General features: G+C 39.2%; 3 protein-coding genes across 9 annotated transcripts in view; 1 reads left to right on the top strand and 2 right to left on the bottom strand.

The window, feature by feature from the left end:
- YME1L1 (YME1 like 1 ATPase) overlaps positions 1-1,987 on the bottom strand; it is an 18,399-nt gene extending 16,412 nt beyond the window's left edge. The window contains exons 1-2 of the mRNA XM_083858112.1: positions 1,879-1,987; positions 142-273 (exon numbers count right to left, since the gene is read on the bottom strand). Of these exons, the coding sequence (XP_083714238.1) occupies positions 142-273; positions 1,879-1,908 (162 nt within the window). The 5' untranslated portion in view covers positions 1,909-1,987. The remainder of the gene's footprint in view (positions 1-141; positions 274-1,878) is intronic.
- Positions 1,988-4,875: 2,888 nt separating this feature from the next.
- MASTL (microtubule associated serine/threonine kinase like) lies at positions 4,876-22,413 on the top strand. 2 transcript variants are annotated; one of them, XM_083879213.1, is made up of 12 exons: positions 4,876-4,998; positions 5,627-5,764; positions 7,314-7,453; positions 8,195-8,283; positions 9,586-9,692; positions 10,006-10,141; positions 10,727-10,899; positions 12,049-13,269; positions 14,054-14,192; positions 17,504-17,617; positions 17,709-17,810; positions 19,268-22,413. In XM_083879213.1, the coding sequence occupies exons 2-12, from the start codon at positions 5,645-5,647 to the stop codon at positions 19,423-19,425; spliced, it is 2,499 nt and encodes an 832-aa protein (XP_083735339.1). In that variant the 5' UTR covers positions 4,876-4,998; positions 5,627-5,644; the 3' UTR covers positions 19,426-22,413. The 2 variants fall into 2 exon arrangements, with proteins under 2 accessions (XP_083735339.1, XP_083735338.1); XM_083879212.1 differs by lacking the exons at positions 4,876-4,998; positions 7,314-7,453 and having other exon boundaries at positions 5,674-5,764.
- A 665-nt stretch (positions 22,414-23,078) lies between these two features.
- On the bottom strand, positions 23,079-53,244 carry ACBD5 (acyl-CoA binding domain containing 5; the record flags this gene model as incomplete). 6 transcript variants are annotated; one of them, XM_083867906.1, is made up of 13 exons in its annotated part: positions 53,114-53,244; positions 51,851-51,971; positions 50,353-50,425; positions 46,594-46,705; positions 46,436-46,468; positions 35,861-35,998; positions 34,917-35,117; positions 34,093-34,199; positions 31,813-32,089; positions 30,391-30,590; positions 28,794-28,844; positions 28,399-28,508; positions 23,079-25,062 (listed from the first exon to the last, which is right to left on the bottom strand). In XM_083867906.1, the coding sequence occupies exons 1-13, from the start codon at positions 53,187-53,189 to the stop codon at positions 25,050-25,052; spliced, it is 1,512 nt and encodes a 503-aa protein (XP_083724032.1). In that variant the 5' UTR covers positions 53,190-53,244. The 6 variants fall into 6 exon arrangements, with proteins under 6 accessions (XP_083724032.1, XP_083724037.1, XP_083724036.1 ...); XM_083867911.1 differs by lacking the exon at positions 53,114-53,244 and adding an exon at positions 52,831-52,848; XM_083867910.1 differs by lacking the exon at positions 53,114-53,244 and adding an exon at positions 52,123-52,215.
- Positions 53,245-60,948: the final 7,704 nt, after the last annotated feature.

The raw sequence follows: 60,948 nt of genomic DNA on the forward strand, positions 1-60,948 counted from the left end.
TTCTACATGTTAACACCCTGTTTTGTTTAGTAACATTATTTTACAGACCAGTCAAATATTACATTCACTTGAACTATATTTATAGTTTAACATCAGTTTAATTTCAGTTAAACCATCACTTTTTCAAAAGGTTTTTTGTACCTCGCTCCTCTGAGGATCATGCTCTGGGGAGGTGTCCCTCTGAATAGGCTGTATAGATGCTTTGCTGGCAGAAGTTGTGGAGCTTTTTGGTGAATGAAAGGCATTGATAAGGTGACTCAAAGGAACAGTAGCCTGGAAAAAAAAATAGATAAAGATTTAAGCTTGTTTAAACTATTTAAACATACTTCTGTTCCAAACTCTTAACTTATCACTGCATGTCTTGTACACTGCCTTTTAACGGAGGACTCAATTACAAGCCACATGATCTTCAACTCCACAGTGTTAGCTGATAACTCTTTTTAAAGAGAAAAAAAGAGAAAGTTTAAGCATGTACAACAGATTAGAAACTCATATTTTTATCTCTAAAGCAATACTTTTATAACTCGAATTATCTAAACTTTTTCTTGCATTATTGTACGCTATTCCCAAATGTTGCCTTTATGTTTTCTTCCTTAGGATCGTATTTTCAGCTTAACGACCAAAATGAAACTACACAAAGCACACAGTCAGATTTGCAGTTCAGCAGCATCCAGCCAACTCTACCTCATAAAACAGTACAAAAACCCAGGTGCTCCAGGTATCAGGGCTCCTCCTCTTAACACATGGCTACATCTCTTGTGACCATATGGGACAAATAACCCCAGCAGTTCCAAACGTCCTCAGACTCAGTACACATCACTAGGAAGGAGCTGGGACACAACCAGCTGGAATGATCCCTGATTGCAATACCTGATTGAAGCATAACTGGGATGTCTGTGAATGCCCTTCTGCAAGGACTACCATCTTTGCATTGACTAGACAGAAGATCAAAAGAGACAATGCTGTGAGACATGAGAACAGCCTCATAATTAATTGTCCAAAGTTGTAATTAGACTCAAGAGTTTGTGGTAAAACGATAAAGAGTCTAGAGGTCAAAGCCAACATCCCAACCACTAACCAAACTTTCTGTCCGCATTTCCCACCCTGGTTGAATGACACATTCCTAGAAACATACAAATTCTTCCATTTCACTGCTCTAATGAAAACTTTAAACATATTCTCCACATGGGGAAAGAACAATCAAATCCCACTGTGGAATCAGACTATCACACACTAATACATATCTTATAAATAAAACCAAAACCAACCACTGGTTCAGATCAAAGTCCATAAAACACAGCAGTCCCATCAGACTCACTGTCTAATTAACGCCGCCTTCCCGATGGCGTTCTGACTGTTCCGTGGAACAAATTACCGACGGCTTTCCCTCTACTAACTCTTCTAAGTCATTTCCTTTTGGCTTTCACAACAACCCGTTAAAATTAACAGCGTAGTTTAACTGTAGTAACACACGTCACCACCTCCTGTTTCTGCTACAAAAACAGACACTAAAAAGCGCCATCTAAGAATATTTCGTCATTTCAGAATGCTTTTACTCTTTACAAGCTTTTACAGCGCCTTCCTCTCTCCTCCATTTATCTATCTTTTTTCCTCGGTGCGGACCCCACACGGCCGTAGCCCCCCCCGCTCCTCTCCTCTCCCCGCCGCGGCCGCGCTGACGCCCAAAGCCCCGGGAACGTGGCAGGCAGGACTCGGCTCCTCCCGCCGCAACCCGCCACCCCCGGGCCCTCCGAGCGCCTCCGCCGGGACGCGGAGCGAGCCCCTGCCGGAGAGCGGGCCCGGGGCGGGGAGAACCGGACACAGAACCGGACACAGAACCGCACACAGCACCGCCGGAGCACCCCGCCGGCCCCTCACCTGCGGCTGCACGGTGGAGAAGGAAAACATCCTCCCGGCGGAGCGGAGGGCGGCCGCAGGTGCCCCTTCCGCCTCCCAGCCCAGCCGCAGGAGCCCGCCCGCTGTAGCCGCCGGCGGCCGAGGAGGCCCCGCGGCTCCGCTCCGGGAAATGTCCGCCCAGCGGCCGCGCCGACCGGGCCGAGCCGCCCCGGAAGCGGCGGGAGCCCCAAGAGCTTCCGGGCCGCCGCCGCCGCCCCGCGCAGCCGCCGGCCCGAGGCGAGGGCGGAAGAGCGGGGCGGGCGCGGCCAGGGCCGGGGGGGCGCGGGCAGAGGGGCGGGCAGGGCCCCGCGGGGGAGCCGCTCCCACCCGGGGGCCGTGCAGCTGCCAGAGGCACCTGCCCCTGCTCGATGTCATCGCCCCGGGTGCTGCCCGGAACGCGGGCTCGTTAACCGGCGCGCAGCGCCAATTCACACACCCAGGAAAGGTATTTCTGATTTTTATTCTAGTTTGCACAAAGCAGGGACATAGGGGGTGACCCACGAAAGGCTGGCTTACCGATCATAAAACTTAACACTATACATTTTAACAACGACATTAACATTCATTGGTTACCAATTACATAAGTCTTTTGTTAATTAGTCTTCAACCCCGTATTTGCTAGCTGTATATCTCACTTCTCATTAATCTGTCTGTAGATGCAGTTCTTCCTTCCATTTCTGTCTGGGGTCCGTTTTGGGTAGGTGGTCAGTGAGCTGGTGGTCAGGGTCTCCCACTGCCAGAATTACCTTTCCCCAGTTACTGTTCTGTCCCAATTTCATTCCTGTTGGGTCCTGTCCAGATAGCCCATTTATCTTGGGATTGTCTTTGCTTGTCCTTACAACAAAAGATTAGCCAAGTGTGTGGTGTTTCTAAAGCAATAGAGGATAGGGAGGTGATTTGAGACAGCCAGCACAGCTTCACTAAGGGAAAATCCTCTCCAACCAACCTAGTGGCCTTCTATGATGGAGTACCTGTATCAGTGGATAAGGGAAGGGCTACACGTGTTATTTCTCTGGACTTACATAAAGCCAATTTTTGGGGGGTTTATTAACATTTTCTTGCTTTCACCTGATCACTGCTCTTCACTGAAAGTGCTATCCCACACCAACCTACATTGCTCTGGATGAGCACAGCCCCACTGCTGCCTCCCCCTGCCTTTGTGTACATTGCTTTTGTTTTCCACTAGCACTCTCATGATCAAAGTCATGTAGCTCAGCTTGCTGATTGGCAGAAACCTCACCTGACAACAGCAAAAAACCCTAAAAGGTTATGAACATTTACCTGGATCCATTCCACAAAGCAGTTTTCCACCTAGCTGTATAACAGCTCATGCTGCCTCGAGGGCAGGGAGAGCGGTTACCCTCTCTCTGGTGAGCTCAGGCCGTAGTGGAATACTCGCTCCTGATGCACTATCATTGCTGGCACGATCTGATGTCTGCCCAGGGTACCAGCACAAGAAGCAACCCCCCTCTTCTCTCAGCTGGATTCTTCCATTTGGCATTGCAGCCGGTAAGACACACCCAAACTAAGGTTGCAGAGTTAAATGACAAACACAGACAATGATAAATTGTATTTAATACCATTACAAAAAGCTAATTTGAAACATGTTTTCTGCATTTGATCATTACATTGTACATATCATCCGTGTGGTAGCAGCTCTCCTTCACAAGACACAAGCAAGGCTCTCTGATTATGGTGAGATTGTAAGTGATGTATTTGGAGCAAAACAAGGGCCTATTAATTTATCTGCTGTGTGAAAGGAGAGCCACTGTTGTGCACTGGGCTCTGCAGGGATGGCTCTTTGCTGATGCACAGACTGCAACAGACCAATTATAATCAGTGTGAACGAAACATGAACAGCAAGGTACACGTGAAACCAACATAAAGGCAAGGGTTAAAAAAGGGACCTAGAACACAGCTGAGAGCAGTAAAACCGGTAAACACTCAGGGCCATGCAGTGTAAACAGCAGAAGGCCTGTGCTCTGGGAACAGGAGGATGGCAGCTAGGTCAGAGTACACAGTAAATGCCATCCCTGCCCCTGCTGTCACACGAGAGAGGCAGAATGCAGCCATGGAGATAAACCAAAATAGAAAACAAATTGTGGAACAACCCTGCCTAAGATAAATAGCAGATGAAGCAATTAGAAATTGGTGGGAAGCGACTCATTACATTAATCTAGCTCCTGATCAGTACAGGCCCGCCCAGGGCGCGGTTTGCCACCACTAGCCCAGGGAATGCCAAGAGACAGTGAGTGAGGAACAGCAGTAGTGAGAACTGGCATGTTCTCTGGCACATGAGCCCTCCTGGCTGCACCATTTGGACACAGGTTTTGGAGCTACCAAGTATGCAAGTGTGAGAAAATTGTAGAAAAATAGAATATCCTTGAGTCGGAAGGGACACACCAGGACCATCGAGTCCAACTCCTGTCCCTGCAAAGGACACAACAATCACACCATGTGCCCCAGAGTGTTGTTCAAATGTGTCTTGACCTTAGGTGGGAGTAAAACATGAGAAAATTATGTGGGCCCAAAGTCGTTGTTTCTGTCTTAACAAACATCTTCCAGTTCCTTGATGTCTCACACCAAGCTCTGCTGAGTTCCTACACCTTCAAGCCTCCCATGGGAATGGGCTGTAACTGCTCATAGCAAGCTACACCCCCGAGCCAAGCAGGAGCGCCGAGATGCGCACCGAGCACCGACCGGGCAGCTCGGAGGTGCGGGGGTTTGCCACGGGCCCGCTCTGAGGGCGGCGCCGGGCGGGAGCGGCCACCACCATTGCCCTGCCCGCCATGCCACGGCCGCACCTCCCGGCCCCGCGCGTCTCTCGCGAGAGCTCGGCTGCCGTTGGTGCGGGCGGGGCGGGGCGGGGCCGCTTTGAATCGCGGCGGGCCCGGGGCCGGGCGCGCCATGGCACCCGAGCGGCCCGGGGGGGAGCGGGGCGATGCTGCCGGCCCCAGCGCTGCCACAGCTGCCGGCCCCACGCGGGTCGAGGTCCCCCGGCCCCCCTCCATCGAGGAGTTCACCATCGTGAAGCCCATCAGCCGCGGCGCCTTCGGGAAGGTGTACCTGGGCCGCAAGGCGGGCCGGCTCTATGCCGTGAAGGTGAGGCGCCCGAGGGGACGGGCAGGCGTGGCCCCGGTGTGAGCCCCCGGCCCTCGGGGAGTGGCCCTGCTCCGCACACCCGGTGCCCGGGGACGCGCTCTCGCCTCTCTCAGGTCTCGGTGGGGTTGGTCAGGGGGCCTCTGATAACGACAGCTGCTTTTATAAGTGCTTTAAATAAGGGAAATAACGACAAAAACCTTGCCAAGCGCCAGAGCGCTGTTGGCTTGTCGCATGTAAACAGTTGCTGGAACTGAGCCCTCTCAGCTCTTGCGCCCCCGGGGGGGATAAAGCACCGCCTGTGAGAGACAAGACGAGAATAAATTATAAAAAACGTTCTTGCTGAGTAAGTATTTAAAAAAAACACAACGAAAACCTGTTGCGTTTTTATTGTTGCTGCACAGAGGACTAAAATCTAGGCTTGTCGTTAGTAAGAACTTTACCAATTATTTGTGCAAGCTTGTCTTAGTGATTAAAAGGATTATAGCAAACTACAAAGTACACAAAGAGTAGGAAACATAAAAACAGTCATACAAGATAGGCGTTGCTCTGTAGAACTATATGTCTCTTCATGGTTTTATTATGAGCATTCTGAGGTTAAATCATTTGTGTGCTCTATTTTGTTTTTCAGGTGGTGAAAAAAGCAGACATGATCAACAAAAATATGGTTCACCAGGTGCAGGCAGAGAGGGATGCATTGGCTCTCAGTAAAAGTCCTTTCATTGTGCACTTATACTACTCACTTCAGTCAGCAAACAACGTCTATTTAGTGAGTAAAAAATGGCTATGGTGTTTTATGGTAGTCTTGGAAATTGAGTGTAAACTGTAGTGATATCTCAAAACATTTTTGTAATGGTATTCCTTAGTCACTTTCACATCTTTCTCAGAGTGGTTGAACAAGTAAAATATTTCTCTTCTTCTGGTGTCTTGGGGCTCTTTGCACCCATGTTCCTCTCTGTTACAGGAGAAGCTTTTCTAATAGCTACTCTGTCTTAGAAATATGTAGAAATCTTAGGGAAAACATGAAATCATTCTAGTCAGGCAGAAGCCAAGACTGGAAGACACTTTATGGCTTACTTAAAGGAAATCTATTTTACTTATTGCCGGTGCTCAAATTTTGTTATTGTTGTTGGCCTGCATGACAAGATAATAACCGAATGGCAAAACTGAATGGTGGTCCACAGAGAGCACTGTGGAGCACAGCAGGGCTGGTGTATGGGTTTATATACTGCCTCCACATAAGGATTCAGACTGTCTGCAAAGGGTCTGGCACGATTTGTGTGGATGGCTGGGAACAGCCAGACAGGGAACAGCTTGATGAAATTCTGAGACAAGATTGCTATGCACTCCTACAATGCATTTTGAGTGCAAACAAAAGCTTTTTCTGGAATCTCTGAACTACTCCATGGAGTAGAGAACTTCAGGGTGAAGGATTTGTAAAGGAGATGCTAGAATCATGTCTGAGTATATGTGTGTGTATATATGTATGTATATACATGTGTGCGTGTAAGAACGTTGTCTGTTGGAATGTAAGTACTGGTGAGATTCCTGACCAGCCCTATAAATGCATTCTTGACATCAAAGAGTGAGTTTAGAAGCCCTACTGACTTCTATGTTATTTTGAATATGACATGGGCCATCATAATGCATGTCTGCATGATGATTTATTGGGTGTGTGTATTTTTTTTTGCACTCCTTTTCATGTGTCTTAAATGTACAGTAACTGTCACTGTTTGCGTTTTTAACAATTTGTACTTATTCCTCAAAGCTCAGGTCTGATTCTGATATTGTGTAAAAATGATTGCAAGATAAGGTATTGAGATACTTTGATTTGTATAGAATACGTGGTCTTTGGCTTCAGGCCTTGAGTTTCACAGGAATGCTTTGCACTTAATTTTCTGTCCTATGGAAATATATAATATTATGCTAAATACAGATTAATACATGAATATAAATATAGGTTAAAATATATCATATCCCATATAGAAATATATAATATGTATAATGTAGAAAAAATTCTGTGGTTAACTCTCAAAAGCTGTAGTCAACTTTTTACTTAGCTTCTAAAAGTAATCTAGGCAAATAAAATAAATGAGTAGTGTAGAGAAAGAAAATGTTTCATGTCGGCTGTTACATGAAACTTTAATTATTTTATGCAAGTGAAAATTATTGTGTGGGAAATGAGGTTTGCACAAAGATACTTCTATCTGCTTCTGCTCCTTGAAGTCATATTTTTCTAGGGGTGAAAGTTATTTTGTATTTTACTTGCAATTTTGAAATGTGTTTTAAATAAAAAATATAAAATGCTTGAATGACAGGTGATGGAGTACCTTATTGGTGGAGATGTCAAATCTCTTCTCCATATTTATGGATATTTTGATGAAGAAATGGCTGTTAAGTATATTTCTGAAGCAGCATTGGCTCTTGACTATCTTCATAGGCATGGAATAATCCACAGGTGATTTTTTTTTTCTTACAAATAAGTATTTGGTAGTTTGGTTTTTTTATTTTTTTCACTCTTAACACATAACCATCACCGTTTCATTGTGGCAGCTGCCACAGGCCCCTCATTTGCTAGAGCTCCTGGAGGCTCTTTTTGCATGTGTGCCCTGCAGCAATGTTGTGAAATGCTGGCTAAAATCCAGTCTGTCCTTGTGCTGAGCACACAAACCCACACTGCTTTCCCCTGCCAGCTCTTTCCTGCTCTAGTGCTGTATTAGCAGCTGGGATGGTTCAGGAACCCTCTGGGCACTGCACATGGGCCTGTGGGACAAAGGGACACCGACTACCCTGATGCTGCCCCGTAGTGAGACTTCTTTTTGCATTCAGCGCTGCTACAAAGAGCACACATGGCAGCTCCTTCTGGGGGCTTCCTTGTCACCTGTAGGAGCTGCACTTCAGTGAGTGTCATGATGGTGCCACTTGTGAAGGATGCTCACTGAGCCTGCTGAAGCACAAAATATGCAACTCTTGACATGCATGCTGATTTTTACAAAGCTTGAGATATTTGTGCCATATTTAATGCTAAAATATATTTAATTATTTTGGTGTGTTCTTCAAACTGGAATCTTCTGCTAAGATGGCTAAGAGATGTTACTGTTAAACACCAATGTTTTGTGTTGAACGTTTCTGGTCAGTTAACTTTCTTTGTGTGGCTAAGTGCTCTTTTTGCTGACTTCAGCTGTACTTGTATTTTCAGGGATTTGAAGCCAGACAATATGCTCATTTCTAATCAGGGACATATAAAGTTGACAGACTTTGGGCTTTCCAAAGTTACTCTGAACAGAGGTAAGAGTTCTTTCTATTGTATTAAAATGTATTTTTGCATCACTTTTCCATATTCTTGTATACTTCACATCCCTGTAAAGGGCACCTTTCAATTAAATAAGTTGCAGTAATACCTGATTTCTGATAGGTAAGTACTGATTAGCTATGTGCTAGTAAGGGGTCTGCTCTTTGCATTGCACTTCAGAAGGTAAAGTATTTATTCTTTGGGACAAGGGTGTATGAAATAAGATCTAGAGCCCTTTCTTGGGAGGGATATGGATTTGAAAGTTTTCTGAAGTCCACTAGGAGATTTCAATGGATGAATGAATATTTCTGGCTTGTTCCTTTTTCTTTTTCTGACTATTTCTGCCCTTCAGTTCATGTCTCTCAGTCCTGTATGAATTAATTTCCAATAAATTAACTGAGACATTCCAGATATTAATTTGAGGGATAAGAGGAGGTGCTAAGTCCGTAACAGAAGATTAGATCAACGCTTTGGCATGTGAATGTTCTTTTCAAGCAGAAAATACAGGTGAATAGTCATGACTGTCTGGCACAGGCTGCAGATCTTAAGGTGAATAGCCAGTTTCTGAATTGATTTGTACCTCCTTAGCCAGATCATCCAAACTTACGCTGCACAGCACCAGTTCAGGTTTTTTGAGGCAGCTGCTGGAGGGTACATCCTTTTTATATAATTAAAGGAATGTAGAAATTCAGAGTTGTCTGTGGAGTTTGATTCATGGTTTTAAGAATATGAAGGAAAATCCTAGGTATTCTGTATTTTTTATGATGTACTGCTTTAACTGATGTTCTAATGGGACAGGCTAGTTGAACATTATATGGAAGCTTTAAAGTTACTTACTGCTAGTGAGCAAAAAAAGATATCTAAGGTTGAATTTTCACCTATGAAAAATTCTTGTGTAGCTTTTTTGAGATTTCTTTTGGAGTGATGGCACGTTTGGAATCAAATTTAGTATCCTATTCCACAAGCCACAAGCTGGAACTGCTGCTTAAGAACCAAAGCTGATATCAAATTAGAAAATGCAGTGCTTTTAGCATAGTATATTGGAAAAGAAATTTGACTTCCACAACTTCTGTATGTATAAATGTATGGATGTATAAGAGGAAACACCTTGTGTGAAATAAGAATGTACTGGTAAGTTTTCAATTGGTCTTGGTGGCTTCATTTGTATATTTGTTGAGTATGTGACTAAAACTTTTCTTCCTATTCATGAAACTTAAGTAAATGTCTGCAACTTTGCCTTTTTTAATATCAAAATAAAAACCTGACCTATTTGATTTTGGTTTTTTTTTATTCTGTAGAGATAAATATGATCGATATCCTTACTACCCCATCCATGGCAAAGCCAAAACAGGACTACTCACGTACTCCAGGACAATTGTTGTCTCTTATCAGTTCTCTGGGCTTTGTAAGTAGTTTTCACTGTCTTTGAAGTACTTCGTCCTTTCAGTTTAACTATCTTAAATTCAATAGTTGGCATTATAAGGCTAGTCTTGCATCTCTTCTGCGTGCTGATAGAATGACTTAAGATATGTTTAGAGTACTTTGAAGTTCTGATGTGATTACCTTGGACTGTATTTTGAATTGGTAACTTTTTAATGGGCATGGCCAAGCTCCAATGCAAACATCATGAAGAATGGGTGAAGTTACACTCTCAATCCTGGATCGAGAATTCGTTCAGACTCCATTAACTTTTAACTGTGCTTCTTTCTGCTTGTTAGTATACTCCTCCTGTAGGAATGAAAGTGCCAGGGCACAAATCAAGTCAATCACCTGGCAGTCCACATGGAATGGTCTCTCCTGTACCCATGGCCCAAAAGGAAAATACCCCTCTTTCAACTAAATTATTCAAAACACGTGAGTATAGTGGGCCTTGCGCTGAGGAATACTCTGGCTATAAGGTTCTGGTCTTTTAATATGAGTAAAATATATATTGCACCCATTTCATAAAAGGCGTGATTCTACTGGTGTCTTGCTCTCCACCATTCCTCCAGTGCTTTACATCTGACATGTTTTTACCTACACTACTTATGTCATCTTCTAAAGTGGTTTTGTTTGATTGGGTTTTTTTAAATCATGACCCCTGAATTCAAAATCACCCTTTGATATTTTACAGAAATAGTGTCAGTTCTTGACATACTTTCACTTTAAAAATAGTTAAATATATGGTTTTAATTCAAATCGTCTTATCTTGCTGCTTTCTCATTTCTAACCTGAAATGAGAAAGTGACTATGTTGCTAATGTTTGTACTGCTTTTACATTCTTGGCAAGTTCCTAATTCAAAAAATGCGTGAATTGGCTGTGCAGGAAAGATGACAAGAGAAATTGTTGTTACACATAGCTTTCCTTAGCTTCCTTGGATGTGCAAGCTTAACATAGTGTGAAGTCAGTCAGTATGTGTTGCCTGTTTGTATCAACGTTTGAATCTTTTTTCTCTTAAGATCTGGATAATTCTCAATTAACACCTGTGATGCCAGCGAGGAGTTTAACTCCTTCTCTGCTTCAGTCAAGGAGCAGGTTTGGTACCTCCAGTGTCTGTAGGCAGTCTCACACACACCTGTCCAGCGTGGAGCCAGAAAACCGGAGCAGCCCCAGGTGCGGGAAAGATGTAGAGGTCAGGACTGTTTCATCTTCCCACTCTAAATTAAAATTAGTTTGTACTTGTGTATGCAGTGTTGCAAATGTCTTCTACTTACTTACTTGCCTCAGTTATTTCAAGTGTTGAGAAACTTTCCTGCAGTAGAGGGAGCAGGGGTTGTAATTTGTGTTGAGTAGGATTTTGGATCAATCTGATAAAACCTTTTTCTTCAAACAAATATTAGTCATGTGCGATATAACAGGAGAAGCAGATGCTATTGAGCCTGCAGTAAAGGAGTGAAAGAGAAGGCTTCACTGACCATCCCTGGTTTAGCCCTATCCTGCACAACGTGTGCACTGCTGGGAGCAGTGGCTCTTTGGAAGCTGACCTTATCCCTGTAGCTTTATTTGCTCAGCATTGCAGGCAAAAGAATTTCTTTAAAAGACAGAACTTGGGAAAACAATAAAATCCACTTCAGACTTCTACTAGCTGTTAAACTGAGGAGTTTAAGGCTTTTATTACTGAAGGTTTTTTTATAACTAACCTAACACCAGTAATTATAGCTGATAATATTTTATCCTATTTTAATGTGTTAATGAAATTCTGCACAGACACAAATCTAAAAGTAAATGCTGCTGTGCTATGTAGTTCCTTGCCATGATTCCTATTTAGGGCATACAGAACAACTTATATTTAAAACAATTTATTATTTTGTATTTATCTCTTTCTTAGGCCTTGGTTTTAGTATTGTGTTATCCAAACATCAGTAATATCAGATTTTCCTTTTGTCATCTCTGAAGTGTAATATACCACAGGGTACTTTCCTTTGAACGTTCTTGGAAACTGAAAACTTCTGAAGCTTAACTTCTTAAAATAAAATCACAAATACAGCTTCAATTGCTCTATTTTTTCATCCTTTGGCATTTGAAAATATGGCATTTTCTATTGTACCCTAGCAAGCTTATTTTATGGTTTTAAAAGAAGTCAAATTATCCTTAATTTGACTTTGATTTATTTTTTGTATTTTGAAGTATGATTTTTTCACTAGTAGTAGTTAGAATGAGTAATGCTTGCAAGTCTACATTTCATTATGGGGCTTGTAATAAAGTATTTCAGATTAAACATTTCTGTAATGCTGAAATCGTATTTTTCTTGATACTTAAAACTTAATGTGCTTTTTTGCAGCAAAGTGAAGATGAACCTTGTTCTACAACATGCAAAACCAGTAACAGTGGGTCAGCTCTGCTTTCAAATGTTATGTTGGCAAATAGCCAAGGTATAGAAGTGTTAAAGAAAGAAGAACTTGAGTCTGCCATTTCTCCCATTGCCAGCAATGATTCTGGCAGTAGGCAGAAGTTGGATATAACAGACACTCCTGTGAGCACTCTGGATGTGAAAGGTGTAGTAAGAAAATGTATTGCTGAAAATAAGATTTGGAAAGAAGAAGTCTTTGTGAATAAAAGAGACATGACTTATGAAACAGCAGAGGTTTGCAGACTACAACAGTCACTTTCAAGGCAGAATGAGTCTGTCAAAGAGGAAGAAATGTTTGAAAAGCCAGGTGTAAAAAGAAGCTTTGAATCAGTTGACACTAGTCCTTGTCAGGAATTTAACTATGTTAAAAAAAGCAATGCAGAATATAAACGTGGCTGTCAGATCTCAGAATTTCCAGAAAACAAAGGGACAGGTTTGACAACAGAAATTCAATCCTTAATGCTTTGTAATGATGGATGCCTATGTGACACCTGCAAAAGCAAGGAAGAAGTTACAGGTTTTACTAGTAACCAGGAAGCAATAGAAAGATCACTTACTCCAACTGTAGCTAAAAATCTTATGTGTGATCTGGATGCAGACTGTGGAAAGGATGATGAAAAGGAGTACATGAACTCAAGTTTTTTAGGCATTGATGATGAAAAACCTTTAGATGTCTTCGGTGCAGATTCTGACTTGCTTCCTGAAGTGTCTGTTACAGAAAGTCATCTAGAAAAGCAGCTTTTAGATTTGGACAGAAGTGTTAAAGACCTCTCCTTTGAGGAACCAAAACCTGAAGGTGTGCTAATAACATCACCAGAGCCCCAAGATGCCTCAAAGAATGTAGAGGAGGCACATACAGTCCAGGACTGCAAGCCATTACATCAAAAAAAGGATAATGACCAGAAACATGTGGAAGAAACTGACCTTGACACAGTATCCTCTCCTTCAGAAAAGATGATGGAAGCACTGAGTCTCTTAAAAAAAAATGCTGTTGTTTTTCGGAGTTACAATAGTCCAATCAATGTATCCAATATATCTGAGCCATGCAGCATGGCTTCCCTAGATATAATGGATCTTTCACCTGCTTGCAGTGGCTCTTACCCAACAGCTCTCACTCCATTACAGAAAGGACGACCATATCTGGCCTATCAGGTAGGTAAAGGAGGCGGATAGAAACTTTGTGCATACATTGGATGTTAGAGACCTGAAATGATTTCAGTGGTAAATTTAGGGAAAACTCAAGTACTTTGAGGTAGTCTGTCAAAATTACCTTTGCTGACAGTGTTTCACTTGGCTGCACTTGTGTGGCCAAAATTATAATTTCTGTAAGAATTTAGCAGTGGGTTTATGTTCACTGGTTTGCCTTTGGCTCAACATCCATTGACTGTCGATCTCTAAGAAACCTTTGCTGTTACAGTGAATTGATTAAAAAAAAAGCCTATGCTATTTTTGTCTCATTCTGCTCCTAGTACAGTGTTGTATTTTCTGTGAGCAGGTATAGGTTTCCTAATGTAATGGAAAGTCTCTGATGTTGTCATCCCACACCCTTCCCAAGACAGTCTGTGAATGCTGTTCAGCTGCTGCTAACTGTCATTGTACCTGCTACTTCCTTTTTTTATTAAATCCTGGTAAAAGTGATGGTGTAATGTATTCTGTCAAGTGCCAGTTACAAGCCTATTACAAAGATTGATGTAAGCAGTGATTGCTGCTGGATGTGATACTGGAGGAAGAACTTAGGGAAAAGTTTCTCAAGAGTTGGCATCTTTATGCTTCAAGACTGTTGTGAAAAAGCAATGGAAGCTTTTCAGGGAATGTTTTGTGACTAGTTCTTGACTTGAACTTGAGTATAAATTATTACATCCATAACTAAACCCGGAGATGGGAGTTTCTGAGCTGTTTTTGTTTGACATCTGAAATCCTTGTCCCATCTTTTCAGACCCCTCATCGAGGGGATGCTGGCACACCTTACAGGACTCCAAAGAGTGTCCGAAGAGGAGCTGCCCCTGTGGAAGGTGAACGCATCCTGGGCACCCCAGACTACCTGGCACCTGAGCTGCTTTTGATCCAGCCTCATGGTAAGACAGACCAGCCACCTGTCAGTAATTGAAAGGTGGCATTTTTACATTTCTAAATGTCTGGAGAACTGTAAAACCCTTCAAGCAATAAGATTTGGAATTCAAAAATAGCTAGTGCTAAGCTTTTGCCATCATGGATGGCTGTGTTTGCTTCAGCTGCTCCTTCCATTCATTTACTGCTTTCTCATAACCAGAGGTTTTGGTTGTCCATCACAGTCATGCTTGCTGCCAATCAGCATTGGAAGCTGCTTTGACACCCTGAAACTTCTATGTGGCTTAGGAGTAACCACTTGGTCATCCTGAGTACCTTAAAGATCCTTTGAGATGGAAAAGGGGGAATTTAGTGAAATTTTACAGTGAAAGGCTTAAGCCTCCAATTATTTTTGTTATTATTTAAATATATTTATTATTATTTCTGTATTTATTGATATTAAAGTGTTATGTGAAGCCAGAAAATTTTATGAAGTTGCCTTAAAATCAGTTACTGAGTTGAGTGAACTCATGAAACACTTCAGACCACTGACAGATTCTTCTATATAAGGGTGCAGTAATAGCTGTCAAAGTTTGGGATGTTGGTTTTTTGTTTGTTTGTTTTCAAAATACTATACTAAAATAGCACAACTCTGAAGGGTGTAAATTTGTTTGTCTCAGATTCTGAGATCCACCAAGATCAACAAAAAGTCTGAAATAGTTTTCTGCTAACTTGCAAGAAGCATTAACAAAAACTAAATGCAATGTATCTATCTCTGATACAGTTGTTGATGTATAATTGCATTTTATTTTCATCTCAAAAGTATACTACTATTTTGTAGAGCTGCAAGTTTTGGGAAAACTACATAAGAGAGAGACTTTAATTGAGAGGTAGTGATTACTATCCTGTGGAACAATAAAATTCTGCTAATGTAAATTAACTAAAACTCAATGAAGAGATTTAACAATTTAAAGGTAAAAACTGAAAATACTGAACATATGTAGTTGTTGTTCTGCACTTCCATTTAGGCTTCCTGGTTATCTGGCAGATGTTAAAACTGGATAATATTTTGGAAATGTAATCAGTGTTACTTAGACAATGTGAAACTTGATTACAAGGTGATTTCTCTGTGGTTACTGGATTGTCAAGACTTCAGTGAAACCTTGCAGAGTCTGGGGTTTGTGTTGGGAAATTACAAATCTCCCAGTACCTTCAGCAAAGCTGGGGTTTTTGGAACTCCAAATTTTCCCTCACTAAATATTTTGCAAGTTGAGCTGCTTGTAAATGTAGTTTTAATCCTAAATAAATCATGTTACAAAGCTATTTTATTTTTTTTTTCTAACTTAGATTTAACATTGCAAATTTTCTTTATTGTGGAATACTACCTTAGGAAAAAGTCTTTATTCCTATGCCTTCAGAGAATCATACTTCATATTCAATATTCGTATTTGTTATTGGTTTTTTGGCAATAATTGTAATATTTTTACTTCATTGTCTTTTCATATGCAGGGACTCTGATCTCTGGTGAGTTTTCTGTATTCTGTGCTGAACCGAAGTGCTCAGCATAACTGAACAGTCAAAGTATAACCAGATCACAGTTTCTGAGAATATTGTTTGGGTGAACAATGTTTCTATACAGAAAGGCATGTCCAATATGCCTCCACATAAAAAAAATGTGTGGTGCTCACAAAGTCAGGAAACATCATATCAGTAAAATTAAGCTATCAGAAATCACACATACCAGAATGTACTTCAGAAGGAAAGTCAGCATTCCTAAATTGTGTAACAGGAGGTAAAGCCAGAGAGACTTTTTCTCATTGCTGCCTTTCGCTTTATTGCAATCAATCTGATTTACTTTGCCTATGGGTGAAGAAGGTTCATGTGCTCAAGACCTGGTGTTACTGTTTCTTGCTTCAAATCACAGAATCATAGAATATCCCAAGTTGTAAGGGACCTAAAAAGGATCAAGTCCAACTCCTGTCCCTGCACAGAACAGCCCCAAGAGTCACCATGTCCCTGAGAGCATTGTCCAAACACTTCTTGAACCCTTGCCAGGCCTGGTGCTGTGGCCACTGCCCTGGGGAGCCTGTTCCAGTGTCCAGCCACCCTCTGGGTGAAAAAGCTTTCCTTAATATCCCACCTAAAACTCCCCAGCACAGCTTCATGCTGTCCTTGGGTCCTGTTTAGCAGGGATGTGGTAGGAGTTAATCAAATTTTAGTTAGACTTTGTGTGGGGAAAATTGTTACTGAAACCTGGTTATTACATTGTTCAGGTTGTGATCTTATTAGACTTTGACTGGAGCTGGGAGTATTTTACTGAACATCCAGGTGCTCTAACAACAGTGGATGTGAACTCACTGCTTTGATGTGCTTAGCTTGGTGGGGCACTCTTACTGCTGTTAGGAGTTGCTAAAATTGTGTTAGATTACTGGTTAACTTTGATTTTCAGCGTTTCTAAACTTAACAGTAGTCTTTGTGAAATGGCTCAAAACACTTGTTTGCTTGGAGGTATCTTAGGTTTTTCTGTATGCCAAAAAAGCCAAGAACAATTAGATTTATTATCTTTCAAAGTTGGTTAGGTGTGGTGTGTTTTTGTCTTTTTTTAATGGTAATTTTGGCATCTATTCTTTTTATCATGAAGTGGGCATGGCTTGAAGATGCAGAAAGCTTAGAATGCATGCAGTGGTGTCTGGGATTGCTTTGCCTGCTGGTTTTGATGTAGATTAACAGAAGAGATTGGCAAAAAGACATTTCCTGTAATGTGGAAAACCAGAACTATTTCATAACAAAGCAGAGAGAGCTGATAACTACACATTGCCCCAGTCAATTCAGTGTAATGGAAGGTAATGCCAGCTTCATGTGTGCTGGCTCATTTCTGCAAGCTGTCTTCATGATGTTCACCATCATTTAGAGAAACAAAAATTAAGTTCAGTAGTCTGAAGTTTTGGAGACTTTTTAAAGAACTGAAAGAAGGGCACAGGCAGCAACGTGGAGCACTCATCTGGGCTCTAGTCATGTGGCATCTATTTCTTATCACAAAATAATCTCTTGGAGAAGTCAGCTCCTGGGTTCTCTGTCATGGGAGTTGATAATTAGATTGTTACTAAGAGCCCCCTTGGTTTTATCAGTAAACCCCAGTGTTACCTATAAAGAATTAAGAAGCAGTGGCCTTAAAAAATCTTTTACTATATTTTAAATCTGCATGATTATTAAATACAACTTGTATCTTCATCATTTTCAAGAAACTTGCAGGATCTAAACACTCTTCAGTTTCTGCTAATCTTTAAGTCTTTGCAAGTATAATCTGTGTAAGTGTAATGATGTAAATTTATTTTACCAGGTTCTGCTGTAGACTGGTGGGCCCTTGGAGTTTGTCTGTTTGAGTTTCTAACTGGAATTCCACCTTTTAACGATGAAACACCAACACAGGTCTTCCAAAATATTTTGAAAAGAGGTAATCTGTTTCAGTTAATCAGGGAAAGTATGTATTTCCAATATTTGTTTAACAGTTTGAGTTACCAACTCAATTGCATCTTTGTCTGTAGATATTCCCTGGCCTGAGGGTGAAGAAAAGCTGTCTGATAATGCCCAGAATGCAATAGATACTCTTCTAACAATTGACACTACTAAGAGGGCTGGACTGAAGGGTTAGTATTAAAATTGTTCTTTGCAATTAATTGCAAATTTTTAAGTGGTGATCTCCTCCTCCTCCTGAAACTTAGACTAATAAACTTCTATGCCTCACTAGGTTCCATGTATAATACCACAGCACTTAACAAGTTGTGGTATTTTCTGTTTTCTTGTGGGGATTTTCCTTTCTGAACAAGGTAATTCTGGGGCAGGGTTGTTTTGTTGGGTTTTAATTTTTTTAATTGAACTTGTTTTGCTTTACTGCTGTTTTGCTATGTGTTTTTAGTGTTTGACATCTGATATACCAAACTTCTCTCTTAGCTAGTGGGTATTTGCAATTTTTAACTTAAATGCCATTGGGAACTTTGATTAAAAGATGATAGTTTGGGATCTCCTACAACAAACAGTTTATTTAGACAGAGCAGTTTTTTCTTAGGAACAGCTTGTCTTTGCTGAATGCATAGGAGAATACAAAGTTTGATAATATCTGCTGTTACAAAGTCTACTCTTTTTTTCTTTCCCTTATAGAAAGGCGTAAACATTTGCTATTATTGTTAACAGTGACTATGTTTTATTAAAAAAAAGTTGGTAATGGAAAGAAATTTAGAGTGAGGTATTTCAGAAATAGAGAAAGAAATAATGAGAACTGCTCAAGAAATCACTAGAGAAGGAAATTACTATGGAAAGGCTTACACAAAGACTAAATGCTAGAAGCTGAAATCAAGCCAAATTGAAATAGAGAAGGCACAAGATTATGAATGAAGATTATTATGTCAACAGAAAATCCTGTGGCTTTGATATTTCCCAAGATGCAATTTGAAGGTGTTTTAGTTAAACACAAATTATTGTCTTTATTTTGGGATTTTAGAGTGAAATCTAATTGCCTGTCAAAATGACAGGCAGTTAAAATAGATGACATAATGGTTTCTTCCTAGGTGAGCTTCTTCAAAATTCATTTTTTGTCAAGACTGGAAACTGTATCTGGCCTCATTGTCCAGTTTATAGTTCAGTGAAGTGAAGTTGGAGGAGTAGTTTTCAGGACAACCATTAAGTTTTTCTTGTTGTATCTAAGTTTCCATCACTGTCATCTTCTCTCCCCTCTCCAAAATTTGTGCTCTCCCTTTTATTGCTATATCATAAAGCTTTTTGTACTGGGAAATCCCAGTTATGTTGTTGTGCTGTGCTTCTCTAAATTCAATCTTTTTGGGTAAGAGCAGCTTTAAAGCTGCTTTTGGCTCAGTGGAGCTGTGTGAAACAGGTTCCCTGGATGGGGGGGTGGCAGTTACTTGTCCTGCCAAGAGTTTGATCCTAATGAAGTTGGGGATAATCAAAGCCCAGTTGCAATTTGCACTTTTATGAACTTCCAAAATGGAATATAGAGCAAATCTACTGGCAGTTATAGATGAGGGAACAAAGTGACTATGGGGCTTGGACATAAGGAAGTTTATAATGCTCATGTGAACTTCTGTTTCAGAACTGAAGCATCACCCTCTCTTTCACGGGGTGGACTGGGATAATCTCCAGAATCAAACTATGCCATTTATACCTCAGCCAGACGATGAGACTGACACTTCTTACTTTGAAGCTAGAAACAATGCTCAGCACCTGACTGTGTCTGGATTTAGCTTATAGCATCAAGATAAGTGAACATTCTCCATGGTTTTGCACACTTACAGGTTGTCTTGTAACCCTAGTTTGGCCTTGACTAAGTTTCCTTGCTGAATTTAGTGTGTTTCAAGTTACCAGCCTATTTTTATTATAGCCTCCTTTATTCTAAAGTGAAACTACTGTATGAAACTGGTATCAAGTGCCTTTGTGCTACTTTTTATGTCACTGCACCTTACTAAGAGGCCAGAGCATTGTATTTCTTGGAGCTAATAACTCTTGGCAATAATGGGGCTTTTTAATAGCAATGAATTATTCCAGTAGGAAGTGTGGCATTATTTCCCAGCTAAACAAAATAGGGAAAGGATATAAAGGAATTGTATCTAATTAATAACTTACCTATTGGTGGCAAGCTGGTTTGGGAGCAGTCTTTTCTGACCAGTGTGAATATATATCCACTGTGCAAAACTATTCAAGGTGGAAAATTGAAATCTTAATACAGCATTGAAATGTCTTGTCTTCTGTTTGTCTTATTCTCAAAAGGAATGAGAAGATACAACAGTGTTCCAAGTTAGTTCAGGTAGAAGAGGCACAGGAGACTGGCAGGAGCTCCTCTGGTATTGTCCTGCCCCAGAGAAAATGGGGCAGGGAGAGGATACTTGGGGCAAGTCTGTTAAATGCTCTGCTCGAGTCATTGCCAAGTTGTAACCACTTGGGCTGTAGGAAGCTGGACTGAACATACATTTACTGGTTTTGTACAGAAAATGCCCAGTGTGTGTGTGTGTGCTCACTTGTGTCAGGTGATTGTTTTCTAGCAAGTAATATTCATACTGAAGCTGCCAAATATTAAGGACCATAATATATTGTAGGCTAATAGACGGTTCTGTAAATTCACAGCCAGAGCTTGGATTCTGACTAGAATATAAGATAGAAGTGTATATTCTGTATAAACTTGAATTAGGGGGATGTATATTTAAATTTATCTTTAAATGCAACACAAAACCTGTGTCTGCTAGGTTTATTTGTAGATAATCCTGTTTAAATTAATTTGTAGATAAATCTTGTTTAAATCTTCAGTATTTTTCTTGCATAGGTATCTCTAACTTAAAGAAGATCTTAATTTTTCCAGTTAATACATGCTCGATAATCATTTGTGCTAGATGGTGTTGCCAGCCAAGGGCCACGTGCCAGAAGCCAAGCATTTTGCCAGTGATTTTTGCCAAGTGCCTTTTGGTTTTATGAACTTATTTGTAGTGGTAGTAAGTTGTCCCTTCATTACCCTGCTTCCTGGAAGACAAGATTTCTTGATGGAATTCTAAACAAATAGTATCTGCCAGGCTTCCTGCCGTCCCCTCAGATTATTGGGAAAGGAATGGGAATGGTGAAGAAAAAGGAAGTTTCCTAGAAAGACCTAAAGACAGCTGATTCTTAATAGCTCAAAATGACCAATCCCAGCTCTTGGTGTGACAACTCAAATTTGTGAAACAGAATCTTGGCAAGTTGCAAAACATAAAGTGAATCTCACTTCCTTTGCTAAGGACTGCAGTTTCAGAAAACTTCTAAGTTGTTCACTACAATTGTTACATGATGGAAAAGGTGCAAGCTAATTAATGCACTACTGAAGCAGTAGTCATAGACAGCATTCTCTGAAAGCGATGAGAAGTTCTTTAGTGATTTTCCTGTGTACAGTTACAATATACAAACTGGGGTAGGAGGGTACCTTAATCACTGGTATTTTATGCAATTTATTCTTCCATTTCTAGTAATCTAGTTTAAGAAAGCAAGTCTTAAAAGAATTAACTATGATTACATGTGAAAGAAATAATATAAACTGAACACCACAACAGCTCTTTATCTTCAGTGCTTTACAAATGGTTACACCTGTTCCCATTTGGCAGTATAATACATTCCCATCAAGGTGGAAGAAACTTGTTGCACTGGTATAATCTTTTCTAACCACTTGAAAGAGTTCTCTTAATCATATACAAAGGTCAAGTAAGCTTCTATAAAAACCTTATCCTAAAAGAAAATTGTGGTGTTTCTACCAGTTGATTAATGCAGTACAAAAATAGAGAATCTGTAGAACAGTAAATAGGCCAATTGACAAATCTGAATGTTTAATATGAAGCTATCACTACACTGCTGTCCAAAATTTAAATTTTGCACAATTAGCCCAGAAAATATTGCAGTACCCTGTTCTCTTCATTATCTTGCATTTATCCTCGTTAGAGCAAACATGGAGTTAAATGTCAGATGTTGATTGTTGAGATCTGTGGGTTGTTTGTGGGGTGTTTTGGTTGGTCGGGCTTTTATCTTTTGTAAAAAAGGTGAATCCCAGCTTTTTGGTTCAACGTGGAGTTCTTTGTCAACTAAATCCCATTGGTTTTGCCCCACTTGTTGCTTGACTTGGATACTACAGGTAAAAGTTTAAAAGGTGTAATGTAGTAGCTGGAAGAGATTTGGTGTTTCTTCTCATTAGTAAAGATCTACAAATAATTGTGTAGGCTGGCAAAAGCTTCCAATCCTTAGAAGCTGTGGAATATCACTTGGCAAGTACTCCAGCTGCTACATGGTGCTCCCTGAAGGCCTAAACTTTATTTATGTGCATAACCTACATATAAGCTTTGTAGCTTCCAAGTTATCTTGAGAGACAGTTTATTAACATTAAACAGACCATCTGAAAGCACAGTCCATCTGAAAACTACTGGAGAGATCAGTGGCACTTTGTTACACAAAAAGCAGCACTCTTGGACAGTTATGCCCAGCCTTATGTGCTGTGGGGCAGAGTCTGGGTGCCAAGGTGCTCAAGTGCTGCCAGGGGTTGTTGAGCTCAGAGGTTCCAGTTTCAGCATGATTGGGTTTTACCCATGGTTACTCTGGCAATAAAATGCATTCTGTTCCTCTCTTACTGCATTCTCCAAAAGTTCACTTTGCACTTACTCATGTTTAAAAAATTCACTTTACTTTTGTGTAAATATAAAAAATAAAATAGTGCAGTTGTGCTGCTGCTTCTGCATGTTGTTTTTCTTTAATTGTGATACTTCTTCCCCTGCCACAGCAGCAGAACAGAAGACACAGAACCCTGAGGACAGAACAGCTGCACCATGCACACACTTAGACCTGGCTCTGCTTCTGTGCTTTCAGCTGAGCAGCTCTGACAGGGTGGAATGTTTAATCTGGTTTAATACAGAGCAAGCTTCTGCCTTTCAGGTGAAGCTTGATTTGCTGCAGGAAACCAGCTTGATGTTTGCTTCACAAGTGCAGTTTGGGGTTGGGTCTGGCCCTTTCCAGTGCTGTGCAGAACTGATTTGGCTCCCAGCCCTCCTGATGAGAGCACAGGCTGAAGCTACATATCCTAAGTCAGAGCTCCAGCCATCTGCTTATGCTACTGCCTCCATGTCAAAGCTGTCTCTCTTTGTACCGGGGCAAAAGATAAAAAATCAAAACCACCAGTTTTCCTTACTTTTAAGCTGAAATACCTGCCAACTAGGAACCTGTTCAGGTTATCCTATAATACTATGAGACAGGCCCAGTTCTGAGTCACAAGTAAATTGTTACTCAAGTGATGTTCTGTATTACAACTTTCAGGTTGTGACTGATTCTTCATGATAAAGCCAGCAGGCTCTTGTGTACAGTCACAGCATCTGATGTACAGCTTTTAGTAATTATTAAGTTCAAGATAAAATACAAAATATTAAGGGATTGATTTATTGAAATATGAATAAATAACAAGGATAGTACAAGCCTACATTTATTTCAGGGGGAGGTTAACAATTAAGTACCATTGGGAATGTTTGTCCCGCCTCTAAGAGCTCGACCCCTCCAGGTGACATGGTTCTGAGCTGTGGGAGGCACTCCAGGGTGGTTTGTCCTGGCAGAAGACATGCTCCCTCAGGAGGCTGGGTTTTCATGTGACCTTCAAGCTTGAGTGTCCTTTCCTGTATGATTTCTATCCCTTATGATAAGAAATCAATCGCTTCAGGGATTTTAAGCTCAGGCACAATGGCTTCAGGTCCCAGCAGAACTTCCCTTCCAGGATAAGCTTTGTTCAAACCTGAGTTTTCAGTACATCTCATGCCAAAACTCATCTCTGGCACATGAAACCATCTGCATGTTACAGCAGTCGTCAAAGAGGTTACAGCCATTTTATTTTTTAATTCAGATTTACAGTAAGAAAATCAGAAGAGGGGAAAAGTAACTAAAAAAATCTGCACATAACTAAAAAACAAGATTAAAATTTCTCTGGTAAAACCAACATTAAATTCTGTGATTATATTTCTATACAGTGTAGCTTATATGAAAAATGTTTTCCAAATTATAAAAGATTTTCAGGAAGGACCAAAACAACTTTCCTTAAAAATTATTTGTAGGATGTAGTCCTGGTGGAAAATGAAAGCACATCAATAATGGTGAAATTTCTGAAGATTCAGAGCTTAAACATGGATTATGTTGTGATATAATTCTTTATAGCAAACTGTAAGTTTTCTGTCAAATCTAATTTTAGTGCATTTACATTTTCCAGAGATTTAGACAGCTTATATATGAATTTATTTTAAAATTAAGTGTAAAGCATTCTTTTGTCAAGCAAACTTCATGAGGTTGTACCTCTATCTGTATATGCGTTAATAAATATTCTGTGGGGAAAAGAAAAATATCAGCTCCAAAATTAGCTGAAAAGGTTTTTTTCTAAGAGGAAGTTGAAGGATAAGAGAGACATTCCAAAATTGATATGTTTCATGATGAGACCTGGGGAAAATCCACAATAGATTAAATCTTTAACTGCCAACAGAAAACTTACAGTGCACTGAGCTTTTTAAAAGCTTAGAGCTAGACTTACTGAGCTAGTTTTCATTTCATTTTAAAGCACGTTGTGCCTAAACTATGCATTTCAGTTAAAATAAGCTGTTGTCAACAAGAATACAGTTATGAAAGTTAAAAAGATAAGGTGCAGCCTCTTTACATGGATCCCTTATACCACATGCTGTTTCCAAACTTGTATTTGACAGTTCCCCTGTTATTAATGGCTCTAACTTTCAGGATATATACAAATTCTCAAATCTTCTTTACAATTTTACAGGATCAGTGAAGGATTCAACTTCATTTCTGACCAATTTATATGGAAATTGCCCCACACTAGTTTAGCAGCAAAAATAACAAGTTTAATTCCTCAGAGCTACACTGTATTTTTCCAACAGCTTACAATGTATTGAATTTATACTTTTTTACAGCTTTCACCTGGTAATATGTAATGCTGTGGAAAAACAGGCAGGGATCTTGAGATTGTAAAATTATTTCAATGTTAAAGTGACAGTTTTACATATTTTCACTTATTCTTTTACAGAGATGTTATTCTCCTCATCAACTGACATCAGCAAGGCCAGTAATTACTGAAGGCCCATCCACAAGCACATTCCAAAATAATTATTGTTCATATGGTTTTGAGGATGGAATTAATAAATTTATTTGTAACCTAGGAGCTGTGAATCATTCAAGTTTCAATAATATTAGTCCTTAAACATTTAGCTCAAAGGTAGTACAAAATATTACTGTAACATAAGGAAGATCATCCCAAATTCTGAGATTCTATGAGAATTCAGACTTCCTTTGTTTTCTAGGGCCATCTTCTCCTTGAAGTCCTTAGTCCTGAATTCTCAGTTCAGTTTTCTAGAAGAGGAAACAAATAAATTAGTTTAATGTACCTTCACATATGAGATGATTTTTCATTTGTCTAAACAAACAAATTAAGGTTACATGTGAAAGGTTCCCATTCCAATAAAACACTACAGGGCTTCAAGATACCTGAAAATTTGCCCTTTTACACCAAGAAGGAGAAAATTCACTAAGAATTTGGAGCTGCAAACTCAATTCTGCTGTCCCAAAATCCTGACTCTGTGTCAGTGGTATGTTGGCTCAGCAGAGCAACAGTTAAAAGCTGTTTTCCCCAAGACTCCATAAAACTTACAATTAGATGGTTCTAAAATCAAGCTGAATCTAGATAACTTTTATTATTATGAAAATGTATTTCTATCTGGGTTTAGAGCCCTCAGGATTCAGGTTTTCAAGCCTTCTTGGTGAAGGCTCCAGTACAAGTACCCAGATTTCAGCATTAAGTTCCCCATGAAGGAACAGGGGACAGGTTAAGGGGTGCTGGGATGGAGCTAAGCTACTCCTGCCCAGGGCCAAGAGCTAAATACAAAGGTCTTGGCTGTCCCTCCACCAGTTACATGGAATTTGTTACGCTGTGCAGAAGAGTTTCGAAGTCATGGCTCCACAGCTGCAGCATGAGACAACTTTGCATGGTAGTACAGACTCATGGTTTCTGCTGCAGGGACAGTTAATGTAATTTAAAACTTAAAGTTCACAGGGTCAATGCAGGTACTGTGAACAGCTATTGCCTAAGAGCTCACACACCTTAAGAGAGCATAAGCTGAAACTGGCCACGGGACAGGAGAGAAGGACTTATTTTGCAATTCCATTTTCTCACTAAGTGTACTTGATCAGCTTCCTACACACTGTTAAAGGAGACAGAACTCCAGACAGAAACATGCTATAGAAGCACACAGTCCTTAAGCTCTGTCTATGAGTAGACTTCTTCAAACACAGAAAACCTCAAGAACACAGAAAATTCTTTAGCTGTTTCTGTTATTGGAGTTCATTTCAAAACAATACATGAATGAGTAAACAAAACATGGGGCTATGCTATCTCTGTGTTTCACACTGACACTGCTATTACCACTAGTACAAATCCTGATGTCCAAAACTCAAAAAGAATGTTGAAAAACTGAAGCATTTGGCAATGAGCCACAAGAATCATTCTGAGACTGGAAAACAAATTTAAAATGAAATTCCAGTTGCTCCATTTGTTTTGTTTAAGCAAGAGATTATGAGATGACCTGGTGATAGCAAAATAACCATGGAAAACACATCACAGACTCTTTGTCAACTGCATTAAGATAAGGAAAATCCAATGGAGGCAAACTGAAGCTAGACTAATCCAAACTAAAAGTAATGTACCATGTGTTTATTCATAGAAGCACTGAATCACTAGGACAATATACTGGAAAAATTGCTGGAAAAGGTGCTTTTCTAAAAACTGATTTCTGTCTAAACCTGTGGCTGAATTGAAGGTGGTCAGAACAATATCAAAAAAGATTTTCAAGAACAGCACACTGTTCAGAGAGAGACAGATAACACAAGCCATGGCAAGAGCAATTAAGCAGAACACTGAAGTTCATAGCTGCTTTGAGTAAAATACTAAAAAAAAAATAGTTTTGATTTAAAATATCCCAAATTGATCCTTGCTGACAAGGGGAAATTTCCATTTGCTAGTGCAAAGAATGATCAAAATGCACAACTGCCTGAAAGCCTCAGTACTGCAATCTGTGGTTTCATCAGACAGTGCAGCTGACAGCTCTGAGCCAGGGCAGCTCCCTGGCAGATCTGCAGCCTTTGTGGGCACTGTGTTGTTTACAAAGCCATGGGCTGGGCCCAGAGAGCCATGATCAGTGACAGGAGTGTAGTTGGAAGCCAGTAATTAGTGGTGAATGCCAGGGGTCCCTACTGGGGCCAATCCTGTTTAACACCTTTAGCAATCGCCTGGATGACGGGCTGGAGTGCACCCTCAGCAAAACTGCAGATTACACAAAACTGGGAGTGGCTGATATGCCAGAGGGTGGTGGTGCCATCCAGAGGGACTACAGCTGGCTGGAAAAATGGGCTGACAGGAACTTTATGAAATACAGCAAGGGGAAGTGCTTAGTCTGGCACTGTTTGGAGAAATTACTCCAGGCATCAGTATGTGCCAGCTGGGAGGCAGCTTGGCAGAAAAGGATCTGGGCATCCTGGTGGACACCACGGTGAACATGAGCCAGCAAAGTGCCTTTGCAACAAAGGCCAATGATGTTACAGGCTTCCCTTCCAACATTATCCCTTCCTGCATTATCCCTTCCAACAGGGTGAGCAAGGTGATCCTGCCTCTCTATTCAGCACTGGAGAGGCCACACCTGGAGTGCTCTGTCTGCTTCTGGCTCCATGAGACACATGGACAAACTGGAGAGAGTCCAACAAAGGGCCACAAAGATGATCAAAGGACTGGAGCATTTCTGAGGAGAGAGAAACACTGGCACATGTTGCCCAGGGAGGTGATGGAGTTTCCCTCCTTGGAGATAATCAAAAGCTGCCTGTACACAGTCCTAGGCAACTGGCTTCTAAGTGTCCCTGGCTGAGCAGGGATATTGGACCAGATGACCTGCAGAGCTTTCCTTCAACCTTAACCACTCTGTGTTTCTGTGATTTACCACAGGAGAGAAAACTATACCATGAAAACTAGCAAACATTAAAAAGCTTCAGCAAATTCAGCTAATTCTCCTAAGATCCGCACACATGCAAACTCTGCACTCTGACAGAGGAAAAATGTAAAAGCCAAGAACATACTAAGCTAACAAAATCAGGTGTGATGCTGAAGTAACCAGACAGTATCTAGAGAACACTCACTTGATCTTCTGATGCTTAGAGAGCTGAGAAAAGACAAGATCAGAGTACAACTGTCCTTCAGCTGAAGGAAGTCAAGGTAGATGTTACAAAAATATCATAAGTAAGTGGATGTTAAATATAGGTGACAGATGGCACTTTACAAAGGATGTGATAGGAAATAAAATTCTCGAGACACAACAGGAGGAGAAAGTCTAGAAGCAGTGAAAATGGCTCAAGAGAATATGAGGAGTGAGAGGATCAAAAAATGTTATGGAAATGCTTCCAAACTATCCAGCCTCACACACTTGTGTATGCTCAAAATTACTTATCTTGTATCACATTTCACAGATTTAACATAAATTGCCATATATAAAGCATACTACATATAAAGTCAGATTAACCAATACTTTCTCATACTGACAAATTTTCAAGGCAAAGAATTTTCTGTCCTGTCTAAATAACATGATAATATTTATTACCTACTGGTTTAAACAGGTGACAGACAGTGTATTGAATGCACATCTTTACCTTCTCTTTCTTTGGTGATACACATGTACCAACCACTGGGCAATAAATGGCCATACAATAGCAAAAGTTAAAATACCAGGAGAAATTTCAAAGGGCCACCACGATGGTTTCTAAGGAAAACAGAAAAAATTCCAGTCAGCAATCTGTGTGCACATATTGAATACCACCTGTATACTTTTCATTACTTCAAATGCTACAGTACCAAAGAAAATAATAGTAAGACCAGAAGAAAAGATTAATCTATCAAGTAGTTTTCTCAGACAGAGATTTTTTTTATCTTCTAGTCAAGGAAGAGACAATACAAAAGGCAGATACCAAGAGCTAGAGATAAAATATTCAAATTCCTCTTTTTTCACAGTTCACACTTTTTGCACATCATAAAAACAGTATTTTACCTTGACAGAGGAGGCAGGCTGGTAATTTGACTGTAGTGTTGCAGATTTTGCCTTTAAATACAAACAAAGGCTGGTAAGTATAGAAGAGGAAACTGCAATTACATTTTTTCATCTTCAAAAAACAATAATACGACTTTTTTTCATCTTGTGATGGCTTTGCAATCTGTATATATCACAGTTTAATGCACAGAACCACTCCCATGTGACCCCACACAGCTGCTAACTTACCTCTCATGTTTCCACTACTCTTCATAGTAATTTTATCACTTCTCTGTGTCTTAGAAAATGAATCAATGTCACTTACTGGACCTCTTTACAGTTTTTGAAGGCTCACCTGCTCAATCTGTCATTGCAACTTTCTCAACTCTAGTCTAGTCCCAGTTCCAACTCGGAGCAGAAATCACAGCAACTTAATTTGCCTGTTTGCATGTCTCAACACCAGTCTCTACTAAGGTCAAAAACGCTGTTTTAGTTTGCCCTGGGCTACAGCTACAGGCATGTCTAACACCATAAAGGAAAGAGAACACTCTGTTCCATGTCTTCCAGGCAATCCTGAAAATGGAAGTACCAGAATCTCTTTAAGACTATTCCCATACACTACCTGTGGTGCTTCCACAAAAGCAAACCAGCTGGTTTTCTAGGTCTTTTTTAATTTACGTAAGCATGAAAAAGAAGCTTCTGTTTCTCCTTAGGTAAGGACAGCAAGCACAGCACGAACTGCTGGGGAAGAATCTTTTACTACTTCTTGTATTGCTCAGGCAAAGACAGAAAATCAATCTATTTAACCAAACATTAGATTCTTGAATATCTGTGATGCAGCAAAATTATGGTTTTAATAAATCCTCTTTGTGATTGCCTTAGATTTGGAGTATGTGCATCCCATAGGATACTGCTTGTACAGCTTGCTGATCTGCAGAATGCAGATCAAAATATATCAGCAAATCAAACAAAACCAAACATTTCCAGGTTGATGGTTCAACTATACTCACAACATGTTCTATTGAAACAGAAGGAAAAAGAAACACTGTATCAATAATATCTACACTTGCTTAAGAGTTCTACTGGCTGGATGAGGACATGATGTACAATTCCAATAAAACTGGATTACTTCACAAGGAAAGAAAGCTGTGAACAATCAAGTCTTTTGCTAAGTGAAAAATGGAATCTGAAGTTCTGCCTGTGAACATTTACCATCTGAAAGAATAAGATAATTTCTCACTTTCTTTGAAAATGTTTTGAATTCTCTGGGATCATGCACTATGGACATTAACTGTGGACTCTCCATATAGAGCCCACATAATGTGTATCAATAACTATGGCTAAGATCAGTCTGATCAGAAATCAGTGAAATAACATATGGCTAACTTCTAAGTCAAAAACGCATGATTTTGCTTACATGTACCAGAATTCTGAACTGTGCTCCTGAGAGTAGGTACCAGTAGGAAATTTTAAGTTGAACTCAACTACAGAATGTAACTGAAACATCTTGACAGTTGAAGAAAATACTGTCAAAAATTTTAATCTGAAAAAGCACAAAAAAAAAAAGAATCCAAGGACATTAAATAAAAGGTGATCAAATAACTCCAAAGAATAGTACCTGTGACGCTGCAACAGCCTCCAGCATATGTAGCCTCTGCAGGACATTCTGCATGTCCTCCTGGAGCCGCATCAGCACCACTGCGATCTGCTCATTGAGGCTTCCCCGGGGGCCTCTGTCGGAGCCCCAGCGCTCGCCGTCCCCTCCACTGCCCATCTGGCCACCCTGGGAGCCGTCCCCTAAAGGCTGAAGTCTGTGCCCTGGTGTGAGGGAGGGAAAAGAGAAACACAAAACACAGAATGGGCTACAGCTCCACTAAAAATGTTTAACAGTTCAGTTTTCTCCCTCGGTTTTCACCCAGCAGTGTGGTACTCCTTGTCACAGGCTATATTCAGACAGTTCAGCAGCATTGGGAAGTCACTGAAATGTTGCCTGAGATGCTTCCCTATAGCCTTAGAGTATTAGTATCATTCAAATTCCTAGAACTGCAAGAACATTTAGAAAAAGCTATTAATACACAACCAGTCAAGTTCAGCAGTAAATTCTACCCCAGCAAAAAGTAAAATCTGTCTTAGTATGTGTTTTAAGTTTGGCAAAGTCTCCAGCTGGAAAACAAAGATCACTGGAATACAGTGATGGGAAAAGATAATTATTTGAAATCTACAATACTCCCTTAAACTAGATACAACTATCACTAGCCTGTCATGTTTCTGCCTGTAAGTAGTAAACTTCAATAAAGTAACAAAAGAGAGGAGATAGTTAACTATAGTATGTTCTTTGTAATAGTTTTCACCATAATTTTTTTATCTGGATTTTCTTTTTAAATTTTCCATCTGATCACTTATAGGTGCTATACAAAAAGGCATGCTATATATAAATAAAGTACTTTTTGCCTTTTTTTGGTTGGTACAAGAAAAACTTATTTTATCAGTTACAGATTACACATTACAGACCATACCACTGGAATGTGCTGCAGCTCGTAGGTGACAGTATTAGAAGTATTATGGAATTAAAATGTGCAGCAGTCCAACTTAAAAGGAACATCTGGGCTATTATGTGATTAAGAATCATTAAGTTTTCAGAATCATAATGAATAGTATCAGGATCACTCAAAGGTGTGGCTAACACTCCCATTATATACAAAACAGTATGTCACTGATATCTTTCCGTGGCATTCCATGGTTTCAAATAAACCACCACAGAGATATAAATGCATATGTATTTAATAATAAGTAGGTAACTTCTAAAGAAACTCCTCTCAGGCACAGACTGGTTTTGAGGATTACATTTCTAAAAACCCAAGTGCCATAAGCAGCAGCTGGAGTATAAGTTACCCACTGTAATAGGCATTTTGTTATCTATTTTTATTATGAAGAGCAGAAGCACTATACACATGACTGTCCCACTGGACAGTGCTGACAGGTGCTTCTCAGACACCAGTAATTTATGGCAGTGAGGAATACAAATGCAGGGTCACAGTACCTCTCCCTCTTCTGACACTGTAGAAATCTGCTTTTTCTCCACCTTTTTTCTCCTTGTGAGGACCCCCATTATTGGCTTTGCCATCTTCTCCTCCACATTTGACTTCACCTTGTTCTTCAGCTACTCCCTCTCCAGTACTTCCAGGTTGGAGATTCCCGTAAGTCACGCAAGTGCGCCTTGGAAAATCCGTGTTTTCTAACAGAAGACTGTGATCTACATCCAAGAAATGGGATGAATGCTTTAAAGATCCTTTAGCTGATGTGATGATCTCCAAGGGCTACAAATTAACATTAGCAAGTAATTAAATTCTGTAAAATATTACAGTTAAACATTAAAAAGGAAAAAATATCATCGTTACTTTCACATTAAGAAAATACTTTGCTCAGAATTACAACTTTTCTTTTAAGGGGAGCAGTTGTTTTGCTGTAGAATATACTTACTATTGTTTAAATGTAATTTTCAGATTGAGAAGGCATTTCAGGCAGATCTCATAACAGTGATACCACAGGAATTTCTTTAGAGATTTCCAAGATAAACTAATACTCAATAATTACCAAAATAGAACATTAAGATCTAAAACCATTCAGTTTTCCTCTGTAAAACTTACTTCCTAGACAGTGAAACAGTCTCTTCCCTTGAATTTGGGAGCCACAGTTAGAAGGCCCAATGGTGTCAGCAGCCTTGGGTAGGCAGTGTTTGCACTTACAGCAAAGGGAGCATGCAGCTCATCAACAGCCTGCTCCAAGCAGCTTGGCTGCACCTGTACCTCACACCAAACAACGGAAAAGCAGAGTATTCTATCAACTTCTCACTCAAAGCCGGTGGTACTGCAGGAAGACAGTAAAAAAAGGATGGTGCTGTTCAGGTTCTGCACTGGGACTTTCTTGGTGGGTGGTTCAAGCAGCCCTTGGCACAGGGCAAGGACAGGCCCTTGCACAAAGATATGCTGAAGTAGACTGGGGACCTCAGCTGAAGAAGAACTTCATGGAGAAGCCAAAATAACCAAAAGTGGGAGCAGAGAAATGGAAACTGCTGCCCAAAATTGTCAAATAGAAGTTCTGGGTCATCAGAACTGAAGGGCAGAGTGCTGGCTACATCTTTTCCAAGAAACAGCTATATTTCTTAGGTGAACTTCTTCTAGTTTGAACTTACTCACCTGTAGTTCTACTTGTGTATTTATTTACATATAGCTAAACATTTGTTATTTGTGCAAAGCTAGAACTTTCCTCGTGCAGGTTGGGAAACTGACAAATTATCCACCCACTTCAATTAAAGAATGTCAAACAAGCTTGAACGACACACAAGATTGGGAAATCAGCTAGATAAGACAGCTTGCAGCACTTCTATCAAATTACATTTCCCAACATGCCTCATTACTGAGCAGAATTTTGATTTGTTAAAACTAATTCCCTACATACTCAGGAATGAGGGAGACAAGAGAATGATATTCTCTTATCAATATCAAAGCAATATTCAAGTGCTTTACTGGCCTTTCTGATCCCAGGCACCATTCACACACTTCTCTCCAGAACCAGGGAACAAGGTGTCTGAGTACAGCCTACAAAGCCCACACTTAACCTGAGCCTCTGAAGGAGGTCTAGGCCAGAAAGCCAACAAAGTCTACAGCTATGAGTAATAATCAGCAGGAGCACAAATCCAGTCAAAGCTATGGCAGCACAGTTGGTGCTCACCTTTTATAGGAAGTCAGAGGTGTACATTATGACTGAAGAGAATACAAGAGAACACAGAAATCTTTGTAATCCCTCACTGCTTTAGACCTAGGCCACTTGCAGGCACTGGCCTACAGGCCACCTGCAAATGCTTATTCTTTATTTATTCTAAGAAACAAGCGCAGAAGTCATCAGGCCAGAAAAAAAACTAAGCAAAAGTGAATTGTTACAAAGATACTTGCCATTCCTTAAAAATAGCTGAATTCTGGTCCCTACATGTTATGAGACCCTACATTAATTTGTGGATACAGACCTTAAGTTTCTTTATACTGTTTTTCTTTTTTTGACTATTGTTCCTTTGTACTGTTGTTTTTGAAGCCTTCTCCTTACATAAATTCTCTGAAGGCTTCAAGGCTTTTAGATCAGCAGTAACCGAGTTGTAAAATGCTGACAATGAAAGGAACAAATCCCTATAGTTCAAACAGAAGGACAGCATGCATGAGCCACGTCATTCACCTCTGCATGTCAATGTTCACTTGATTGAGAGGAATCTATTAAAAATAAGCAGCATACCAGCTTCAAAATACACCCAGGAATACTAAACCCCTACCTCTTCTAGTCCAAGCTGCTCCATAGAGTCACAATAAACTTCACTGTCTGAATCACTGGTTAAGTGCTGAGCTGCTGAGATCTCTTCAGTATTCTCTTCACTTGCACCTGTAGGGAAAGAGGGATAGCACACAGGCTTTGTAAATGTGAGCCAGTTGAGCCAAACCTGGCAAAGACTAAAGCAGTCAGTTAAAATGTGTAGGTGAGCATCAGTTCATGACCCTTCTATCTACAACTGTCATCCTAAACCTAGATTCTGAATAAAGATGTTATATTATTTAGGAATTACAGGAAACCATTATCAGTGGGAAAACTGTAGTTCATATTGACATTTCTGCATTATAAATTTTAATTTTGCCTTTTTCATTACAGTCTCCTTCCTAAGCTCAGTATAAAGCAGTTTTGCCTAAAGTTACATTAGTATTAAAAGTATATATTCAGATCCCAGTTTCAACAAACTGGTATTTATAAAATGTTCAGCTTTTCAGAATGATAAACCAGATATAAGTGATTTTTGTTTTACTACAAATTCAACTCCAAAGGCAAATAGTATTTGCATAGGTAGCATAATGATATTAACAAGAAAACACTTCTATTTCTGTGGGTTTAGGACTCTCTGTCTCTGAATTTATCTCTCTATATGAGAAAGTAAAAGAAAGCCTTATTTTTAACTGGAATTAATTAGTTTTAGTATTCTGTCTTCAGATTTCTGCAGCTGAAAGACACCATTGCTAGTCTCTGAATCCTGGGATTAAGCTTTCAAGAAAAGAGTATTTTTCATGAAAAACATGTGCAAATGAAAACATGGTCTTGGAAGGACAATACCTTGGTGAGCAGAGTTATGAGCTACTTCTAGGCTTGGCTCCGTTTTATTTGTTTCTTCCTCTGGGTTCAAGCCATTCAAGGCAGATTTGGTCTGGATGCCATTCTGCATATCTGGGATATGGCTATCCTTGTAACAGCCATTACTAACAATACCTTCCAAATCCTTAGCAGCTGCTGATTCGGGTTTCACATTCTTATAATCTGTAAAAGAAAAGAAAACTTTGCAAAGAGAAAGCTCTATACCTAATAGTTCCAACCGTATTTCTTCAAGCAGCTGGCTTGCTAAAGGACGGTATGTATAATGTATCTGCAGAACAAAACATGTAAATACTCCTGTATTGTTCTGCTCTTGTAAAAAGCATAAAGAGCAGATACTTAAACATAAGTAAGTAAATCCAAAGTAAGTGTCTCTTCAAAACTAAATAATAATCCTAATGTCCTTTGTATAGAATTTTATAGAATTATTTAGAATTTGTATAGAATTCTAAATATGTAATTTCATTTGGTTTTCACTAGATGCTGTTATTTCAGCATCCATTTTTTTATAGACCATTTAAATTAATCTCACTGAAAGTTCTGTTTTATTTTCTTTGGGAAAAAAAAAAGTAATTTTCAATTCTACTCTTGCAGGCCATGTAGCCATTCATAGCTCTTACAAAAAACACTGGCAACAAAACCCAAAACAATGCAGGGTATAAATATTTAGATAACCTTTTGACAGAACTTGCTAGGCAAGTTGAAAATCATATGGCATAGCTTGCAAATTTGTACTGGTTTTAATTCTTACAGCCTAGGCTGAAACACAGACATCTTTCACATATGCATTCACATGTATTTGCATCTAATTCCCTTGAAAAAGTACAACATTCATGATAATTTGGTATTTTCTGCTACTTATGTGGCTAATAACAAACTTGGGAGATACAATGGTCCAGAAAATTTACCCTTTCCATTTATCTGCAGTTCTTTTTCTTCCTCTTCACGAAGCCCTTCTTCTTCTGATTCTGCTCCACTATCACTGCTTTCAGCTTTTCCATTTACAGCTTTTATATTTGGAGTGGAATTCATAACATTACTAAGATCTAAGGAAAAAAGCAAAGAAAAAAAGATGTATTTTAAAGGAAACAAACATATATGACCACTACCACCCCCAAAACTATCAGTCACAAATCTACAAAAGCACATATTAGAAGATGTACCAAATAATGGCAGCTTATTTCTGTAAGCTCTTTATTAACTGATTTAATGTTTCTCTTTTGTGGCCCATGACTGAGTGCCTGACCGCTGGTACAGATATTCTCAATGACTCTGAGGCAGCCCCCAGGGAAGAGACTGCAGCCACTTTCAGGAGTACCAGACCAAGCCTATTACTGGATTTAGGTTACAGCTGCAGCTGGGACTGATGTGGCCCTGCTCTTTTAAACCCAGAAGTCACTGTTTAAACAGAATTTCATTTTTGAGCTGAAATGTTTCAAACCTGTTCACAGCTCAAAGGCAAATCTTGAAACATTATATTCAATTATATGAACAACAGAATTCTGAATAAGATAAATACAATATGGTAAGAAGACTCATGTCTATACAGATCTTTACCTAACAAATGACACATGAAAATAAATTCTCTGATTTCAGTGAAAAAGTTGATGAAATTAATATATACACTGAGCATTTTTAAACAAATATTTTAAAAAACAAATATTGAAATAGACAAAGTAACTACCAAATCCTTGTTTTCCACATCTTTGATCATTCCAAGGATCACAATTTACTGTAACTGTACAAAAAACTGAAAGGTAAAGATTTAAAAATATGAAGTATATAAAGGACAATTCTACCACCTCCTGTAAAAAGGTTATGGTTGAATACATCCTGATGATCATTTAAGCCTCCTATGTTAGGACAGAGTACAAAGGTACAAAGAGAGGACAGTTTCTGTGAGACACCTGGAGTTTACGTGTTGGCTCCAAGGCTGAAATCTGACTGTTTTAATTGTCATCACAGCATTTCATTTGCATAATTTCTACATTCCCTTGTCAGAATCTTGAAGGATTTATTCCTACATTTAGGCTTAACATCAAACAGCAAAATAATATCCAATTACACTGGAGTTGCCAAACCAGCTTCACTACTTCCTCTTGCTGCATAGTAATTTAAAGCTAAGGCTTTTTTCTACTTTAACCTTTCAATGAAGAGCCTTCCCACATTTCTCTAGTTTCCAAGCTTATCCACAACACATTAAAAATATAAAATAACTTATTGTATAGTAACAATGAGTATGTTAAATATTAAGTTTACCCTAGTTTTATTGCAAGGTAATGTTTCTGTGGGCACCCTGCATCACTGCTTTGGATTGATTTAATCCATTTCTTAGCTGAAGATTAAAAAAAACCCTACTTTGTTGTAAAATGAGAATTGGAAAAGCAATTGTCTGTCTTGTACACTACAAGAGAAAAGGCACCTGCTCATTTTCTCCTTGTAGAAGGACACTACTTATTTGCATGGAAATTTGCTTCACAAAAGAGAAATCCCAACATAGTCCCGGTTTTGTTTGTTTTTTTTTTTTTTTCACAAGTGTGTTTCATGAATTGTGAATCTCAGTTCTCAAGAATATTTTCTGAGAAGCAGCAGCATAAGAAGGATAAGGCAGCAGTTATGTCCTCACAACATGAGCACTAGGCACAGACTCAACCCCCTTGGCACCATAAGGCACACATCACCCTTCCCTTTAACAACAAGGGGGTGGAGACACAATCCCCATGTGTCCTACCCAGCCGTGGGAGTAAACAGGAAAGGCAAGAACCAGGAGGAACATTATGATGTGACAGCAAATTAGAACTGTAAAGCTGCTCACCCCACCAAAGATTTTGCAAAAAGCCCCAGTTACACCATACGATTTTTCCTAGGATTTACTTCTTTTCTTTTTGGAAGGAATGTTTTAGAACATTCAAGCATGTTCTTTCTTCACTTACTTGCAGTAAGGAGATTATTCATTTGGGGAAACTTCTAAGTGATCTATCACATACATTTAAATTAAGAGGAGAAACTGAGAGAATGTATTAACAGTTACAGACTTATGGTATCATATCACAAGACACCCGAATAACTGAAATGCATCAGGATCATATTTCTTCCACAAAGTCATTCTTGGCAACACAGCTCCCAGAGACCATAAAGAGGCACTGCTTTGATGCAGACTCTAACACAACCCTACACAGAGTTTGGCCACCTGAAACACCAGGCCTAATTGTGTGCTTGTCCTCAGAACCCTTACACTGCTCTCCTCAGGTCCATCCCCAATTGCTTTTACTACATGGCAAATCCGGGCTGCCTGTCATTCTCATTGCTCTGAGCATCTGCTAAGGAACCAGCCATGATGGTCAATCCTCAATTTAATCCTGGGGTGACAGGTTTGAAGACTAAGCACAGCTAACTAGCAGTGACTTCTACATCCCCTGCTAGTAGGTTAATGGCTGTTCCCTGAGGAATGTATATCTTCAGTGTCAATGACACAAGTTAAGCAAGCTTTTAAGACCTTACTTGGTTTGTGCTAATCCCAGCCAGTCACTCCTCACCCCTTTATTTAATGCACTCACTTCAACTACATGCAAAATAGTAGTAGCTTTTTCTGCTGCTCTGTTTTAGATGATCTAGAATTCCTCTTATTTTCATCTCACTACATACAACATCAAACTGTGAGATTTGTTACAATTTTTAAAATCAAAGCTGTCTGCTTTTTAGCCATTGAAGGTTTATTCTGTAAAAGCCTGGGGTGTGGGCTTGGGGTTTTTAATGCTAAATAGTAGGAACTGTACACAGTAAAAACTTAAAAAGAGAAAGAAGGATTTGACCCAAAAAAAAAAAAAAAGGCAAGATGGAAAGGATGTGAGGAACAGACATGCAGCTTCTCTACAAGCTTTCACGAGATGTTTATTTTCTAGTGTCAGCTCTCTCAAGGGATTTCCTACAAGCCATTCTAAATATATTTCTTTATAAATTCTCCTCAATGACCTGTATAATGGGGATAAGTTTCTCAAAAGTAAGTACGTGATTTTTAACTCTCCACATATTTCAAGGCCGTTTTTGTTACCCAGGTGGGAGTTCAGAGCCTAAATGCCTCTGTAGATCTGCCCCAGCTTGAAGGTCATTTTACAAAAAGAACCTTGCCTAACAGGTTTTTCTCAAATGCCTTCTATTTCTGTTTTATGAACAGGCATGTAATTCTTATACAAAATTAACATGCACTGCTGGAGCTGTACTGATGGTTAGCTCACTACACCACAGTATCATCCTCACACAAGTTCTACAGCCTCTCACATGCTTTGAAAATACCAGCGATCAGGAGCCAGTCTACAACAGCACATGAAAGATTTAATAAAACATGTAGCTAGCTGTGTACACCCTCACTGTTTAATAAAAATTACATGTTTTCATTAAATACTGTAACTTTATTATCTGCTCAACAGCAGCAAAATCTTAACCACTAGAAGATTATTTCCATGATCTACACTTCTATCATCTTGTATAGGGATCTCCCTTGCACACCTGTGTTTATGTTAAGTCTCAAGGAGTCTATATGCTGTACGAAATTGTTTTCATCATCAGGTAACTGTAATTATTTTCTAGTCATCACCCCTTGATGGTTTCATGCTTGTTACTGATCCAAGTAGGCTCCCTGCTTTAATTCCAAGTTTGTGCAACCATGTTCTGCTGCTTCCAATACACTTGACTACACAAATCCCCACCTTGTTTTGAAACTGATGTACCAAAATACTGCAAGGAGTGACTGCACGAGACACAAGGGGTACCTGCAAGCATCTGGGAGCAATAAGCTCTTCAGCTAGAACAAGAGTTTCTGCTCCCTCATTTCCTTGCATTCTTTTTAATACAGGACACTACAAAGAAAATTTCCAAGGGCCCAGTCTGCTCTGTAACATCTGTTCTACACTACTCAAACAAGCAGCCATCACAAACAAAAAGAGATTTTAGAAGAGTCTGTCAGAAGTGCAGACTGAAAAATCTAAAAATCATTACTTCAACTACTACGGTTTTATTTCTTTTAAATTTAAGTGCATTTGGTGCAAGTTCTCTGAAAAATGTACACCCTAAGCACACATACTGGGGCAGCCACATCTTCCTCTATATAGTTTTCCTTTTTTTTTTTTTTTTTGTAGTTTAGTCTTCCTAAACATTATAACAGAAAAAGGCTCTCCTAATTTTTATTTTTCTTTTAATATACTGCAAAAGACTACAGCCTTGTTTTGTCAGCATTCCCCTCTCTGCTTATGTGCTTTTCAAGCTGTTGCACTCCAAGAGATGCCTCTGTATTTAATAAAACAATTTAATCAACAATACTCATATCTTTATTTACCATTTTCTCACAAGCATGTTTCATGAATTTAACAAGCATTAAAACAATAGTCTGTGGATAAGAACAAACACAGAAAACAGCAACTTCTCAGACACTTATATTAACTTGCAAGTACAGTACTTAGGATCACTGACTAGTCACCTCAGACCTTTACACTTTTCAGTATCTAAGGAGCTTCTCATCTCCATCCATATCGCCAGTACTTTTTCCCAAGCATTTTCAGAATCTGTGCCATATAAATAAGGACACCAAGTTTTGGGGATGACTTGGACACATTTCCCTCATCCCTGATGCTCCTCAGCCTTCTGCAGTAGGGACAACATGTCTGGGATTTCCTGGCAGAGAGAAGGCCAGGAAGAACAGCAGCTGCTCCACAGGCATTCCCAGCGAGGCAGGTAGCTCCACAAAGGCCCCCGGATGTCCAGGGCCGCCAGGCACACCCAGCTCGGTTACACGGTGCGTGTGCAGCAAGAGCAATGGATCCAGGCTCTGCCAGCTTTCTGTCAGCACCTCAGCCAACATGTGAGAATGAGCATGAAGAACAGCTGCTTCTTAGATGTTGTGACTTGAAAGCATAGTAAGGATTCCAGGATCCAGGATATCCTCAAGCCTGATACTACTTCCTTCTGGGAGGAGCAAAACTTGCTAATAAGCTCTTTTCTGTGCAGAAGAGATAAAGTCATCATTTGGAACTTTCACTTTGCATGGCAACTAGGAAGGAGCATTATTACACTCTTGAGTTTTGTCCCAGAAAATACAAAATCCAAGCACAGTGAACTCAAAACCCTATAAAGAAAACTGAATTATGCTTGAAAACAGCACAAGGCCACACAGCTGAGTCGCACATTGTAGCCTGAACCAAAAATTGTTTTGCCCTGCACCGGAAAAAAAAAAAAAAGAAATAACATCAAGGCCATATTCTCTTGCCATCTGCTCCAAGCCTACCATCTGAACAAAGCCTGTATCAAACAACATCAGAGGTAAAACAAATGGCTTTTCCATGCATCTTAAAGGCTGTAATTAATTATTTTTGCTATACAAAGTTAAATGTGAAACACCAATCCGTGTCCACTGGGCACTTTTCTGACAGCAATCAAGACACAACTACCTACATCTGTCCTTCCCCAGCCTCCCACATCTCTATCCACTGCTTCTTTGAAGTTTGTCTTTGTAGAACAGTGCTCTGAGAAATAGTTTCCAGTTCTTTCATCACAAGATCTTAACTATAATAAGACAGCTAAAATATAAGACACCAGAATTTTATAGCAAATGGGTACATCTTCTAAATTATTAAAACGGAAGAGCTTTTGACATTTACTATCATTTAATGCAGGGAAATCTTGTCTGGCTGGAGGAAAAAAAATCCAAGTTCAACAACCAACTATGCACTAAAACTGTTACTGTTGACTCAACCCAGCATGAATCACAATACGTATCAGCTTTTCTTTCCATGGAAGAAATCTTCTCATTAGTTCCCTCCACTTAGAAAGAAACTATTTTTAATCTTACATTTTCACATTTGGATACTTTGCTGCTCACCCTGTAGCAATGTATTTTCTGATCCCTCTGCATGAGAGAGGAACTGTTGAAATGCTCAAGGCTTAGAGCTACACTGATGCTTTGCCCTGATTTCCAGCACTGTTAGACAACACTGACATAATGCCATCAGCTTGAAGTAGAGTCACAAAGGAGGCTGAGATTTGGTGTGTAAAGCCTGAAGCAGGTATAGACTGCACCAGGACAAGCCATGGCTTGTTGAGACACTAATTCCACATCTCATTGAGACTCTCCACTGACTTACACTTGCTGGGCCAGCCCTTAATCTTCTATAATAATCCCATCCTGCAGCAAATGCTGGAGAGAATGTTCTAGACACTTCTGAAGGCCAAACTATTGATATTTTAACAAAAAATATTAGTATAGCAAGTTTTACACTAGCCTGAGTATCATTTGTAATCTTGATTATACCTGTTAATTTATAACTGGAAACTAGAAGGGGAGAAAAGTTTAAAGAATGGGATTTTAAAAACCTCACTCACCCACACAACCAGCAGCTTCTCCTGCCTCAAATGCAACTCCTCATTATGGTGCAGCCACTAACAGAACCTAATAATGCACTGCAGTTCAGAGCAACATGGATTTTAGCTTTTCTCTTTTCTTATTAATGGCTAAGAAGAATCACCAACAATGAGTTCTGTAAAAATCCTAGTGAAGAAAGGTGGAAGGAAAGGGAAGGAAATCTGTTAAGCAAGTATTTTTGAAGTCAAACAGCCATGAAAAAGTGCGCTTTTGAAGAAAACAGGGTGTTTCAGAGCAAAGGCTCACACACAAGCAGAAAGAGCCACCAAATGGCCCCTTAGAAAGGAAAGATGTTGAAAACAACCTGAGAAGGTCTTTGAGAAAACAAAACTATTTGAAAATATAAACTAGTCATATGCAATCTAAAGAAACACAAATATATTGTACTTTAAGAATAAGAAAAGTATTTCTACCTGGAAAATAGTAATTAGGAACAGGCTCACTTTTTTCAAAAGTCCTGTACTAACTGATCTACGTCCTGATCTATGTCCTGTACTAACTACTGACTTTGAAATACGAATGTTTATATGCATGCATTTGCTTGTTCTAAAAGCACACATACCTCAGTGAGTATTGTCTTTTAAACCTAGCTCCAATATCGAATGCAGGAAGACACCACGATGAATGCAAGCAAATTGTTGAACAGGTGTGTCTGCCTGTGAGCCAGGCCAGCTTCTGCCACTCACACAAACAGTGCCCTGCACAGGTTCCTCCTTAACAGCCCGTCTGCCATCAGCACTGCCCCAAACCAGTACATGCAGCACTACACAGCACCTTGCTTCAACAGACCTTCATCTGGTGCAACTGCAACACAGCTGGGAGAAAAGCTTTTGAGAGCGAAACACCCCTTAGGAAGCCAAGATTTAAGAGTGAGTATTACAATGCTGAAATTTCCTATAGCCTCTGCAGTACCTAACTTCTTGTTACTGGAGGCAACATTTGGTTTTCACAAAAGTTTACTAACATCACTAGTACTCAGTATGCAAGCAAAGGGTCATCTTTATTTGGCAGGATTTTAGAAAATATTAAATGCCTTATCACAGACCAAAAAGTTTATACAGAAAAAAAATCTACTGAACAATTTGTAAACCATTTCCAGATACTTTGCTTAGTTGTTCAGATACCTTAACTTAGTGTGGGAGCCTGTCAGATAGGGATTTCCTTGCCCCTTTTGGATTTACTCCCATTTTAAAAAAAGAAAGCACCCACAAACATTCTCAGAGAAACATTCTGAAGGATGAATTGGTTCTGAAACTCTCAATATTTTCCATCCCCTTTCAGATCACTAGAGTGCCAATCCAAGCCCACCTTTAGCTTCTTCAGCTATTACTCAAGAAAGCTTGAATGCCCATTCTAAAAAATTCACATTTACTGACCAATGGTGTTTTGAAGCTTCTTTGCCTTTTTCACATTGACTTAGACATAAGATTTCTTGTGCATTTAGTAGCAAGTGCAAAAAAGTTAAAATGCTGCTCTTCTAAAGCACCCATCCACCTTATGCGTCCCTCTACTCCTCCAGCAGCTACAAACAAGAGTCCTTCTATAATGCTGCAAGGGTGACCTCATCCCTTCTGCAGTACTGTCAGTTAAGAGCCCACTTTCTTCTTTGATGTCAAGTATTTCATGTACCCAAAAATAATTTGTCAATGACTTTGTCTGTAAAGAAGCACTTCATACCTGTCAGAAAGAGACTACTGACACAGCTTTCCAGAGAAGTGAAGCATTTCACACAGCTGCAGGGTGACCTTTCCAAACACTACCCAGGTTACATGCTTTCAAAATAACTCTTGTATTTGCTCAGCCTACTGGAGTGAATTCTCTATTTTTCTTTCTCTATCAGCACATTCAAGTCTGGATATTTGTAACCCATGGATCCAGTAAGTTTGTCCTCGTTTTCTAGTAGATGTTCCAAGTAATTTATTTCAATGCTAGCACGTCAGACTTCTGTGTTCTTTATTAAGGAGGCCCATAGGCTCTATTGATTCAGAAAGGCAGTATTTCAATGGTTTGTATTTAACATTTTCAAAGAAACTACAAAGACTAGAAGTGCAATTATAAAAGCCTATACTTTTTTGTTGAGGCCAATCTGCTAGAGACAATACACAAGCCATAACTGATGTACACTGAGCTTACAGACAATTCTCTTCCACTAATTCAAGAAACTGTTGATTTTGAGGCAGTGACATACAATTCTTAAACAATTAGATAATGATCTGCATACAGATTAAAGTTTGATGGAAGAATGGAAGGCAAGCTCAAAACAGAATGGACCAGAAGATGGGGGTACAATATGAAGCAAGGCAGTCAAGGAGAAGGGTCCCAGTTTTCAGAACATACCAACTGCCTGCCCCTGAAAAAACATACCTTCCACAACAGAATTTACAGACTGTAGGGACTCAGGGGAGGAAAGAAACAAGACTGGATAAACTCACAAAATCAAAACATAACTGTGTGTCAATTTTTAGCAGTATTGTCACCACTGTCTACATCATCTCAGACACAGACTTGGGCACATTGGTTCTATTCTTCAATGTGTATCTCAAAGACTGAAGGTAATCATGCTTCTATACTTCTGTGAAATATTTTGACATCTATACTGTAAACAACAATAATTATTTCCATCTTCATTTTTGATCAGGGAAGTGCCAAGAGCACCAAAGAAAGGGCTTCAAAACCTTAAATGCAATGGTAAAGTTGTAACATACAAGGGACTAAATGAAAATTCTGTCCTAATTCATTGTGGCATAATCAGATGTTGCACCTATAAGCAGTATGAATGATGACATATCACCAGAATTATTGCAACAATGACAGAACAAGGTAAAGCTGAAGTCTGCTATTCTGTTTAACTTACACTGCCTGATGTTTAAACTGCCTCTTTAAAAAACAAGTATGCTGGATTTGTTATGGAAACAGGGACAGTTTAACATCCATGATTCTCTGTGTATCTATGCAAGCCATTTTTAAAGAAGTGGCTTCTGGCACTGTGCCACAGACACCAAGTATAAGTAAATCCTTATTACACAGATCACTGACCTGAATCTACTGATACCTGCCCATCAATCCAGCTGTCAGGCAAATCTATTGCATCCCACACATGAAGTACACACAACTTCAGTTGCAAAAACATTCACACCCACATCCAAAATGGCCATGTAAAAATTTCTACCACTTCACTGTTTTCCCGAAAAACAATGAAAAATTATTTCTGTTTCTTCCGAGGCTTGATAACAAAACCATATTCCTTTAAGGCAGGTGAAAAAAAGCCAACTGAAAGGCAACTGAACCAGTTGACTCATACTTCTTAAAGACATTAACCAATTTATTTGTGCAATGGATTTGGTTTTTAAAAACAGTTTCAAGTTTTGCCCTGTTGCATTTCAGTTTTTAAATGTAATTTTAAGCCAGGTTTAAACAACTGTAAGACTTATGCAACAGCCTTATGAACACATTACCTGTAACATAGTAATTGGTATGATCAAAACATTCTCACAATGGTATTGCTAAATAAAAATCAACACACTGATTTTTATGCAGCTCTGACACCATAGGTTTGCCACCTGTAAGTAATTTAAAATGTTTAAATATTCTCTTCATGAACTTGAGCCTCAGGAAACTTGTATGTATTAGAGAAGCCATGATTTAAAAAGCATGAGGTTTGATTTGGGTTTGGGTTTTTTTTTTTTTTTTTTTAATTTTAGATTAGATGACAGAGCTGGACTACCAGCTGAATACAGAACTGTATTGAGTTTGACAAGCCACATCTACATCAGAATGGATCAGCACACATTAGTTGTTCATTTTCCTAATGGAAAGGCACAAACTAGATTTGGTTGGGAGAGTTGTTTAATTTTAAATACTCTCCTTTCTTCAGGCTTCCTTCAACAGCTCAAAAAGCCCTTTGACAAGGACTAAATATGCAGTTTCCTGGACCTAATCACCTCAAAAGTAAAATAAAACAAAACCCAGCCTAATGAGGTGGCAAGCCCAGAAGTCACAAGTGTTAGCAGGAAGTTCCTACAGCACCAAAACAATGGAAATGATGGATTTACACATAATTTATCATTCCTACCTTCCAAATACTTAGAGACTTTCTCCATTCGAACTGCCGTATGGTAAAGAGAATGAACAGAGAGATGCAACATTTAGCTTTTAAATTATTTACAGAAAACTAGTCCCCAAAAACACTGAGTTATGATTATTAGTACAAAGAAAGTTATTAATCCGAACCTGATGTTAGGTCAGATCCTCTGTTCTTTTTATCTTCTACTATTTCATAGAATGGGCCTATTACTTGTAGTAACTCTTCAACTTTGTCCGTCATTGGCATACTCTCAAGAATCTGCACAAGTCCAAAACATAAAACAACTTATGAAACAGCATTTCAACGATTCAGTCATCCATTTCAACTGATTTTAGAAATTGCCGGTCATTGTAAAACTGAGTAACATTTCACTAAGTCACTAAACTTGTTATTCAGATTTTTTTACCTTTTTTTTAATTACAGAGAAACAACAGAAAACTAAGTTATTGGACAAGAATCTTACAATTATATTAAATTTTTTCAGGTGAAGATGAGATGAGAGAGCTAATTTGCCAACACTAAAACACAGCCTTGAGACAGTATTTATTAGTAGACCTTGGAATCCATTATTTCTGCAATTTCAAACTAAACCATCTCAAAGTTCAATAGGGTGCTGTTAGCCAGTATAATTATTTTACAGACAAGTCTTTCCACAGAGAAAATAAAACAGAAATACTTTTTTTGTCTTAGAGGATTCTTCGCACTGTCAAACCCTGCCACCTTCAATGGAATAAATGTAAGGAGCAGATCAGAAGTGCTCTACTAGGTCCTTCTAAGCCCAAACAACAAAAACAACAAAAAAGACACAATACAGCAAAACTGAGACACCCAAAGACCCACTTAGAAGAAGAACAAACCAGAACCAAGTTCTGGTCTTGAAGTCATTTGGAGCATTTCTTCATTTTAAGTTACAAAAACAATACCTTTGATCATATGATATGAATGCAAAATCTTAAACCTAAAATAAATTAAACAGAAGTGATTCAATAGTTGGATACTATTTTAAAAGCACATGGTATTATTGTCCAATTCTAGTTTAAATCCTTTCACACAAGTGTTTCGCCAATCGCTTTGTACCTCTTTCATCCTCTACTTTTTTAGTTACCATATTTTAAAAGTGGCGATATCTATAGGTAAGAACACAGGCTGAAGCAAACTAACAGCTACAGTGCACCTCCTCCTCCTGAAGGGCACCAAGAAAGCAACAGATGAAGGTACATGCTGCTCAAGGGCACCAAGCACACCAGCAAGCAGTAGGAGCAAAAGCTGCAGTGTTATTGCACAGAGCAGGAGCTCCAGGCAGGCTAACAACTAGCAAGTCAACGCTTGCAAACCATTAAAGGATAGCAAGAGACAACAATGCTATTGACCTGCAATCTCATTGCCACTTCTCTGATCTGTTCAGTGTATGTAATTCATTCTGTCTTAGCGAGAAATACTCAGATACACAAAGCCAGATATGAAATAAAGATTGAACAGTTTTGTGATTGGTGATTTTTTTACTTCAGTAATATTGAGAGAAACAAGAAGCCTATTCTAGAATAAGGCTTGTACTTGTTACATTTATATTTCTATAGTCAGCTCTGTAAACTGTTTGGATATGCATTTCTATGATGTCTGCACATTACTGCTCTTCATGTATTCTAAACAGACCTCAATATATTCTGTGCTACTTATAGCAATTCTTAGAACTCTTTCTAACTGCTAGCTTTTAGGTGAGCATGAAAAGAGAAAATACTTCCACCAGCAAAAGTAACTGCTTGCTTATTATAGCCACTAGGCTTAATAAGCAATCTCAAAATTTGAAAGTGAAAAGTAAGTTATTATGTATCCTTATTTACTGTTTTCCTTGAATGTCACACAATTCATATATACTCATGTTTTAAATTAGAAACACCATGTAGTGTTAACACTTCATGCTAAGATATCACTTATTTGTAATACATAACAAAACAATATATCTGAAATGTAAACAAATTAGTTTAAACAGCATTGCAAAATAAACTTCAGAAATGCTACCTGAAACTAACCTTGAATCTGAGCTTGGGTCTATTTTGTTTATTTTTACTAAAAAAAAGATATTTGGTCATCTCTCACCAGCATATCAAAACCTCACCCAGACATATTCCTCAACTGTGATTTTCAAGGCTACCACATTAAGGAGGGGAAAAAATAATCAAAACAAATTTGGAATTTTGTGACATCTGATGCGTGTATAGGCCAAACACAACATGCAAATGCCAGGGAATGCCCCAGGGCTGGAAGAATATGGCAATCTTATACACCTTTTAACAGAGTCCTGGGATTTGGGCATACAAGTGGAGTTTTGCCCCCTCAGACATGGATACCTACACAGCAACAGCAAACTGCCAACAGTAAGTCCATGGGGATTAGTGCAGTACGTGCTGATAGAAAAACCCAGTGGATCCATTTGAAATGCACTTCCATTGACATTGCAAGTAGAATCAATTGGGATGGAAAAGCTGAAGCTAGTATTCCAAATGTGGGAACTGAAACAGCCCCAAAGCAGGATAAGCAGATTCCCCAGCTTCAAAGCTGAGCAAGGCAGGCAGTCTTTTGCTCTGCAATCCCTACATGTAATCCACACAGGAGCAGAATATTTGTGGTTCATTAGGGTCAAGGAAGCAGAATTCCTCACAGGAGGCTTACTAGAGTTTTTTTAAGTTTCACTTGGTTTTATTGTCCTGTCCAAACCAGTCACTGCATTGAAAAAAAACCATAAGGTAATCTACTGAAATATCAACATATATTGAATACAAGATTTGAAATGAAGCACTAAACTTTGTGGCACACATTCAAAGGAATTATTAAAATTCAGTGGGATTTTTGATCAAACAAACAGTATTTGGCCTTCTGCCTTTTCTGGAGCTGCTTGTTTTTCATTTTAGAGCAGATACAGTAATAGCAGCAGGAACTAAATTACCAAAACTACAGACAGGAAAAAGAACAGTAAATGAGACTCCAGCTCCTTGCCAGGTAAATTTTTTTTGTTGTATCTGAATCAATAGATTCAGAGTTTGATGTCAAGATAGTGGCCTAGGAAAAAAAGCCAAATGTATTTGGAGTAGAAAACTTTTCCCTTTGACTCAAACCTCATTATAATAATAGATTACAATTATACTTTTATTCAGATTGTCAGGAAATGATCTTTAAACTGGAAAAGTCATCTTTAAAAGTCTCAGTGAAAAGACTGCAGTGAAAAGGGTTAGTTAAGAAAAGACATGAAACTTTTAACTCTGTTTAGTTAAATCCAATTCCTGCTTAATATGGTAACTGTGACTGTTTACAAGTTACACATCTATTTGAAAACAGAGCACATTACTCAATGCTAATAGTTCCATTGCAACTGTAATATTCATGGAATATTTTTGTAACAAGTACAGAAAATTCAGGTTGCTGAGTTCTTCCTGAAAAATCAAAAATTAATAAGTTTACATATTTCATTATAATAATGTCTCCAGTCATGCAAGTGAGATCTTTTCTCCTAAAGTCCTTCTGGAAAGTTGTTTTAGTCTCTTTTCCAGAATAAGGATCACTTACCTCTCTCAGCTCTAAGAACTGAGGCAGTGTGCAGTACTGTTTTTTTTCTTTGATGCTCCCTTTACCATGATTTCAATATTTCACTTTCTTTAGCTCTGTCATTTAAGTTTCATATCAGTTAGAGCTCTCATGTTTCTCTGAAAACAACACAAATTCTGTAACTTTTGAAGGAACTTTGTAATTTTCTTCTCCCCCACAGGCCAAACAGCATAGTACTGAAATGTAACAATTTAGATAGGGGATAACTCATTTGGAGCTCCAGCAGGAGTAATCAGCAAGACCTGCCTCACATTCCTCTATTCTGGAGCATTTGTTCTAGAAAATCCTTTAATTTGTAAACATACCTTTTTCATTTCATCAACATAGGCTATCATGGCTTCTTCTTTGGACATGTTTCCCAAGGCACTCCAAGCATCCCTAGGAAAAAAAGTCACATATACCTTCAGTATCTTCAGGGCGTGCTGGATTTTTTTTCAACTTGGCCTTAAGTAGGTCAGTTATGTAATGTCCAAAGTTTCTCTGATACGAGTAAAATGCAAGAATGATTCACATTATTTTTTAAGTACAAATATATAATTTGCTAGGATAATCACACAGTGGAAGAAGAAGCAACAAACTGAACAGACTGGGGACTGAAGAACTCCTCACTGACTACCTATGATTTTGTACCCAGTAAGTTGTAAATAAGCCCAGATGCGAGACACACACATTACCCATTTGACTGAGTTTAAGATCCTCTGCTGTATAAAACAAACAGGCCCAGACACTTAAGCCAGTATTTACAAACAGCTGTCACTCAGGTAGAACAAGCTACAAACAAAATCTGTCTGTTTTGAGTTTAGCAACTGGGGAAAAGACACATCAGTCTAGCAGGCAAATAGTTACTACAGCAGCTACTTATGACCTAAATATAATCTTGCCCTCTCCAACTCTGCAAGACTCTAACCAAATTTATCAGTATTGCACAAGGAATCTGTCAGAACACGGACTGCAATAAAACATTTCCTCAGTCTTGCACACGATTTGACATTTAAGAGAATTTGTCCTACTTTGGAAAACCACCAAGGTTAGCTACAACTAACCAGGTGGATGAAAGCTCACTGCCCCTGTCTATGCCCTGCACTCTGGCTTGGGGATGCTGAGGAGGAAGGAAAGAGGAAAAAAAAAGAAAGTCATTGGAACCATTTCACAGATTCCCAAGACCACCATGACCACAAAGACAGCAATAATATTTGTTCTTCAGGACAAATAATCATTAAAATATTATATTATAAGCAAAACATTCACATTGGCTTTTCCAAGTGAACTTAGCAATTTGGTGAATCAGAAGCCTTCCCAGGCCAAGGCAAACACAGATAGTGGGAAGCCCTGCCACTGAGCAGACAAACCAGAAAGACATAAACCCAACCTCCCCACTAAGAGCTCAAAGCTGTATTAGTGGTTGCCAGCAATCACTTATTTACTTCAGGCTCAAATCACACACAAAAACACAAGGACAAACTCCAGACACCCATATACATCACTCATTCTTCAGAGCTCCTAAGACTTCATTTTACAACATGGGATAAGCACTGCAGAGGTACCATGACAATGGTTGCCCAAGAAAAATCTGCCCACCTGCATAACACAAGGCAACGTTTCCACCTGCAACTCTGAGAAGTTATAAATTATCTGAGTTAGAATGCTGGAATACAACAGAAAACTAACTCAAGCATCAAAGGTTATAAATGTTCTTTTAATTTAAAGACTTCAGATGGTTTCTTTCTCCAAGTGCTACTCTTCTAAACATCTCCACTCCAAGCAGAAAAAAAATCCCCAAAACAACAACTCATGAAAAGTTACCATTTGTATCTACCAATTGGATCCCAAAATCCAGGTCGAGGAATGTTACAGGGTCCTTGTGTTGCTTGCTTATAAAAGCTATAGAACTTGAGCATCATTTCATTCGTTGGCTGGAATGAACCTAGTGAAAGCATTTTAAAATACAATTAAATTGTCATCAAGAATATTAGTGAGTATTTTACAAGCTTAATGGTTCTGTGAGAAAACAGCCTGCAGCCTGTTACAGCCTGATTCACAGCACTACAATAAAAGTCAACAGAAAACATCTTCACCTCATCTACTGAGAACCAGCACCACTGAAAATATTTACTGTACAAACAGCAAGTTTCAGATGGAGTTTAAAGGGCTATAACCTTTACTACTGTTAAGGTCTGACTCAACTATTTGAATTAAAAAAAGGTAATAAGTAACATAAAGTCGATATCCTTTCACTCAGTTTAAAGAGACAGGTTTAGCTCTCAGAAAACAAAGTATCTTGCAAGTCACTTTACTGTTAATAAATGATAACTCACTGAGAGTCTCCAGAACTGAAAAAAAGTAACCAAACCAACACAATTAACCCAAAACACAGCCTTCTGCAGTGTTTTTGTTTACTTTAGGTATTTGACAACATTTTCAGTAACAGTTTCACCATACCTCCCGATTTGGTTTTGTCTTCTTCCTTTGTGGAACACACTTTTGTAGAGGTAAAAAACGTAAACAGAAAACTCTAACAGCTGGCAGGTAAGATTCATAACCAATCCATTAAATCAAGTAGCTTGAGGTTGTATTCTAATCATTAGAAGTTTATAGTGACCTTTACCTCAGAACCTCAAAAACACCCGATTTTCCTTTACACCAGAGTTCATAATGTAGGTAACAAACAATTTTTTCCAAAAAACATTATTATAACTCTTATCAAAAAGATACGTTCTGATTTTTTTTCTTTTTTTCTTTTTCTTTTTCACTTCGTTAACTCTTTCAAGCAGAGGGGAACTCACGGTAACAGCTCTGTTTAAGCAACTTCAAATTCCAGGGAGGCTGAAATCGCGGGGAGGTGACAGATCCCCTGATCCCCTGGTCCAGACTCCCGGCTGAGGAGCTCCTGGCAGGGCTCGGAAGGCTTCCCCGAGAGGCGGAGAGCGGCACCAATGCCGAGCTCCCCGCGGTTCTGCAGCCGCTGTCGGGCCGGCCCCGCTGCCCGGGTCCCCGAGCCCTGCCCGCCCCCGGCGCCCGCCCGGCTCCGATGGCCGCACGGCCGCCGGACTGCCCCGCCGCACTCACCATTTTTGGGCAGGCTCTGGATCACCTTCACGGCCGCCTCGAACCTGGTGGCGTGCATAGAGCCGGTCTCGGCCATGGCCCCGGCCCCTCACTGCCTCCTGCTCGGCTGCAGGGCCGCGTCCGGCGGGGCAGGCTCGGCTCGGCTCGGCTCGGCTCAGCTCGGCTAAGCGCCCCCGCCGCCGCAGCCGCCGCCTGCTCGGGAGCGGTGCCGGGAGCCGCCGGGCCGTACTCAGCCCCAGCCCCAGCCCCAGCCCCGTTCCCGGCCTCGGCTCCCGCCCCGCGCCCTCCCCTCCCTCCGGCGGGGCCGGGACAGCCCAGCCAGCACCTGGGAGCGGCCTCGCCCCGCACCACCGCCCAGCCCCGCGCTCAGCCCAGCCCGACCTCCGCCCCGGCCTCAGGCGCCCATGTTACGTCTCCAGCCGCTCCCTGCCCTTCCCGCCTCCCGCACCGCCCCGAGGCCGCGGGGGCACGCCGGGAAACGTAGTTTCTTTTCTTTCCTTCTCCTTCCTCTTCCTCTTCCTGCCCTCTCGCTCCCTGCTCGTATTGCTGCAACACAGGAAAATGAACATTTCAAAGCGAGCCATAATCCACCCGTTTTACGGACCTCAGTTATCTTGAGGACATGCACCACCTGTCAGCCTGCTGCGATGCTGTCTCCCCTCCTCACGGCCATCCTCACACCCGCACGTAGTCCCGCACGATTCACCTAAATTACCACTGTAGACACATTTTTAAAAATACTTTTAATGACTCCTATTTACATTAAAATTTTAGGCATGCCTAGAACCCAGGGAGCAGCTATTTCCAGGGTACCCGGAGCTGTGGGTCAATACCAGCACAGTGCCAGCAGTTAGCTCGGCAGCTAAATAAATGAATGGCCTCATTCAAAAGCGCTGCGCATCCAGCGCTCTGCAAAGTCAAACAAAAGTATGCTAAACCGACTGCTTTTGTAGCAAATGGAATAATTTACCCAGTGAGCAACAGGATGAATTAACACCCCCATTGAATGGACTTGAGTACAAAAACTTGGCATTCAAGTCAGTTCATTTATCTAGTGCACAATATATATTTTAAATTCCTCTGAAGGCAGTTGTGTGCTCACAGTGTATGCCCTCTGGTGGGAAAGAAAAGCTCCAGAGAGAGGGAATTAGAGCAGATCAGCCCCTGCTCTGCTGAGCCAGTACATTCCACAAGGTCAGCAGCCAGCTGGCCTGGGGAGAGCTTTGCTGCAGAGAAGTGACACTTCCAGAGGTGTTCAGAGAGGATTCCCCACACCAGGCAAATGATGTACCCGTGTTATGAGCGCTGCTCCACTCCTGACTGTTACAGAATAATTTCTCTGCATTTTTCATTTTGAGTGCTAGATTTCTAAAATACTTATGAGCTTCATACTAAGATCTATCATCTTTTTTTAATCCATGAAGGTAGGAATGACAGAAGCTCAGATCAAAGGGAAGTGCTTTTTGAAGATAAATGGGTCTCTGTATCCTTTGAGCATGCAAGGAGTTAATTTCAAAAGTAATACAAAAATTAGGAACCTTTTGTGAAGCCCACTGATGTGTAAGTTCTATTTATCCAAGACAATCTATAATGATGTTTGCCTTTTAATTGATTTAAGAGAAATGCAGGCTGCATTTTTATAATGAAAGTTCCCAGACGTTCACTGGAAGTAGGCTTCAGAAGAGATGCAAATGACAACCTATTTAATGGCTGTGTGCAGAAACAGAAGCTGCCCTCTTTGAACTGAAGATGTGTGAGGGTGTAAGATCTGCAGATCTAGAATGAGGCAATTGAAAATTACAAAATAATCAGTATCATCATGCTCTGACACAAGCATGAAATAGTAAATGAGAGGCAAATTTTGAGCACTGACGAACATTTTGGAAGAACATATCACAAATGACTAGTTAATTTTCATGATCATATTTAATACTAATTAGCATTGTTAATATATGTTTTTATGTATATTTTGCCTTCTCAGTGCTGTGACTTCCATGACGAGTTAACAATAATTAAATGTGGGGTACAGATAATAAAGGAGACCCTCTCATCTCTCACAGACAGCCGGGAATGGATCTGCAGCTTTATCTCAAGGAGGATCTAGGCTCCATTCTTTAGGGAACAAAATTATATTACATGCTTGCAAAATCTAATTACGATGTATGTGTTAAACTGGGCTGTGTTTCTATTGTTCCACAAGAGCAGTTTCCAAAGTAATTGTAAGTATGACTTGCTCTTATTTTTTTTTATGACCCAATGTATGAGAGGCCAAACTTTGGGAACTGTGACAGAGCGACCAATGATGCCCATCAGTTGGGATGCAAGAGAAGAGAGACCATGGCACTCTGCTGCCAGCGTAATTTGGCAGGAGTGCAATGCATGACACTTGACATGTCTGGGTGATCTGCAGTCCTCACACTCCTCTTCACTTGGTGTTTCATGAACTACTTATGGAGGCCTGTGAATCTGAGGCATTCCTGGCAACATTGAGACACATCCAATCTTGTATGGAAGCATGCTGTTGTGGCAGCTGAAAGAATATATTTAGGGAATCTCTGAAGAAAAGGCAGACAAGCATGATTTTGAGTGTATCCTTGGACCTGTCCTTCACAGATGCATTAGGCATGGTTATTGAGTTAGTGTTGTTATGCCACACACTATCGAAGTCTATCAAAGTCTGATGTGTGGACCTACCTTGCAATCCTCATTTTGTGCCGTTTGTGAGCTGCCACTGTCCCTTCATATCATTTTCATTTGTATCCTACTGCATTAGTTTTCTAGCAATTGCTTCCAGTGCTGAGCTATACCCCAGCTCAGCTAGAAGAGCACCTTCATTTTACTTGAGGGACAAAGGAGTCAGTTCAATTATGCAAGTGAAAAGCTGAAACTGGAACCAATTATGCCTATTGCTCCCTCAAGGGTCTGAATCACAGCAGTGTATTTTATAGAAATCTTTAAAAATGGTTCTCAAGAAAGTGGACCATAGTCTCATATGCATTATGAGCAAGTTCTGTAAGCTACCAGATCCAAGAGCATGTAATTTTAGCAAGGCTTACTTTTTGAAGTATGTAATCCAGAGGGGAGGAAAAATGAATTATTTAAAACCTAATTGTCATAATTATGAAGAACTAAATTAGCATTACAATTTCTCAGTCAAATCTACATGCTGATGAAGAATGGAAACATGTCTGAGAAGGGAAGAGTTTTTTGTAAGGAGCAACTTTCTACACTGTTAAAAGTAGAAAGGCTAATATTTCAAATAACATTTACTTAGAGGATTCTTAATGAAATCATGAAGGATATTTGTGTCAAAACCAACAACTCTGGAGAAAGAGAACTATTTGCTTACCATGAATATGGCAAAAGCAGCAGCTGAAATTTGTTCACTTATGTAGGCCAATCCCTGTTCCTCAGGAAAAGCCTTTTGGGCAAAGAACTATTTTGACATAAACAAGAATGCTTTTGGGGATAGAAGTTTCCTTGTGAGGTTCAGTTACAGCCCTTAATAACTCGACTAGAAATACCCATCATTTCACAGTTGGGGATTAAGTAATGGAATTATTTTTAACCATTATTAATGGCAGCTTCTTTGCCTAAGGATTAGCCTCCTCCTTGTCAAAGGCATTGAAGGTAACAATCCATTTCAAATCTCTTTTGAGCTATTCAGTTCAGGTATCTCAGGTCTTTCAGTGATCAATTTTTCAACCGGCATTTTTGTTTTCTGCCATGTTCCCCCACTTCACACATATTTCAAAAAAAGTAGATGGAGTAGCAAGAGTATAAGCTTAGATCTGTTTCATAAAATGCTCTTTGAAGAACAAAATATGATCATACTTCCAAAGACATTCAGCAGCATTTGACTTTGCATTGAAGTATACAGCACTTATGAAGTCAAAACCCTTTACAGGTTTATATCTTTGTAGGTTCTAAAGCATAATGCAGTGCCATATTGTGTCTTAAGCCCCTCTTTTTTTTTCTCCAAGCCTACTATTCATCTCTTTGATGAAATTTTTAATAAAGTTCAGTTTTCCTTACTGCCTCAAGGTATTATTCTTGTAGAGCCAGCAGATAGTTATAAGAGAATTGTTCAGATTTTGCATATTCTAGAAAAAACATTCTAAAAATCCCATTCCCTTACAGAGCCATAAACTGAGCTTTGAAAAGTATGTGGTTTCATCTTGCAGCAATGACAAACTGTGTCTTATTATAAACATCAGAAGACAGCTCATAATAAATACTTAATCCTTTCCCTTCAGTAAAATACACAATTTCTGGAGGTCAAATTGTGCTGTCATTTACAGTGATATAAATTTGGAATAATTTGATTGATTTAGGAATATGTATGGTGTTACACATTTTCATAATGCAAATGAGTAAGAATTTGACTCTGAAAAATCGAACTGTGTCTGGTGTATTTTTTCCTGTTTTGACATTTGTGCTTCTTGCTAAAGTTTTAGCAGCCTATCCCTGTGTAATTTGCCTCTTGGGAATAGCAAACAAAATACTGTGACTGTATCATATTAATGTGCTTATGCAATGGCATATTTATAGCCAGACAGCTCTTGTGATATTTTCTTTTCAGTATCTGGAAAGGGAACTTGCTATGCAAGTTCTTTTAAAATTCTAGCAAAAAGAATTTTATTATTCTTTCTAGCAAGTCTGAAAATGACTTTGTAAAAATTTGATGATTTTAATGACATTTTTTATGAAACCCATTTACCAGTGTGCAGAGCCTGGAATATAACTGCCAAACATCTCAAGTATTTTCAGGCCTGTGTTTATCATTATAGATATTTATACAGGCAGAAAATATACCACTGTGGTGTTGGTCAATGTGTTTCAACAACCTAATTCAACAGATTGATGAATTATTGGAGTGAAACCTCCAACAAGCTCTCAGAAGGATTTAAGACTGAGTTTAAATGGTGTCTCAGCACAGGACCCCCACATCATTGCAATCCTCATAAGCACCCAGCTCTTTTTCTGTACCTGTCATAGTAAAGATCAAACTTCGGTAGAAATCAGTGCCAGCTAGACACTTTCCAGTTATGAACTACAGACTTTTCACTCTCATATTCAGACCACGTTTGCAGCAAGACATTTCTAACAAAATTTATCTGGGAAGCTTTATTGAGAAAGAAGTTTGACATTCAGGAGCTATTTCAGTTTATACTGTTAGATCGTTCCTGCTAAATTGAAATAAAGGCATTTTCTTTACTTCACAATTTTGGGGTGATAAGTCCTGTCCAGTTCACTTAGGTGGGGTAGATGGGTGAACTACAACAATGTACAACATCTCAAGATCAGAACCTCATGAGTTTTGCTATTTAAAATAAAAAATTAATTATTAGACTCAGTATTCTAAAGCAGAAAAATACTGTATGAATAAATAGGATGGGTGAAAAATGAGGAAATCAAGTGTATTAAGTGTTTTTTTACTTTTCCTTGCACTAAAGTATTCTGATCACTATGACATATGTTCAGCATAAGAAACTTAATAGTAAAGCTTTTATAAATAATAGGTTAATGAGGAAAAATAGCCATCAGTTTTTGTTTCCCAAAAATAGAAAAAAATCAAAGAACTTGCTGAATAGATTTCTAAGTAAATTACTGTTGGCTTTTAATAATAACCCAAGAAAAAGAGACAATTTAGCTATACAAAATGAAAATTATCTTTGAATCCACAGAAGTCTTTGAATGCACTTAAAGAGAGGTGTTTAAAGGTCTGCTGCAGATCAAGACATAAATGCAGCTGTAAAGTAAGAGGGGAGCTGGGCAGCCACATCACTGTGACAAAAATTACATTGGAATCTGTCACACTGAGTTATCTCACAGAGGGCAGAGGGCAGCTTTGGGAGGCATTATAAGTCTCCAACCAAAGATATACCCGTTAAGAGCCCAAGGCTTCAATGTCATAGAGATTACTTGAACACATCCTGAAATCAAATATTAATACTATATTTTGCCATGCAAAAGAAACCAAACAGTAAAATATGCCCCACATAGTAATTAAATGCCATGCAAAATATTAAAAATATCAGTTTTTAATGCAGCCATGTCTACTAGATTATTAAGCTCTCTATTATCCTCCTGAAGGGTTCTCCAACAATCCTATGAACCTGCATAAATAGAAATCAAGCAGCTCCTGGATTTCCTTTATTTAGAATTGAATTCAACAATGTTTTCACTCCAGTAAATTCATTCTTTCACTACTATGTCTTTCCAATATTTTAACATCTTTTGTAAATCATTGATACTACTATTAGGTACTTGTATTAATGTCAGAGGCAATAGAAGACTGGAGTATTGCCTTCTCCAAACTCGATATTATCACTCTTAAGCCCAGAATTCATTGGCCCTTTTGGATATAAAGCTGGGTGAAGGCCTCAAAGCATAGGATCTTCTTACACAACTTGTAGTCAAAGACCCCTGTTATAAGTGTGTGAGTCTTAACGCTTTTGTTCAGAGTGGTGGGAACAAGACTGGGTTGCAATCAATTTTGCTCTTTGTGAAGTTAGCTTATCAGATTGTTCTGTCAGGTCAGTCTGTTCTTTTAATTATTTGTCTCTGTCTTTATCACTGTCCTCTGTGGGAATTTTATCAGCAGTGATTTTACTGTTTTCTTGGAGGCTAATCAAAATAAGTTAGCCAACAAGGAGTCAAGATCAATATACCCTTTATGACCACTTTTGAAGTCTATCAGCCTTTTTCAAATTTGAAATGCACCATAATGATTTTCTATTAAAATAATTATTTATTTTTAATTGTAGTTTCTCAAAGTTTTATTTAGATATTTTACAGAATATAAATACATTTCTACAACACATTTATCTATTCAATTTGTATTCTCACACAAAAGGATATTGAGTTATTCTGAAAATATGTATATTTCTCCATACATTTCTATTGTTTTGCATTAATTAAATTGTTCTTCTTTAATCTTTTCTCAGTGGAATCTCCTGTTAGTCATTCTGCCATATACTTGGGATCAATATTAAGTTGATAGGACTATAATACCTATATATCTGTTTTCAATACTGGCACAACCTTTGCTTTCTTTCAGTGCTCTGGAACTTCTCCAGTGTTTGAAAACTGTCTGAGAATGAATATTAACAGTCCATAATACTCTTTGCTGGCTCATTTAAAATTCTTGGATGTGATTAAACAGTATGTGCTTATTTAAGAAGATCAGATTTTAGAAGATGCAGGTAACTAGATCTCTCTTGTTTTTCCTTTTAATGTAAATAAAAATGTGGGTTTTAAATATTGTGATTAAAGCTTTTGATTAGTAGTTTCCTCTTTTCCAGAGTCTATGTCATGATAAATGTAATGCAGACAGTATTTATTCACTTTCTTTTTCAAAAAGTTTTAAATTAGTTAAATATTTGGAGAATGTATTTGTGGTTTATAATAGAAGGAACAGTGCAATGGCCAACTATATATATGTATATTTGTACATATGTGATACAGTATAAAGTAGTGATGTTTTATATGAAATTGATGAGTAAATTATGAGCTATTGGTAAAATCAGAGTCATAGAATAGTTTGGGTTGTAAGAGAGCTTTAAATGTCATCTTGTCCAAACCCACTGCAATGGGCTGGCTCTGAGCCCTATCCAACCTGATCTCCAATGTTTTCAGGGTTGGAGCAGCTACCAGCTCTCTGGGCAACCTGTTCCCATGTTTCATCACTCTCATTGTAAAAAAAAAAAAAAGTCTTCCTTGTATCTAGTCCAAATCTACTACCTTTTTGTTTAAAAAGTATCCCTTGTCCTATTGCAACAGGCCCTGATAAAATGTCTGTTCCTTTTAAGTACTGAAAGGCCACAACAAGG

Source organism: Zosterops lateralis (genome assembly GCF_965231275.1).
Source record: "Zosterops lateralis genome assembly, chromosome: 1".
Lineage (NCBI taxonomy): Eukaryota > Metazoa > Chordata > Aves > Passeriformes > Zosteropidae > Zosterops > Zosterops lateralis.

Excerpts from the sequence above, each read along its gene's own strand:
- MASTL (XM_083879213.1), top strand. The coding sequence starts at position 5,645 with ATGATCAACAAAAATATGGTTCACCAGGTGCAGGCAGAGAGGGATGCA. Across the intron at positions 10,900-12,048 it reads GGTGCGGGAAAGATGTAGAG|CAAAGTGAAGATGAACCTTG; the intron begins GTCAGGACTGTT and ends GCTTTTTTGCAG. Across the intron at positions 17,811-19,267 it reads TAAGAGGGCTGGACTGAAGG|AACTGAAGCATCACCCTCTC; the intron begins GTTAGTATTAAA and ends CTTCTGTTTCAG.